General features: G+C 36.8%; 3 protein-coding genes across 5 annotated transcripts in view; 2 read left to right on the top strand and 1 right to left on the bottom strand.

Annotated features, from left to right (window-relative positions):
* Window positions 1–10,009, top strand: part of Gmfb (glia maturation factor beta) — a 14,203-nt gene extending 4,194 nt beyond the window's left edge. The window contains exons 2-7 of one of the 2 annotated variants that reach the window (XM_047542119.1): window positions 1,065–1,161; window positions 2,546–2,595; window positions 3,182–3,231; window positions 3,684–3,766; window positions 5,168–5,241; window positions 6,978–10,009. In XM_047542119.1, coding sequence (XP_047398075.1) covers window positions 1,065–1,161; window positions 2,546–2,595; window positions 3,182–3,231; window positions 3,684–3,766; window positions 5,168–5,241; window positions 6,978–7,049 — 426 coding nt within the window. In that variant the 3' untranslated portion in view covers window positions 7,050–10,009. Of the gene's footprint in view, window positions 1–1,064; window positions 1,162–2,545; window positions 2,596–3,181; window positions 3,232–3,680; window positions 3,767–5,167; window positions 5,242–6,977 lie in introns of both variants that reach the window. The other variant, XM_047542118.1, reaches the window with a different exon arrangement.
* A 26,088-nt stretch (window positions 10,010–36,097) lies between these two features.
* On the top strand, window positions 36,098–52,807 carry Cnih1 (cornichon family AMPA receptor auxiliary protein 1). Its single transcript, XM_047539662.1, has 5 exons — window positions 36,098–36,291; window positions 40,619–40,687; window positions 44,709–44,821; window positions 46,211–46,354; window positions 48,383–52,807. The coding sequence occupies exons 1-5, from the start codon at window positions 36,211–36,213 to the stop codon at window positions 48,408–48,410; spliced, it is 435 nt and encodes a 144-aa protein (XP_047395618.1). The 5' UTR covers window positions 36,098–36,210; the 3' UTR covers window positions 48,411–52,807.
* Window positions 50,629–66,804, bottom strand: Cdkn3 (cyclin dependent kinase inhibitor 3). 2 transcript variants are annotated; one of them, XM_047539659.1, is made up of 8 exons: window positions 66,730–66,804; window positions 64,433–64,515; window positions 62,604–62,659; window positions 62,053–62,097; window positions 59,641–59,863; window positions 56,669–56,700; window positions 56,155–56,258; window positions 50,629–54,385 (listed from the first exon to the last, which is right to left on the bottom strand). In XM_047539659.1, exons 1-8 carry the CDS (start codon window positions 66,736–66,738, stop codon window positions 54,299–54,301), a joined length of 639 nt encoding a protein of 212 aa, XP_047395615.1. In that variant the 5' UTR covers window positions 66,739–66,804; the 3' UTR covers window positions 50,629–54,298. The 2 variants fall into 2 exon arrangements, with proteins under 2 accessions (XP_047395615.1, XP_047395617.1); XM_047539661.1 differs by lacking the exon at window positions 62,053–62,097.
* Between the last annotated feature and the right edge of the window lie 5,285 nt (window positions 66,805–72,089).

Genomic DNA, 72,089 nt, shown 5'->3' with positions numbered 1-72,089 from the left:
AGAAAAATATATTTTTTTTCCTCATTTGCAGTAATGCATTGTACCTCTAATAGAAGAATGCTTTTGGGCTGGGGTTATGGCTCAGTGGTTGAGCACTTGCCTAGCATGTGTGAGGCAATGGATTTGATTCTCAGCACCACATATAAATAAATAAGATAAAGGTCCATTGACAATTAAAAAAAATTTTAAAAAAAGAGTACTTTTGATCATTTCCTTGACAGATTTCTAGGCAAGTTTTTCTAATATTTCTTCAAAATTTCTAAACAATTCTTTTAAATTTTATTTTTGTTTCATCTGGTTTTGCTTTTGCATGTTCTTACTAGCACATTTTATATATCCAGTCACCTAATTAAGATATAAAATGTTATTCATCTTTGCTCTTAGGACTTATGTTTTATACTTTTGTTATTTTTATAACAAAAGATGATTTATAAGATGATTTTCCTGTTCTTCCTACACAATGTAAAAACATGATGTTTGCCTTATCTAACAGCACATGGTGACCCTTGACTTTTCCTGTTTTTTTCCCTTCCTCTACAATTCTGATGAGATGCACATTGTGATGTTTCTGATTTCCCCTCTAGTACTGGGGATTGAACCCAGAGTGACACTACCACTGAGCTACATCCCAGTTCTTTTTGTTTTTATTTATTTATTTATTTATTTATTTATTTATTTATTTATTTTGGTGGTGCTGGGGATTGAACCCAGGGCCTTGTCCTTGCAAGGCGAGCACTCTTCCAACTGAGCTATCTCCCCAGCCCGCTCTTTTTATTTTTTATCTTGAGACAGGGTCTTGCCAATTTGTGTAGGCTGGCCTCAAACTTGTGATCTTCCTGTTTTAACCTCTTAAGTCACCGGATTTCAGGCATACACCAGTGCACCTGGCTGTTTCTGATTTTTTAAACATTTATCAACCAACAAGACTATTAAAATATATCCTACACAGAAGGTGAACAAAAATGTATGATTAAACAGTATAGATCCAAAGGTTGGTGAATTTGAAAGTCTTTAACATATACATTTATTGAGGTCATGGCATTGTATTTTTTTCTCTTTTATAGAGTGAGTCTTTGGTGGTTTGTGATGTTGCCGAAGATTTAGTGGAAAAGCTGAGAAAGTTTCGTTTTCGCAAAGAAACAAACAATGCTGCCATTATAAGTAAGCTAAACGTGATTGCTTTCAAGTTACATGATCTTAGTTTGTTTTTATCTTATAGCTACATTGAATAAACTGAACCTTTAGACAGTAGTGTTTGCTCCATTTGTTACATCCCTCACCCCTACCTTTAAAAATTAAGAAGCAGCTAATTCTAGTATTCCAGAACAGAGTGGAATGCCCCATCTCCCTCATAGACCCCTCAGCTGCCTACACAGCTCTGGAGAAGATAATCTTGTTCTGGAGAAGGAGGATTCTCATGTGTAATGACTGGTCTCACTCCATCCTTCTTGGGAAATTAAAAGTAGCCTGGACTTTCATGCTCAAACAGAAATCTTTGCCTATACCTAGAATGGTAAAGTTCAGCATTGTGTCCAAAGCGACTCTGAGCATTGTTCCAATTCTAGAACTGAATTCTAGTTTCATGGAGAATGCTTTTAAGTGTCAGTATCTTCTGAAAAAGGAAAGGATAATTTACTGACTGCTTCTACCACTGTGAGCTATATCTGATGCTTGTGCAGGGTTCTTGTATTCATCAGTAATATTTAATATGTAGTTAATGATTTAGAAAGGTGAAAGGGGTGAAAATGTAAAACTGTATAAGAGAGATGCACCTGGTAGGTGTGAATTAATCAGAAGTGATTGCCCGGTCATTAATTCTGGTTCTGTTACAAATAATTTCTGTAATGTGGACATATGATTTTACAAGTGAACGTGTATACTAGGGCCATTTTACCACAAAAGGTGAAGCGATTTGAGACCATGTTGTTTTTTTATAGGATTTACTATGAAATTAGTGCAAAACCAAACATGGCCAGCTTTTCAGACTAGTTGAGAAGAATAGAGGCATAGGTTATCTAAATGTATTTGATTTGACATTGTATTAAGTCAAATGTATTTTAATAAAGATATCAGTGCTATTTGGTAGTTCACTTTCTCAGACTAATGATAGTGCAGCATGCAATCCTGACTCAGAGAACTGGCAATCACGAGGTTTCTCTTTCCTGACCTGACCCTGAGTCCACTCTTCCTTGTGGTTCTAACCACACTGCACATAGACCAATCATAATCACAGTTAACCTTTTGGACCTTATCTTGGAAGTTACACTTGAGTTACAAAGTTCTTCACATACACAGTAAATGTAAGGAGTTGACATAAAGTTCTAAATAAGCAAACTAGGTGCTGAAAATTGTGGTTAAAAATATAAAAGCTATCTGCTTGAAAAGCAAAGCTATTTAATAGATTGTAAACTAAAACTGAATGATTTTTATGCTTGTGTTTCTCATTTAAATTTTAAATGCCCCAAGGAAGATTGAGAATGCATGCATTGGTTAAATCAAGGTTACATTAGAATCACAGTTTACTCATATTGTATTTTTATTTTAGTGAAGATTGACAAGGATAAACGCCTGGTGGTACTGGATGAGGAACTTGAGGTTTGTTCAATAAGCTAAATACAATTTTTGTAGTAAAGCAATTACTGTCATTCAAAAGATACTTTATATTAGTTCCATGTACCTCTAAAACAAGTTCTAAAACCTAAGTAGTTACTCATTATGCATGAAAAGCATGAACTAATTATCGTTTACTGCATTCTCTTGCTAATTTAACTCTCTTTAACGCATTAATGGAATCCATTGTAATGAGGGGTATAAGTTATGCCCAGTAAAAAGTGAGTCAGCTTCTAACTTCTAAATTACTTGGGTAATAATTAAAAACAAAAATCTTACAATAAGTATTTAGTTACTAAGTAATTTAGAGTGAAAATGAATTAACTTGTTTTTCTAAAATGAGATATTTCCTCTGAGGGGTTAGCTTGTGTCACTTAGTATATCCTGACACACCTGTCATATAAACAGAACAGTGTCTCACAGCCCCATGTTTAGCTATTAAATGGAAGTAAATTTATTTTGTGGCATGTGATAATGAATTTATAATTATTAATAGAATGGACTTGGCATATCTCCTAAGGACTTATGGGAAAGGAAATGTTTAAAAGTTCTTTTTTCTCTATGGTGCTAGGGCATTTCACCAGATGAACTTAAAGATGAACTACCAGAACGACAACCTCGATATCCTTTTCTTAGTGCTTTGGAAAGATTTGTTTTTTTATTGTAATGTATGTAACCATAAAAATTAAGAAAGAAAAATCTTTGGACTGGAGTCGTGACTCAGTGGTAGAGTGCTTGCCTGGCATTTGTGAGACCCTGGGTTCAATACTCAGCGCCACATATAAATAAATAAAAGATCTATTGACGACTAAAAACATATTTTAAAAAGAAAAAGAAAAATCCATATTAAATCCATACTTCAATAAAATTCTTTTTGAGAAATTACATGATTTTTCTAACTTATGTTTGAGGCCTATTTATTATTTTGTAGAAAGACAATAATGAAAGTGTGACCTAAATTAATGTCAATTAAAAAAAAAAAAAGGTATTAATTTGCCACTCAGTAGCTCCCCTGGTGTTGGTAAGTACCTGTCTCAGAGCAGTGACTTTAGTTTCTTTAACTTGAGAAAAACCTTCATTGTGTATAGTTATAAATATCAACATGATGATGGAAGAGTTTCATATCCTCTGTGCTTTATTTTCTCCAGTCCTGTTGGTAAGTAAATTTCTTTAAATAATGTGTATTTGCCTCTGATCTAATTAATTCACGTTTTACTAGACAGATTTTATGCTTTTTTTAAAAGATGAAATTTAATTACCTAAATTGAGAGGTGTGTGTGTGTGTGTGTGTGTGTTTGCATGTATCTCGCTGCATTCCTAGAAAGAAGGTATTACAAAGTGTCATCCCTTAGAATGTGTTTACTTTCTAAGGATGAATTCTTAGAATTGTTGGGTAAAACCTTACATATATTTTAATAATTATGGCATATGATGACACTTTCTAGATATCAGAAGTTTATTTTCATATATATTTTAATCTTGTTTATAAGTATATGAACTTTGTATAGTAATGATAATATATTTGTGTTTATCATTTAAATAGTAGTTACCATCTTCAGAATGGTCCCAGAGTAGCTTACTTTGGATATTAAAATAGATTGGACTAGGGATACGGATTAATAATAGAGTGCTTGCCTAGAGTGTACCAGGCCCTAGATTCCATTCTCAGTATTTTGGAACAATAAATAAATAAACAGATAAATAAACAAAATTTAAGGAATCCATTATCACCTGCATTCTTCTCTAAACTTGATTATTTGTATATTTTAGCCTTTAAAATATACTATATTTTTAACCTGATATCTAACCAGACTATAATTTTTTTAAGAACAAAACTCCCTACCCTATCACCTTCTCGAAATCTTATGTATTTAAGCATCCATAAAATTGATCTTGATACTTAGTGTCAAACTTAAGATAGTGCCAAACACTATTTTTAAGTGTTTGCAAGGTTCTAAAAGTCAAGATCTACAAAGGTCTAGAATCTTTTTTGTTGTTGTTGACATTGTAAGCTCGGGCGGGCTCGCCCTGGCTCAGCGGTGGGACCAAATAAAATGGGACAGAAAAGTGGCAGAAGCAAGCTTTATTGGAATTTGGCTCTTCGGCGAAATTCCCAGACCCCTGGGGTATAGGGACCCGGAGAAAATCGCACATGGCCCTGGCTGCCCAGGGTTTTTATAGACTAGGATGGGAGGGGGTCTTGTTGAGTGACAGGTGGGTGTGAAGGGTCAGTGGAACTTTCCGTACACCTTGCTGGGAACTTTCTGGTCACCTTTGGCGGGTTGGTCTTTGTTCTAGCTGCTCAGCTTTGCCCCCTACAGACGCCTAATTTCCGACCTAACAGACATGTAGAATTATATACAGCTGAGTCTCTTTGTGCAGGCAGTATGAAAAATACGATTTAAAATATAGCCCATATACATTTAGAGCACACTTTTTGTAAATTCAAAAGCAAAGAAAATCTTAAATATGTAATCTTTTAAAAATAAAAATAATGAAAACTCACCATTTCTTCAAAATCTATACTTCATTTCTACACTGATCTCTTTTTTTCCAGGATGTAAGCCTGAACAACAGATGATGTATGCTGGGAGTAAGAATAAGTTAGTCCAAACAGCTGAACTAACCAAGGTAGTATTTATATTTGATTTGCTCATTGATGGAATATTTTCCCTTAGAGTATAAAGCAATAACTAAAGTCGTGTAGATGGTTAAGTATTTTCTATACTGTTGAGGGTTATTTAGATCACAGCTGTAAATTAGCAAAGCTTTTTATTATTTGTAAATAGAATGATAATGGTCTTTTTAAAATTAGAGCTTTGTGGTTATACATAATAGATAATAGTTGGGTTCATGCCTACAAATTCATACATGCATGGAAATCAGTTTTAATTCATGATCCCCCTTTTCCCTTCCACCCTCACCCCGCTTCCCCTCTCCTTCCTCTACTATACTAGACTTTCTTTCACTCATCCATTAATTTGTATTGGATTGGTTCTTTTTGTAATAGAATGATAGTAGTCTTTAAACCAAAATGTGTTTTTTGAATAAATTGAATAGAAGAGATTATGTTAAAAATGTAAACAACTTTAGAAAATTCACTGTTAACTACCTAAAGTTCTTTATCTTTCATAAAGTAATTTCTATTAGGTAAAGATCAGCATTCAGGCTTCTGTGCTGGAATTCTGCATTATGCAGCTAACTGTATATGAGACACTTGCTTTAAGATATACTGTGCCCCCATTGTTTTATGGTCTCAAACTTGATTTAATTTCCACATACTATTTTGAGTTGTAAAAGTATTACATTTAATGCTATGAAATAGAATATTGTACCTTTAAGACCATATTAAACAATATTTTCTTTCTGGTTTTATTTTAATGACAGCATCAGTGTTTCCCCGTGGGTGCTTAAACATTAACTTGGGGATTTTCTTTAAGTGCCGTCTGCTTTTTCTCTCCAGCCCATATGATTTATTATTGATACTACCAGTTTATAGACACAATTTTTTCCCCTAATTTATATGCTAGAAACATTCTGGAGTTGCTATAAGGAATTGGGTGGTTAAGGAGGAACTCTGTAGAGTGCTTGTCTAGAATGTGCAAAGCCCTGGGTTTGATCCCCAGCACTGTAAAATATGAATCAAAACAAAACATAAAACTCAGGGGAAAAAAAACAAAACTTGTTAATAGCCTTAAGTCTTTTATAATCCTTTGTGTGTTTTAAAATGCTACAGTTGAGACATTACAATTTACAAGTTACTTTTGTAAATACTTTATGCAAATCCTTACAACCCTGTGTGACTAATTAGTATTTCTATATTATAAGTAGGAAAACAGGTTCAGAGGCTGAATGCCTTGCCCAGGGTTGCAGGATTCAAACTCACATCTGATTCGTAATTCCATCTACTCTGCTGTAATACATTGTCTCTCTATAGCCATTATACTTTCTGGGCCTGTGTTAATGCAAATTCTTGCTATGGACCTCCCTTCTATACTTAACAAAGCAGTCTACTACTGGTATTTCTATTTGCCAGTCAGACTGTGGAGGACTTACAGTATGTTCCTCCAGTTCCATTAGACTGATTTTAGTTGTATACTTGGGTGTCTCTTCTAATGCTAAAGTTTCGTAGAACTGCTATTGTAGAGTGTTTTGTCTTATGCCATCTTGATTGCTATACTAAGTACTTAGCTTTTAAAAGAAATTAAGTACTGCTAAAAAGTATATCTAATTTATATAGGTTAAGTCATGACCAATATGAAGGAGGCAGAATTTGGTATTTAATACTCAGATATATAATGTGTATGTAGTGTGTTCAGTTCTTTTTGAAAGTGTCAGAATATGACTGAAGTTTTTTTTTTCTTAAGGTATTTGAAATAAGAAATACTGAAGACCTAACCGAAGAATGGTTACGTGAGAAACTGGGGTTTTTCCACTAATGTGAACTTCTGTGTTTTTAAAGTATTTATGTATTAACCTGATTATACTGGAACCAGACATAAATACTTATTTATGCCTAAAAATGCACTGTTATTTACAGTTTGTTTCCTGCAGTAAAGAAAAATTCTTCATTTGTGCAAAGTTTGAACAAAGAGGAAATCATCTTCATAGTGATGAAACTTTGTAAAGTGTTTCCTTATATTTGTAATTGTTAGGTGGGCTACTTTTCTCCAAGGACTTTTTGCACTCTTGTGACTAATTTCTATAACTTATGGTTCAGAATTTGTTACTATTTACAGACACCATTGGAAAGTGGGTATGAGATTGTGATAGACAACAGTTGCCTCCTTTTGACAAATACTGGATATTAGCAGTTTATATATGAAAATAGCATATTATCACTTGTCAAATCATTGAAATTAATTTGGGGTTAAAAACTTAAGTGACCTAATTTTGAGCCATGAATAGTAATTTACTGTATTGTAACCTACGTTTCAAGAACATTTTTTCATCAATTCCATACCTCTTGATTTCCTATACGTTTTTAATCAAGTCTAGAAACTATGCTCATCGATCATTCATTTTTAAGGTCTAGGAGTTAGATTTGTTTTTGATAGAGTTATGAGTATTAGGTTTCTTCATATGGAAAATAGCATCTTGGTCTTCACGGTTGTTAGGTTGTAATAATTAAGGGCTTGATTCCCAATTGTCATTTCTAAATAGTTTTGAATCTAGGTTAATAATACTTTACTTATAAGGCACCTCCTAATGTCTTGTGAACACTAATTATTTTAAGTGTGTTAATACTGTGCCTTTGATTTGTTAGCTTTAAAATTAGTTTAAGACTTTTACACTGCCAGTATTCTAGATTTGGTGAAATTAATACTTTTTTAAAGGGTCCAAATAAAATAATTTTCTAATGTGTTTATCTAAAGTTTGTAATAAAATCAACTTCTTATTTTTAAAATTCCAACTATCTGCTTGCATTGGTGAATATATGGCAGTTGAGAGTTGTAATTTTGGGTATATTTGTGACTAGTTTTGTGCCATATGTAAAAGCTGCTTATCTTAAAACTCTGGCCATAGTTATTAACAACACATTGATAGAAATCACATTTTTTATCCTAAATGTCAGAAGATATTTTAAACTTGTCACCTGTTTGGTTAACTAAACCAGTCATGTTAGAAAAGGGCACCCTTGGCATAAAGCAAGAATCGTATACGAACCTGCTGAATGGTAATTTGATAAAAGGTCTAGAGACTTAAGAAGCTTAACCAAATTTGGTGAGTAAAATCTTACGTTAAGAATAGCATAGTCATTTCAAAATTAGCAAAGGCATTCTTTTTACGTTGGCATATTTTCTATTCTTTTTTTTTTTTTTTTTTTTTTTTTTGCATTTGTTTTTGAGAGTTCTGTGCCAACTTTAATGAAGAGAGAAAGATAGTTGGAATTTTCACAATATTGAGTAGTGCATCTTCTTTCCCAGCTATTTGGCTTCACTAATCTAGAAGTCAGAAAGCATTGACAAGTTGGAAATGGGGAAGTGTTAGAGAAGGTATTTGTTTTGGTTAATAAATGGAACAGTTCCTTTATTTCAGTTTTTAGAGAGAGAAAACTTCATGCAGGTACTTAAAAATTCTTTAAGCAGCTATTTTGGTATTGAGGAATAACTTAACTAATAATTCTGCAGAAATGCAAATGAAATCCAAATGAATGGAGAATGGTTTTAATGTTTTTAAAAGAGGGAAATGAGATTTTGTTTTCCCTGGATTGCATCAGTAAGAGACACTAGGGCTGCAAGAATGTATTTTTTAAATAAGGTTTCTTGTTTCATTTTTCATATTTTAGTCTATTTTTTTTAGTTTGGAAGTCCTCTATAATCTCAGATAATATTGACCTTCCATACACAGAACTCTTAATTCTTTTAGTCTTTAACAGGAGCGAAGAGCTGTGATAAACTGTGCTGCTTTGAGCTTGTCTGTCTCCTTGTTAATAACATGTATTTCTCAAGACAACAGATTGACATTAGGAGATCAACAGAACATTTTTTTATTCTGTTTGTACTATAGGGAGAATTACAAATTCCATGCTCTAAAGTTTTCCTCAGATATTTCTGTTTCCCTTGAACTAAATTTTGCAGTTTTTTTAAAGTACATTTCCTGTCCTTTTTTTCTGCCTTCCTACAAACAATTACTACAGATTTCATAATTCCAGATCTTACATTCCGTATCTTTCTGGTATAGCCATTCCCATTCAGCCTTAAATCTTAATCTTTCCTTTTTGGCAGCAACTTTTTCCTGGGAACCTTCTTCATGGTGTTCTAAGTTAGCATTAGTTTTGAAATTATTGACCTTGCCTAAGTTCTGCATAGCATCTTATGTCAAAATAGAACCAACTAGTAATCACAGTATGTTTTTTGTGGCAACATAAATGACATAAAGAAAATTGTTCTCAGGTTACTATGCTGAAATTCCAAAATGTCTGAGTTTTGAATAGTATTCACTTTGTTCTGGTGTTAAAGAATTATGTTAGGAAAAATAGTTGGTTAACTGTTTTTGTTTAATTCACTTCTAAAATAAATGTTTGAATTGTCTATTTCAAAAAAGTTTACTAAATGCCTGGTGCAGTTAAACATACTCTTGTTTAAGAGGGTGTTGCTAAATTTTTATTGTCATTGAAGAATCTGTGTAGCAAAATGTCTCAGCACTTTCCCTCCCTTTTTTATCTCCTATTTTCAGGAGTTAAACGTAGCCATAAACTGTATCCTGGTCTGACATTTTAACTAAACATTTCCAGTTAGGGGAATTTATGGTCAAATTAAATTTGGCCATTTCCCCCCACCATACAAATATTAAGGAAGGTGTACTTAAAAAAAAAAAAAAAAATGAACGGACTGCTTATAAAACTCAAGCAATGTCATTAATCCATATATGGACTAGTGATGAATAGATATTTTCATAAGAGTTTAAATGCTGATATTTGGTGGAAGTAGAGAATAACTCATTCTATCAATTCAAGTATTCTTGGTATGGTTGCACTCCCTATTTGTTTAATAGACTGGTAATACTGGAATCTATAAAGTTTGAACCTTTACAATTTATGTGAAGAAATGCTTCAAACATTTCTGGACAAATCTTATTTTGTATTTCTGGAAGAATGTAAATAATCATCTAGGCCACTTAAAACCAATGGTCCCAAGTTGAATATCCTTGAGAAACTTGTTTCCTGTTAGGCCATTTGACATTTCAAATCAGTGATCATATTCCTGTAATGTTTAAAACAATTATATTAAGCTTGTGACAGAAACTGTATTTTCTTGCTTTATGGAGTATAATTCATACACATATAATTACTTGAATATTATTTGAGATCACTAACATGCCAGGGCAATTCCCACTTATTTAGATGGTCCAATATAATCTCATTCAGGAGGCTTGAAACATTAATGGTTTAGTCTTGTGAATTTTAACAGTTCTCCGTCATCATTTAACAAAACCAACAATTGGCACAACTTCTTAAGCTGTGCTTTCAGTCTCTGCTAGTTCATACTGCATGTTTATTTTGGACAGTCTTTTGTTAAGCATGGTGCTTGTTGTACTGGTTTAAATAAAACATTAACATGAAAGTACTTCTAGTTTTTCATTTTGTACTTGCTCCTTACCCTCCTTTGGAGTTACTGATACCTACCCGCTCAACTTGTGTAAACCACACACTGTTCCAGCACTTTACCTTATCTGAGGAAAACTGAGAAACAAAATAAACAGAAATCACTTGTCAGTTTATGAAAATTTGCCAAACTCAAGACCGATTCTAAAATGAATGGTTTGAAAAAAATGAATGCTAGTAGGGACAGAGGGAGTTATTTCAAATGATGAATCTTTACTTTGAAAGGGAGAATTAGAAGTTAGGTCTGTGTACTTCCTAAGCAATCAGATTGAAAGTTCTGTTATTGAATATAGTTTATAACTATTAAACATCTATTCAAAACTTATCTCTTTTACAGAATGTACTACATGGTATATGTTTATTAGGTGTCGATTAGAATGAATGCCAATCACTAATACATGTTTTTAGAGTTTACCAAATACTTTTTGTGATTAAATCTATAGTAATAATCCCAATTCTTTTTGGTTGTGAAAGGAGTAGTTTATGTAGTCCTGTGCACAGATCTCACAAGGAGAATTATCAGAACCTGGAAACCTTTATATCTTCCTTATTTCTCAAGTTTGGCTACTTAACTACTGAAACAGCAGCTCCTACATTTTTTCAGCTTCACTAAAAACTATATACATAGTTTTATCCTTTTCACTCTTTAGCATTTGTAAGCACTTAACCTCACGGTATGGGCCAACTCATTTGTATGAGGAATAAATGAATGTTATTTTCTTATACAGTATATTTTTAACCATGTCAGATTAAAGACCTTATTGCTGAGCATCAGGGAGTTTTCAAACAGAAAGTTCTCTCATTCTTCATGTCTTGAGATCTGCCCCTAGGTTTCATGACAGTTCCCTCCTGAGGTTCTGAGATTACCCTCTTTTAAGGATAGGAAAGAAAAAGTAGAGTCTAGGTCGCATCCCTCCCCATCCTCACAGGGACTGCTACAGTCACAATTATCCAACACAGCTAAGTACAGATTTTCTTATTCTGGAATTTAAAGCATTTCATATTTCTTACCTGTATTATATTTCTGTTTTAGGCCGTTTTGTGCTATTATAATATTTCCTGACACAGTCATTTTTAAAGGATAGAAATTTCTTTTTCACAGATTGGGAGGCTGAGAAATCCAAGATCAAGGTGCTTGCTTCTGGTGAGGGTCTTCTTGGTGCAGCCTCACAGTGGCACAAAGGCAGAAAGGGGCAAGTCCAGTCTTGAAAGCCCTTTTAATAGCTACCATGAGTTCATTTACAGGAGCTTTGCAACACTGTTGCATCGGGGGTTGATTTTCCGACACAAGAATTTTAGAGAGCACATTTAGACCTTAGCAACAGCCAAGTGTAAGTATGCCCTTTTTTACCTTTTTAATGTGGAAATGCCTTAGCCTCTGACCCTGGTTGTACATTCCTCTTCTCAGTCCCCTCCTACCTTCAATCACACAGGATTCTGTTGCTTCCCACTTGGCTGAATGAACCCAAGGACAGCCAGCCTCCATAATGTTGCCTAACTGGTATCAAACCGTGACCTGGGCCAATTTTCTTGAATGAGGCAGTTAGCTGTGAAAACTGAACTTTAAAAATGGCCATTCGCTGGAGAAGAGGCCATAAGCAACCTACAGAGCAGAGGGAAGAAATATGCCAGCCAAGGCAGTGAGAAAGAAGCAGGTATGCAGAGCACAGCTGAATGTTAAATGTGGAGCCCCAAACTGAGGAGCCATAATCCTACCCTTAAGTTTCCCCCGAGCCTCCTTTGACACGGGACGCTCTTCAGTGTTCTCTTTCTGAGGCCTGGTTGGTCAGCTTTTTCTGGATTCCTCTGCATGCCTATCCTTACCAGAAACCCTCCGTTACTTAGGTTAACAAGGGTGTATCTATTTACTTGCATACAATGCTAGCTCTGGTTTCATCTGTCACTATTCCCTAAATTTACACTAGCTCCAGCCTAACTTACAAACATTTCCCTGGTCCTCCTCTTCTTTCATCAACAGAAATACTTCCTCCCTGTGCTTCTGCTGCCTGTCAACATCAACAACCTTCAAAAATCATCTCAAATGCTCTTAAACCATGAAGTCTGTTGTTTGTTGAAATAAATACAGTAAACTTTTTTTAAACAATAAACTTTAAACTATATCATTAGAGAAAACTTATAAAATACAAATAAGAGGGAGAAAATCTCTACAACTTAGAGAAATTCATTTTAACATTTTGATTTTATCTTTCCTTGTCTCTGGAATAATCCTCTGACCCCATAGCTTTTCTGGTTACTCGTAAGTATTATGGAATTTTGCTTGTTTTTTTCCAGGTAATAACATTTCCAGTCTATTCTCAAGTCAATTCTTCAATATTTTACTTTATTTATTTAAAGCTCTCATTCCTCCACTTTGCTGCCTATAAGTTTGCATCATGTTGGGAAATCCATGGTGGGGAATGGGATGTGGCCTGTCCCTCTATATTGTCCTGTCTTAACTTCCTTATTACTAGTTCAGAAGTCTGATCTTTCTGTGTTTGGAGGAGGGAGCAAAAAAGATTTATTAGCCTGATAAAGATGTCATCTAGAGTTGGTACCCTCAGAGTGTGGCCAACATCAAATACCAACTCTTTTCCCCCAGGAGGTACTTCCTGTGGGTTCCTTGCTGATTCCCCCACTAGGAATTTTGGCTGCAGGTTACTTGACTTGGTTCATGACTCCTCTGGCTCATGACTTTGCAACTGTACCTCCCAGCTCTTCTAGCAGTTGCCTCTTCATTAGTCACTTGCTTCTTTAGACTGACATCTTGGCTAAGTACAGCTTGCTGTCTCTGCAATCAGGGTCAGCTCTCACATCTGGTTCCTTCCTGTGTACCTCTCATTTTCTCCTATTCTCATCCTAGCCCGTAACATCTAAGGCATGCTGGGTTTATTTTGTTCTCACTTCTTCCTGGGAAGATTGCCCACCCTCCCTGTTTTTCCACCCAAATATTCCTGTGACTGGCTCTTTATTCTGAATTGAGCTTAAAGGCTGCTGCCTCCCACAGGGGGCTTCCCTGTTCATCCATCCCAAGGTAGCAACACATTCACCATTACATCTCGCCTGTTTCAATTGTGTAACATTGTGTAACACTGTTCTCCATCTGGTATTTTTCTAATTCCTATAGCTGTTCTGATTGATGACTCTCAAATGGAATAACAATATTTTTTTAAAAACTTCTATTTCTGTTCCCTGTCAAACCCTCTTTTTTTCCTCTGGTTAGAAAGCTTCCTTGGTGATGTAATGTTTCCATAATACTTCAGCTGCATTGTGTTTAAAGTACCTTTCCTGTTATTAAGATTTAGTTCTATTTCAAGTAATGAAATAGAAGAAGTCATCAAAAGCCTACCAACAAAGAAAAGTCCAGGACCAGATGGGTTCTCAGCCGAGTTCTACAAAACTTTTAAAGAAGAGCTCATTCCAATACTTCTCAAAGTATTCCATAAAATAGAAGAGGAGGGAACCCTCCCAAACTCATTCTATGAAGCCAATATTACCCTGATACCTAAACCAGACAGAGACACATCGAGGAAAGAAAATTTCAGACCAATATCCTTAATGAACATCGACGCAAAAATTCTCAACAAAATTTCAGCAAATCGCATACAAAAACATATTAAAAAGATAGTGCACCATGATCAAGTGGGTTTCATCCCAGGGATGCAAGGTTGGTTCAACATCAGGAAATCAATAAATGTAATTCACCATATCAATAGACTTAAAGTCAAGAATAACATGATTATTTCGATAGATGCAGAAAAAGCATTTGATAAAATACAGTACCCCTTCATGCTCAAAACACTAGGAAAAATAGGGAGTGTGGGAACATTCCTTAACATTGTAAAGGCCATCTACGCTAAGCCCATGGCTAATATTATTCTAAATGGTGAAAAACTGAAAGCATTCCCTCTAAAAACTGGAACAAGGCAGGGATGCCCTCTTTCACCACTTCTATTCAATATCGGCCTTGAAACTCTAGCCAGAGCAATTAGACAGACCAAAGAAATTAAAGGGATACGAATAGGAAAAGAAGAACTCAAACTATCCCTATTTGCTGATGATATGATTGTATACTTAGAGGAACCAGGAAATTCCACCAGAAAACTGTTAGATCTCATAAGTGAATTCAGTAAAGTAGCGGGATATAAGATCAATGCACGTAAATCTAAGGCATTTCTATACATAAGTGATGAATCTTCAGAAAGAGAAATTAGGAAAACTACCCCATTCACAATAGCATCGAAAAAAATAAAATACTTGGGAATCAATCTCACAAAAGAGGTGAAAGACCTCTACAATGAGAACTACAGAACACTAAAGAAAGAAATTAAAGAAAACCTCAGAAGATGGAAAGATCTCCCATGTTCTTGGATAGGAAGAATTAATATTGTCAAAATGGCCATACTACCAAAAGTGCTATACAGATTCAATGCAATTCCAATTAAAATCCCAATGATGTACCTTACAGAAATAGAGCAAGAAATTATGAAATTCATCTGGAAGAATAAAAAACCCAGAATAGCTAAAGTCATCCTTGGCAGAAAGAGTGAAGCAGGGGGTATCGCAATACCAGATCTTCAACTCTACTACAAAGCAATAGTAACAAATATGGCATGGTATTGATACCAAAATAGAAAGGTGGATCAATGGTACAGAATAGAGGACATGGACACAAACCCAAATAAATACAATTTTCTCATACTAGACAAAGGGGCCAAAAATATGCAATGGAGAAAAGATAGCCTCTTCAACAAATGGTGCTGGGAGAATTGGAAATCCATATGCAACAGAATGAAACTAAACCCATATCTCTCACCATGCACGAAACTAAACTCAAAATGGATTAAGGATCTCAGAATCAGACCAGAGACCTTGCATCTTATAGAAGAAAAAGTAGGTCCAGATCTTCAACATGTCGGCTTAGGACCAGACTTCCTCAACAGGACTCCAATAGCACAAGAAATAAAAGCAAGAATTAATAACTGGGATAGATTCAAACTAAAAAGCTTTCTCTCAGCAAAGGAAACTATCAGCAATGCGAAGAAAGAGCCTACAGAGTGGGAGAAAATCTTTGCCAATCATACTTCAGATAGAGCACTAATCTCCAGAATCTATAAAGAACTCAAAAAACTCTACACCAAGAATGCAAGTAATCCAATCGACAAATGGGCTAAGGAAATGAATAGACACTTCACAGAAGAAGATCTACAAGCAATCAACAAACATATGGAAAAATGTTCAACATCTCTAGTAATAAGAGAAATGCAAATCAAAACCACCCTAAGATTCCATCTCACCCCAATTAGAATGGCGATTATCAAGAATACAAGCAACAACAGGTGCTGGCGAGGATGTGGGGAGAAAGGTACACTCATACGTTGCTGGTGGGGCTGCAAATTAGTGCAGCCACTCTGGAAAGCAGTATGGAGACTCCTTAGAAAACTTGGAATGGAAACACCATTTGACCCAGCTATCCCACTCCTTGGCCTATACCCAAAGGACTTAAAATCAGCATATTACAGAGATACAGCCACATCAATGTTCATAGCTGCTCAGTTCACAATAGCCAGATTGTGGAACCAACCTAGATGCCCTTCAATTGATGAATGGATAAAGAAACTGTGGTATATATATACAATGGAATATTACTCTGCCATAAAGAATGATAAAATTATGGCATTTGCAGGCAAATGGATGAAACTGGAGAATATCATGCTAAGTGAGATAAGCCAATCTCAAAAAACCAAAGGAAGAATGATATTGCTAATAAGTGGATGAGGACACATAATGGGGGGTGGGAAGAGTTAGTGTTAGGGTTAGAGTTAGGTTTAGGTAGGGGGGCAAGAATGGAGGAAGGAAGGACTGTATAGAGGGAAAAGAGGGGTGGGAGGGGTGGGGGGAAGGGAAAAAATAACAGAATGAATCAAACATTACCCTATGTAAATTTATGATTACACAAATGGTATGCCTTTACGCCATGTACAAATAGAGAAACAACATGTATCCCATTTGTGTACAATAATAAAAAAAATAAATAAATAATTAAAAAAAAAGATTTAGTTCTGTTCATTTTTAAAATTTGATCACATATTTGATTCAAAATTATTTTCCCTGTCAGCATGGGCTACACTTTGGCTTAGGGTAGGAAAGTGAGGGAGCACATGTCTTCATGCCTGGCTGTTTTGCCATGTCATGCTCTCTTTGGGGGAGGAGTAAAGGGAAGAGACAGGTTAAAGATTGTGTAGGCATCCTTGTGTGGCTGGTATGTAGATTATTATTCTTTTGGATGCCCTTGCATCTCTGCTTAACACTGAGTAGCATAAATTCCAAAAGTGAGGCAAGTATCCAAATGGTGGTTCTTTCCTGGGGTGATTTTTTTTATTCAGATGGCTTTCCAAAGTTTCTTCATGGTTAATCTCTCTACAACTTTTGCTATACTTGGATTATTGATTATCTTTTCCTATTTCCTTAATTTTCTATGTACTTATTGCTATTTTTCCCCAAAATACTTAAACAGATTGGTCAAATACCTAGCAATCTTTCCGAGTGCTTCAACACATGAGATAATCTGCCAGTTCATTTTCTTCCCCTTGGAGCTGCCCTCTTTCTAAAATCTGGATGGTCTACCCTCTATGCATGAAGTACAGCTGTCACCCTGAAGGATCCTTCACTTGCTTTCTTAGTTTGAGCACCTTGGTTAGCTCCAGTGTACTCATTATCATGTTATCTCATTTTGCTGAAGCTCATGCATGGGAGGTGAGTGTTTGTATTTCTGAAATGCTTTTCCTCCATACTTGGGGTTGACTGATTTTACTGGTATGGTAGATATTCTTATTTTGCCTGTCCAGAGCATCTCTCCCCTTCTCCACCCTGGTTTCTGTCCCCAGGAGGCTGGACTTTTAAGAGCTCTGTCATCTAGTTTCCTTGTCCTCTGGTTTCTTCTTGAATTCAGCTGATCCCTAGAGAGGGTGGTGAAAGAATGGGATATTTTCCCTTAGTCACTCCATTAGGGCCTCCTTGATGGGTTGTGACTCTACAATGAACTTATTCCTCTGCTTTTCACTTTCTTCTCTGAAAGAGCATATATCTGGCTGCTAACATGGGGGAACAGGAAAAGGGAAAGGGACTAGAAGCTTCCCAACTAGGTATAAGGACTTTCACTTGATCACTCTGACTTCAGTCTTGAATTTATTTCTATCCCTAGTGCTTTCATTCCAGACCTCTGAAGCTTAATTTATCCTGAGAATAAATCTGGGAGGGAATAGGAAGGAGATGATATAAGGCTTTTATAACAGTTTGCTTCAACCAATGGGAGATGGGAGTGGGGAGGAGAGGTTGGGGTGTTCCCCACACTCTCTCCCAGAGATCTTGTTTCTTCTGGGCTTCAGCTTCACCCACTCAGTCTAGGGGCACTGTGGTTCCAGCTTCCTCTGAATGACCTTAGCCTCTGGCATCTGGTTATTCTGTCTCTTCTTAGGAAAGGTTATTACTTATTGCTGTTCTTGTCTCTCTTTGAGGTCTCAGCTATTCCATTACCTGCCAATTTCCTGTGTTAAATCCTTATGTTAGGGCTGGGGAGATAGCTCAGTTGGTAGAGTGCTAACCTTGCAAGCACAAGGCCCTGGGTTCAATCCCCAGCACCGCAAAAAAAAAAAAAAAAAAAAAAAAAAAAAAAAAAAAAAAAAAATCCTTATGTTAAATTATTAGAGAGGTTTCTCTTTTTCCTGGTGGGATTCTGATTGCTACAGGACAAATCCTGTAACTATGGGCAGTCGTCCATATTTAACCAAAAAGTTTCACAGTTTTCAATGATAGGTCAATTTCCAAACTAAAATCTATATTGACTCTAAAGACCTAAATAACTTTCCATGCTGTGAATATGTGAGAAGTTAGCCTGAGCCTCTGTGCGTAGGCTAGTGGACCCTTGTGCTGGAAACTTTATTGCTTTATTAAAATTCAGTATTGCTGCCTAGTGATTTTTCAGATCCTTGAACATTAAGGGAACTTTGCCTACCAAATGTATTTTCAGATCTCAAATTGTTTCTTTAGATTATTGAAATATATTAAAGTCATTCTAATTTACTTTGGAAAATTGTCATTGCCTAATGTCTGAGATGAACAATCCTTACTTGCAATGTTTCCACTGACATAGGAAAGAAACAAGGATTTCCTTCTGTTTTAAAAATAGCTACCATTTACTAAGTGTTTATTCAATGCCAGCCATCCTGTTAAATGCTTTGCATACACTATTTCATTTAATCTCCACAGGGAGTCCCATGCCCTGTCACATAATAGGGACAGTCACCTAATAGGTGCACCATAAATACATGTTGTAACGATTTAAAAAAACTTGTATTTCTAAGAATAGTATGAAGATGGTGGTGATTCTGGAGGCTAAGGCAAGAGGAACACAAGTTCGAGGTCAGACAGTGGCAACTTAGCAAGACTGTCTCAAAAATTAAAAAAGGATTGGATATATAGCTCAGTGATAGAGTGTCTCTGCATTCAATCCCGAGTACCACACATGCACACAAAGAACAATGTGATGAACTCCCATGTAACCCACCTGGATTCACTGCTGGGAGACAATTTTTCATGGGCTTCTTGATTTCTGTACATCTTTGGAGTAGAGGCACTGATAGCCTTTTCCAGCCTTTTCTGGACTATCTTTTCAAAAGGCTATTTGTATAGGGAAGAGCCTTGGAAGATAACATCTCCTTTTGAAGTGAGGGGTGGGTTTGTTTATTGTTCAGTGTGATAAATATAATGTCTGTCTCTGGTGCAAAAGTTGTGCAGGTTTGCCTGCAGCCTGTTATAAAAGATCAAGGTTTCCTAAGCTCATAGTTCCTCAGCTGTGACCTAACTATAATGGATGGGCGGTATTCACTTGTTCATTTGTACCCTTATCCTTCACCCTGATGGAACTTGAGGGGCTGAAGCAACTGAAAGAAACAGGTGCTCTTGCTGTGTGGCGGGCGAGACCGGGGCCCAGGGTTACGCCACATGCATCCAAGATGGCGACTGGCAGAGCGCCAAAGGGTGTGCTGAATGTGCCTTGAGAAAAATAGGAAGCGTTTGCCATTGGCTGGATGATAATTAGTTCAGCCGCCTAGGGCGTGGACAGATATATCTTACATGTGTGCTTGAGCTCGTGATCGCTTGACCTTTAATAGGATTGGATGGACATATCTGGTTACAATTACTTATGCATGACACTGCTTATATATTGAGGGTGTTATGCGAATAAAGGGAAGTTGCTTCATGAACTTCTGAAGAGTGCATGTCTTGTCCCGCTGGTCAGCGGCAAGCGGCATTGCTGCCTGCGATGCTATGAGTTATAAAGTCCCTAGTCTCTGACCCTAGAATTTCTTGTCTTCTGCCAGCATCCAGAAAACTCTGGCAGGCTAAACTTCTGACAATCTCAGATCCTTTACATTTCTTGATAGAAATTTTACCAAGTGTTAAGATCTGGCCACATTTATGCGCTTCCCCCACCCCCAAACATACTTCATCTTCTTTAAGCCTGAAACAGTTCCATTTTCTTTGCTTTTTTCACAGTGTCATTTTGAAATAGTACAACCCAGTTCATTTCTTTTCTAGCATGTCCCTCAATTTAGGATGGATTTCCCCCACTCCCCCAGATTGTTCTTTATGATTAGATTTAGGATAGGCTTTTTAAATACTATATTCATATGTTACATTCTCAACAGATAATATTTGAGGCATGTGTTCATTTGCCACATATTTTATTGGTGATAAGTAAGCATTTGATAAATGATTGAATGAAACTCTATGAGGTAAGCATTATCTTCCCTATTTACAAACTAAGCTTTTAAGGAACAAAGAACGGAACTTGCTCAGAATTACAGAGAGAATGGATAAGCCCAAATTCCAGTCTAAGTAGAGCTGGGTCTAAGACTACACTCTTAAACACATGGTGTTCTACTTTATTTATTTTTATTTTTTGTATTTTTTAAGGTTTGTTCTTGTTTGGAGTTTTTTTTTTTTTAAATTAGGATAAAATATACATATTATAAAGTTTACCATTTTAACTATTTGACGTGTAGAATTCAGTGGCATTAAGTATAGTCATAATGTTATGCAACCATCACCCACAAACATCTCCAGAATTTATATTTCCCAAACTGAAACTTGGTACCCATTAAATAACAACACCCCACTTCCTCCTCTCTCCAGCACCTGACAATCACTATTCTATTTCCTATCTTTGTGAATATATGACCTATACACATCCTCCTGTATGTTTTAAATCATCTCTATATTACTTACAATACCTAATATAATTACATGTTATATAAATAGTTGTATTGTTCAGGAAGTAATGACAAGGAAAAAGTCTGTACATATTTAGTACAGATGCAATTTTTTCCAAATATTTTTAATCTGTAGTTAGTTTAATTCATGATTCCAGAACTCATGGATACATGGATATGGAGGAATATATATATATATATATATATATATACACACACACATATATATATAAATACATATACACATAATATGTATAATGATTTATAATGAAGAATGGTCTTATGTAATTTTGTAGCTGGGAAGTCACACAGTCTTCCCACTGCAAGCTGAAGACCCAGGAAACATGAAAGTGTAATTCCAAAGACCTGAGAACCAGGAGCCTAATGGTGTAAATCACAGTTCAAGGCAGGGGAAAACGGATAACCCTGCTCAAGAAGACAGGCAGGAAGCAATACGAGGTGAATTCTTCTTTCTTCTCCCTTGTGTTCTATTCAGGCCCTCGACAACTGTATGATGCCCACCCACACCAGGAAGGGCACTCTACTGAGTGTACTCTCACCCTCAAACACCCTCACAGACACCCCCAGAAATGTTTAATCTGGGCACCCTTCCCCTAGCCACACTGGCACACAGAATTAACCATCATAAGGGTCATAAGATTACTAAGGCACGGGTGTTAACTTCTACCTGGAGATTTCCTAAAACATGCAAGATTCCCTCCTTTTTTTCTTTTTTAAATTTTATTTTTCTCTACCTGCCACAATCATCTTCTATAAGCCCCAGAACCAGGATTGGTGGCTCTTTCCCAGTTTCATTTTCCTGTCTCTTAATGTGGGTGCGTATCTCTCTATCTCTGAAATCCCAATGTTCCTGGCCTGCCTGGAAGGATTATCTTGACCACCTGGAAACTCCATAAGTTTAGGACAGACTCCAGAGCTGCTCCCAATGAGGGATCTAAAGTGGATTCCTTGTTCTTTGATAGTTGCCTTGTGCTAAATTTAATGAGGTTTTTGTGGACAGATTTCTGTTGCCTGATTGAGAGTGACATAGATGTGTTCAGTGGTCAGATTTAAAAAATAGTTCTATTCAGACAGAATTCACATGCCATACAATTTATCTCTTTAAAGTATGTATACTAAAAACAATTCAAGGATTTTTAGCATATTCACAGAATTCTGCAACCATCACCACAATCAATTTTAGAACATTTTAGTCACCCCCAAAAGAAACCCCATGTCACTAGATGTCACTTCATATTTTCCCTTTGCATCTGGCTCTGCACAATAACTGATCTACTTTGTCTTTATAAACTTGTCTATTCTTAATGCTTCATATAAACAGAATTATTTACATCATACCATTGGTCTTTGTGACTAGCTTTCTTTCCAGTTTTCAAGATTCACCCATGCTGTAACATGTATCAGTACTTCATTCCTTTCCATTGTCAAATAACATTCCATCTTATCGATATACCACTTTTTACTTATTCATCATTGTTGGGTAGTTTTCATTACTTGGCAATTATGAATAAAGCTGCTATGAACGTTCATGTTCAAATTTTTGTATAGACGCACTTTTTTCTTCATTGTAAAGTTACTGGGTTATATGGCAACTTTTTAGCATTTTGAGAAACTGCAAGACTATTTTTTAAAGCAGTCACACCATTTTATATTCACACCAGCAGTGTATGAGGATTCCAGTTTCTCTCACATCCTTGCCAACACCTGCCATTGTCTGTCTTTTTGAATATAGCAGTATTAGTGGGTTGTGAAGAAGTTCCAATTATGGTTTTGATTTGCATTTTCCTGATGGCTAATGATGTTAAATATCTCAAATGCTTATTGAACATTCCTATACTTTCTTTGAAGATATTTGTATTCAGATCTTTTTCCTTTTTTAATTGGGTTATGTGTCTTTTCAAAATTATTATTATTAGGGGGTAGGGATATAGCTCAGTTGGTCGAGTGCTTGCCTTGCAAGCCCAAGGCCCTGGGTTCAAACCCCAGCACTGAAAAAAAAAAAAAAAAAAAAAAATAGTAAGATTTTGCTGGGGATATAGCTCAGGCCTTAAATTTGGTAAAGTCAAATTTGTCCATTTTTTAAAATTAGGTGTGCTTTTGGTATCATATTTAAGAAAACTTTGCCTACTCTCAAGATCTCAAAAATTTACTTACGCTTTCTTCTGAAAGTGTTGTAGTTTTAGCTGTTACATTTAGGTACACAATCCATTTGGGATCCATTTCTGTGTGTGGAATAAAGAATGAATCCAGCTCTACTCATTTGCATGTGGATATCTAGGGGAAAAATTATTCTTCCTCTCATTGAGTTGTCTTTGCACTTTTGTTGAAATTAAATTGACCAAAAATGTGAGGGTTTATTTTTGGACTCACTTATATTCTACTGATTTATATATCTTTATGTAAATAATACACTGTTTTGAGTACTATAACTTTGTATTAAGATTCAAAACTGGGAATGTGAGTTCTTTAATGACTGGATTTTGAAGCAATTACCTTTAGACTTTATCCATTGACTACTTCAGTTAACTTGGGTAGTTGCTAGATTTTTCAGTTCATCAGCGTTTTTATTTGTAAATAGATGTTAAAAAACGACTTGCATTTAACTAAGCTATTGTGAATATCGTTTATGTTATATCATGTTTGGAGCAGAGATTGAACAATAAAATCACTTTTTAAAATTGAAAATGATAGGCCAGATGAATTTAAGTAAACTGAGTTTGAATTATATGACTACAGAATAGGGTTTGTTTTAGTCAGTTATTTCGCTGCTCTGACTACAGGACCCGACCAGCACAAGTGTAGAGGAGAAAAGGTTTATTTAGGGCTCACAGTTTCAGAAGTCTTAAGTCCATAGAAGACCGGCTTCATTCCTCAGGGCTCTAAGGTGAGGCAGATATCATAGCGAAACAGCGTGGCAGAGGGAAGCAGCACACATGATCATCAGGAAGCAGAGAGAGACTCCATTCTCCATATACAAAATATATGCCCCATAGCCCCGTCCGGAATGAACCACTTCCTCCAGCCACACACCACCTGCCTCCAATTACTACTTAGTTAATCCCATCAGGGATTAATTCACTGATTAGGTTAAGACTCTAGCCCAATCATTTCTCCTCCAAACCTTCTTCATGTGAGCTTTTGGAGGACACCTCACATCCAAACTATAACAGGGTTGAAGTCTATAAATGATACATTCTTTTGAATAAAGTTAAGATTCATTTATGTAAGAACATTGACTTTCCACTGAGTAATTGCTCCAGAGTAACAGAAATTTTTATCACTAGTTTAAACATTATTTGTGTACTTTTAAAAAAATAAATATTTGACAGTAACCCCAGTGTACCCTCCAGATAAACTCAAGATTGAGGTCAAATAATCTACATTCTCTTTGTCCTAAAAAAAAAAAAAGTAAGAAACTTATTTAAAAGCACTTCTCACTATAGAAAATATGGTAAATATATAAATGTAAAAATAGGAGAAAATTATACTTCAGTTTCCTTTGTTTCTCATGTATTTGAAAAAGACATTATATATGGTAGGTATATAATATTATATAATGAATAATATTATATTAACATTCTCCATTGAAAACTTAGCAGCATAATTAGTTTTATAATTTTTTAACACAAAAATCATGATTTACTTAAAAATTTCCTTATTATTGGATATTTTTGTGGTTTTCAAAACCGTGTATGAGATCTTGAGTTTGATCCTTGATATTATGAAAGCACATACACACACACACACACACACACACACAAGTACTAGAAATGTTTTTGTGCAAAATGATTTTTTCACACTTAGGTTTATTTTCAAGAGGCATATTATACTGAACTGAATTCCCAGTAGTTACAGACCAGGATTCTTGCCAATATTGAATACTTTCATTTATTTTAAGTATTGCCTAATTTGATTGATCAAAATGCTTGTCTTTATTTTTTATTTTTATGTTGTGGGTTGTTGGAGAGTATTTCCATGTATTTTGTTAACAAATTACAACCATAAATTGTTGGATCATCAATTGGTGTTTTAGTAGTTTTAGAATTTATTTTAGTGCATTTTCAATATACTTACTAACTCTTTGTTTTCTTGTTTTTGTCTTTGTTTTGCTGGTAATATTTTTGTTCCCATTTTTATTTTGGTAATATTTTATGTTTATAATTTTTTGCAAAATTAAATCTATTTTGTTTGTTTGTTTTTTTTTGGTGATATAGTTCACTGCTTTTAGAATTTCTGTTCTCATTTTATGATAGCTGTGGATTTACCTATTTGCTATATGGAGAGAATTTTAATTACTAATGTAGGACTGGGTGTGTAGTTCAATGGTAGAGTGCATACTTAGTATCCAAGAGGCTCTGGATTCACTCCCCAGCACCACACACCAACAAAATTATTTGTTTACCTTGACAAAGGTCTAACACCCATAAAAATATGTTTCCCTGGTAATTTGGTTTGCCACTGTTTAAAATTATACAATTCTTGCCAGGTGAGGTGGTGCACACCTATTATCCCAGCAACTCGAGTGGCTGAGGCAACAGGATCGCAAGTTCAAAGCCAGCCTCAGCAACTTAGCAAGGCCCTAAACAACCTATCAAGATCCTGTCTTAAAAAAAAATAAAATAAAAATGGCTGGGGATTGTGGCTCAGTGATTGAGCTCCCCTGGGTTTAATCCCCGGTCCCAAAAAACAAAACAAAACAATTTTTACATGGAAAGTGGGCTTTTTCTGGAATAATTATTTTAATACATTGGTCAATTTGTTCAGTAATTTGACTGATACTTGTGCCTCAACCATACTTCTTGTAGCTTTATGAAGTATTTTCAAATCTGATAGGGCTAATTTCTTTTCACCTGTTTGCTTTCAAATATTTATTTGAAATTTTCATGAATGTATTTTCAAGGATTTGTTCTTTTAGGAGAACTTTAGAACTATTTTATTCTGGATCTCTTTGGAATTCTGATTATAATCATGGTACTATAGACTGATTTGGGAGAAAATGACATCTTCACAAACATCAATCAAGGAAAATCTTTTATTTAGGTGTGAGGTAGTATAATCTTTTCATAGTGGTTGCACATGCTCGTTGTTGAAATTTCTGCCTATTTATTTTAATCAAGCTTTTTAGATTGCCAGATGCACTCCTGTCATTCCAGTTAAGTAGGAGGCTAAAACAGGAAGATCCCAATTTCAAGGTCAGCTGTGGCAATTTAGCAAGACCCTATCTCAAAATAAAAAATGTAAAGGTCTGGGAGTGAAGCTCAGTGGTAGAGTACCCCGGTTCAATTCTGAGTACCGGGAAAAAAATAGGTCTGGGGTTATGACTTAGTGGTAGAGCTCTTGCTTTGTAAGTGCGAGTCCCTGGATTCTATCCTACTACTGGGGGAAAAAAAAAGATTCACTTGGGCAACCTCTAGTCCTGGGATTAATTGTGAGATTACTCCTGCTGGTAAAGAGATAGAGACCAGAAATGGCTACATACCTGAGCCTCATTACAAAAAGAAAAAGAAAATGGAGGCAGACCTCAACGGACCAGGGATGCTTTATTAAGCAGCAGAGGGGCACATTTTCAAGAAGGAAAAATGGCAACTGGCTACAATAAGGGTCTGGATTTTATAGGATGTAGAAGGGCTGAGTCCTAGCAGGAAATGTGTTGGTTACAGCTGGAGAGAGACCTTGGGCAGCCAAGGGGAAGTGTTGTAGATAAGGAAAATTGCAACAAGTTCAGAGCCCATTACTCTCCCTTTTTCCTTGGAGATTGTTATTTTTCATGTCCTTCAAAGGGTGTGGATAGGAGATCATGGGGGCTCAGTACTGGGGACAGCCAGTTTAGTGATAGGTGGGGGCCAGGTGTGAGTCCCTACTGTGCTCTCCCCATTTTTCCCTTCCTGCCTTCCCTCCGACTGAGGCCTGGGCTTCTATTTTATCCCGTTGCAATGACAAAAGCTCCAATTTACCACAGACATCTCTCCACTCATGTGGCAGGAGGGTAGGTAGGGGAACCCTTGTAGATCAGGGAAGTTCCCTGGGGCCTGTTTTCCATATCCTTCAGCTGCTCTTGGTTTATGAATTCAAATTTTGTTTCTTTTTACAATTCCTTAGATCTGGGAGTGGTTAAGGCTCCCAGTTATTGCTGGCCCAGTGTGCTACACCATCCTTCGTTAATTTCCTTTCACTTTGCCAATACCTTTGCAAATAGTTCAGTGCATTGAAGGTGGTGCATGCCTGAGTTAGCATCTGCCCCAGGCCTGGCCTACCTAGGTTGCAGCTTGGCTTCAGACTCCATATAACTTTGGGGGTCAGAGGTGCAATCTCATTACTGTTCTAGCTTGTGGCCCTCTCTGAGTAAAAGAAATGGAGTTAGTTCAATGGCATCAGAGGAAAATATATTCATTTAAAATGATAAACTTTTTATTTTTTAAAAAAATTACAAAATGTTTCTAATAATAAAAGTACATAAAAATTTTAAGTTTCCAATTTAAAGAACAAACACAACAAAGTGTGAAATTTAAAGATCAACAAGTGATTAAAAACAGCCAACCATGCGCTCATTTAGTTTCATTATCACATGTAGAAGTACAGAGAATGGTGTTCAGCATCAACTGAATGGCACATGCAAGCACCAGATAGCTATGTTACATCTGCAAAAGCTTACTCATTTTTATGTTTTCCAAGCAAGTTGAGGAACTGGACTCCCCACGTCAGATTCTGTGATGCTTTGGGGTCTAATGAGTTTGGCCTAGAATGACTTAGACAATGGATGTAAGGAGCAACCGAAGAGCAAATATATTTGTTATGATCTGAATGTTTGTGCCCTACCCCCATTCGTATGTGGAAATCTTAAACCTCAAGGTGATGGAATTAGGAAATAGGGCCATTGGAAGAAGATTGAGAGTGGAGCTCTCATGAATGGAATTAGTGCCCTTATGAAACAGGCCCAAGGGAGATCATTCATCCCTTCCACATATTAGGACACAGCTAGAAGACTATATCTGTGAACTAGCATGTGGCCTCACCAGACACAGAATCTGCTGACTTCTTGATGTTGGACTCCCCAGCTTTCCAAAATTGTGAAAATAAAATTGTTCATAAGTTACTTAGACTATGGTATTTTGTTATAGTATTATGAATGGACTAGAACAATGTTGAACTTTTGTACGATCCAAATAGCTTCCCACTCTTGTTTAGGAAGGGAACAAAATACCTATGGGGGAAGTGGCTACTTTTAGTTCTGCTTAAATATGGTTTGACCTACTCATTACTTCTTTTATACATGATTTCAGCTTACTCTGGGCTTCTGAATACTTCTGGGTTCTGTTGAGAGCTTTTTCTTTGAACATCTCTCCACTTGTACCTTGCTCTCAGTTCCTGAGTATCTTCCTATGTCTCACATTCAAGCTCTTGAGAAACAAATAATTCATGTGGCCCATTGGGGATGTTGTCCCCGTGAGGCAAAGGTATTGGCTAGGTGACCTCCACCAATGCCACCTCCTTAGTTTCTGAACAACTGGGGGCTTGATTGGTGGACTCAGCCAAAGTCTGAGCTTGGGTCCAGTCAGTTATGACAGGATATTGTGGTTTCATGGTCCATTTCCCAGAAGAGGCTACGAATTTGGCAAGCCTTCAGAACACGATCAATGAACAAGTTACTGATCATGTCCCTGTTTTTCTTTCTGTGTGTGAATAAATGCCTTTCTCCTAACTATGAGTTTTTTCTCTCTTGGGCTCTGAATCTCCCTCTTCTACTTCCCTTTCTTTTGCATTTCAGTTTTCTTTTGACAAACATATTTAATCTGTCCTCTTCTTGGCAGGGATTATTGTCACTTCTATTTATCCAAGTTCAGTGCTTTTACACCTCGTTGAATCTTTATGAAGTAGGTGTTATTATCATTACTTTTTTTTTTTTTTTTAGATGAGGCAGTGGAGACTTTGAGAAGGAGAGTTGCTTCCCCAAGGTCATCCCATAGCTAGAGCAAAGATTTCTGACTCCAGTAGTGGCCTTTGAACCCTTGGTCAGGGTACTTTCCCACAATAAATTCCAATGTCTACTTCTTCTGTCTAGAAAGGAACTAGTGGTAACTCAGTTCATGTGGATTGGAGGACAGTTTAGGTTGTAGCTCGATTCTTCTATTTCTAGTCTTCTCCCTTGCTCAATAGGTTGGAATTTTCATAAGCCTTTAGCTACCTTCATTATTTATTAGTTGGAGTTATTAGGTTTTGGTTTGCATGTGCTCCAAGTTAAAGTTTAGTGTATAAATCAATGTTTATGGAGGACTCTGCATCCTTTTTAGGTGTTCTACAAGCTGCTAGCTGCTGGTCATTGTCATAAGTCCAGCAACTGGCACACAATTCTCATGGTCATGAGTTGCCTAATGTCCAGATTCCCATATGTGATCTGGAGTCTCTGATTCTGTGGCCCTTGAGAGGTGACGCTGGACCTGAGATGATGCTGTTACTATAAAGCTGTGACACTAGAATGAGGACATCACATGCTTGTTGCTCTGAAGTTCCTAGGTTTTGGGTCATCAGCCTACCATGGAGTCTCTTAAAGACCTGCAAAGGCTGTGGTTGCTTCCTAGCATCTCTGCCTCTCAGCATACCCTTCATGGTAAACTTCCACAGAACTATGACACTTGGGCACCACTCTGTCCCTTGCAGCCCCAACCAGCTTGACTAGCCCACTCACAGATCACAATGGTAAAAGAAATTAGAGAGCAGAATGTCCCACAAAGCCATTTGGTCTCCTGCAAAGATTTAGTTCAGGTTCTTCTCTCTGGTAGGACCTACTCTTGCCCTTGAAAGTGTCTCCCTTTCCCCTTTCCTATCCCTTCTAATAAACTCATCTCTGTCATTCTGAAACAAATAAAAACAAAACAAAACAAAACAAAACTTCCAGAGATTTAGTTCAACAAAGAGAACGCTCAGATTGCAACTTCAGGAAATCAAACGTGTAAAATTATCACAAAGAAGATTCAGCAGTCCTCAGTGATTACAGGTAGCAAAATATTCTCGATATAATTATTGGTACTTCCTCTCTTGTATCTTCCTCCCCACAATAGGAAGGTGACTGAGCTCTTTAGACTACCTTGCCTTGAGAATTTTTGCAGGCAGATCAGAAAGAAGCCATCTGATGTCAACAGCTTTTCTTGCCTTTTGTAAAATCTCTTATTGCACCACAAACAGTGCGAAGGTGGCGAGTGAAGACTTTTGGGGTCTAAGAGAATGAGGAGAGAAGAGTTACCCTCCTAAACTAGGAAGGGCTCAGAAAGGTCTGTGGGTCTTGCTCGCAGTGGAGACGTGTGCTCTGTTTGGTCTGTAGAACCTTGGGCTTGGTGACATAACAAAGAGATCAATCCTGGGGAGCCTGGAGGAACCAGAGTTCCCAACCTTGGTCAAGACTCTACCATCTGCCAGTTCTACTGTTGTGACTACATACATTTCTATGACCATATGACTCTCAGAAGGGGGTTGCCCATAATGACTAAGATGGAAGTTTTCACTAGTCCAGGGAAAGGGGAATTGGACTTGGGAAAAAAAAAATACTATTTAAACACAATAAAGAACATAAAACCTTTTCCAGCAATTTTTCTTTTACGTATTTACACAAGAGAAATGAAAATATATATTCAGATAAAAAAATGTGTCCGAGAATGTTTGTAGTTAATTTCTCCATAATGTATCCAGACTGGAAATAATCCAGATGTTCATCAATAGGAAACTAAACAAATTGTGATGTATTCATATGATTGAATATTACAGAGCAATAGGCATGAACTACTAACAACAAAAATATGGATAAATCTCAGATTTATATACCAACTATAAAAGGACATACTGCATAATTGTAATGTTGCTGCTCTAGGAGAGAAAAATGTAGTCTATAAAGACGGAAAGCACATAGTGATTGTCTTGTATTGTAGGTTGGGAAAGACCATGGTGGAACTTTTCTGGGGTGCTATAAATGTTGAACATTTTGATTGTGGGTGGTTGTCTGAGTATATTATTTTATATAAATTGATTAACGGTACCTTCAAACTGAGTACATTTTATGCAAATCATAATAAAGTTGATTTAGAAATGAGTGAACTATAGATACATGTGGCAAGATGGATGAATCTTAAAAAGAAACCTCAGAACATTAGGGCAAATTTTTTTTAAAAAGCAGCCAGAACCTGAGGATACAAATCAAATGATTCCATTTAGTGAAGTTTAAAAATGGGGAGAATCTGTTCTCTGCTGAAGAGAAGAATTAGCCTGGGGAAGGGACTTTGTGGGCTGATGGCAATGCTCTCTACCTTGCATGGAGAGGAGTCTTCACATGGCTATGTGCATATATTGAAACTCCTTGAATTGTATATTGCTAAGATCTGTGCATTTCACCATCCTTAAGCTGTCACTTTATGTGACTTTATGAAAAAGAACACACATTAAAGAATAAGAACATTAAAGAGGCATATTCCTGTACACAGGAGATTGTTGACTGGGTAATTTCTGTGCACCAATTCCTTCATAATGGGTGTGTAACAGCCCTTCCTAGGGCAAAGGCCAAGGTGGCTCACATTGATACTGAGAAACCACATCCTGCTGGACAGTTCTATGCTTGCTACTTCTTATTTTTGGTACTGAGAATTGAACCCAGGGACACTTAACCACTGAGCCATTCCCAGCCCTATTTTTAAATATGTTTTTTTAAAGACAGGGTCTTGCTAAGTTGCTTAAGACCTCACTAAGTTGCTGAGGCTGACTTTGAACTCGCAATCCTCCTGACTCAGCCTCCCGAGCCTCTGGAATTACAGGCGTGCACCACTGAGCCCAGCTACACTTGCCACTTGGATGCAATCTCAGCCCGATGTTTTAGATATAGTGAACAGAAAATAGCTGGGTGCAATGGCTCATACCTGTAATCCCAGCAAGGGAGGCTGAGGCATGGGGATCACAAGTTCAAGGTCAGCCTTGGCAACTTAGCGAACCCCTGTCTCAAAATAAAAAATAAAAAGGGCTGGGGATGTGGCTCAGTGATAAAGCTTGTCTAGTTTCAATCCTTAGTACCCACCCCCCCAAAAAAAAGAAAGAAAAAGAAAACATGAACGACAGGTTGTCAGTTCAGCACATACAAAAAGCAAATGAGAGTCATACATTGTACTCTATTATACTCTGAAGGGATGGGGGTTACCTTTTCCCAAGACCTCTCTGAGCACATGGCATGAGGGTCATGAACTCTCAAACAAACTCTGATCTCTATGAACAAGGAAGAATTGGGATGGATTTGGGGACAACTCATACTTCCTGTTATCCATCCCATTCTGGCTAACTTCTTAGCTATTCTTTTCAAGCCTTAGTCACAGGCACATATCTACATTCACATGCCACCCACAAACATTCCTAATCCAGGCAAGATAGCTTCTTCCCCAAGTATGCAAACCTCTTCTGGAAGATTGAGAATTGCTGGTGTACAATTTTTTGTGCTCCAGGTTCTTTACTCTTGGAAGTGCCTTATTCAAGGCAAGGGTCCAGATCCTCCCAAAGCACTGCGGGCTGTACATGGTATTTATAACTAGGATGACACGTAACCTTCCACTTCTGTGGGAGTCCTGAGTTGACTGAAGGTCATTCACACCACCGTGGGACTTCCCTTTTTATGTAACTACCTATAGGTAAGTATCCTACTCCTTCCTTCCCATGGAGTGGGTGTTGAATTATAAGTCTCTTGGGCCAAAGAACAAGGATTGTCTCTGTGGTGTGAACTGGATGAGGTGGTGAGTAGAGTGCTAAGAGTCACTCCCAGCTGGAAGATCGAAGGTGAAATATGCCCTGCTGTCAATTGTCAGTCCATAACTGACACCCGCCGTGTCAAGAGAAACCAAAAAGAAAACTAATCTGAGCTGCCAAGTGACTCCCTGGCAAAGCAATGCTTTCTCCTGTAGAGGTTAGAGACATTTTAAACTCTCATTCTCCTAACTACTTAGCACTTCCCTTCCTCTTTTTTCAATGCTGGCTTTCTTTATCTAGTCTGGGGATTGGAACATATCTCAGGTGTGTATATGAACTTTCTTTGGTCTTCTTCAACTAGATACTTTGCCATGGGCTTTGTTTCTCAGGTTTCCATGGCCTGACTTGTGTCTAGGTGTCCGAATTGGGGTCAGTAAGGCCTGTGGAGATAAACTGCTGGAAGGACAATTTGAGCAAAGGAATTTGGGGGAAGGAAGGGAAAAGAGGAGAAAGAAGACAAAGGAAAAGGGATGTGTAAGATTAGTCCTTTTTTGCAGTATCATTTAACACTATCTATATATACAAGTAGAAGCAGGAACTTAATTCAGTGTATATTGTAAAAGTACTCCCATAGACTGAAAGAGTTAAAGCAAATTCCAAAGCATACTGGGACTTGGCCAAAGTGTGGTAGTGCATGCCTGTAAATCCCAGTGGTTTGGGAGGCTGAGACAGGAAGATTACAAGTTCAATGCCAGCCTCAGCAACTTAGCGAGACCCTCACCAACTTAGTGAGACAATGTCTCCAAATAAAAAATAAAAAAGGGCTGGGGATGTAGTTCAATGGTGAAGTGCCCCTGGGTTAGATGCCCAGTACTAACACACACACACACACACACTGAATACTGGGACTCGTTTCAACCCAGAGGGTATTGCTCATTATGATGGTCCTTCAAAATGGCAAGTAAACTGATTATTTTCCTCGTCTGTGGTTATTAATTCAAATGACCCTTCACCCTCATTGAAATAGGTATATTCCCTAACAGATTACAACTGTGTAATATTGTCTAATGCAGTGCTATCCAAGAGAACTTTCTGTGATGATGGAAATATTCTATATCCAGGCTAACGTAGCAGCAATCAGCCACATGAGGCCGTTGAGCACTCACAATGTGACTTGTATTGCTGAGGAACAGAATTTTTAATTTGACTTAAATTTAAACAACCACACATCACATGACTGGTGGTTCCTGTACTAGACAGCACAGGTCTAAAGTTTACCTGTGTGCTCTGGTACTATGGGAAGGAGACTTCATAATGCCATACCTTGTATGATTTTGTGAATTGGTTGGCATTCTACCTGGGTACTTAATAAATCATTGTTGAAATACTTACAGTTCTATCCTTGAGTGAAGTGGAGGGACTGAGTTTTTATGAAACAGCAGTAAATTGGGGGATAGAAAAAAATTCTTCTTTGGAACTCCCTCTACCTCCCAAGATGAAATATGGGTAGACCCTAATAATTAAGGAGGGGGTCCTCAAGAGATAGGTTCATTCTGTGAGATTAGGTGTTAAATCTTAATTGCCAGGCAAGGGAAAGATAAGTTTCAAGTGAAGGTGAAGAAAAGTTTGTTCCCAAAATGTAGGATCTTTTGGTATCTGGTGATGAGACACTACTTCCCAAGGTACAGATGGGATTCATTTAGAAAGGGACCAGTCTCATGTTTTGGTTTGAACATTTCCTCCGAACCCAGGAAACTGCATCTGCCTCTCATTAGATTGTGAATTTTCCTGCACAAATATTGCCCAATATTGTCTTTTGTTTTTTTTCCGTGGCCCGAAGTACTGAGTAAATAATCTTTGTCTCCTTCCTTTCTCTCACCATGAATATAATCAATCAAGTCCTGCTGAGCTTGTTTCTCAAATGCTATCAGACCTGTTCACTCATTTTTGGCTTAGTTTGGTTTAGCTTCCACTGTTCTTAGTTCAAATTCACAGCAACTTTTGCTTGGACTGTTTCTGTAAGCCCACTTCTCATGGAACATTACTCAGGGTCACCATGTACAATTGAACAGTTTGTATCATGCACACAGACTGGTCAAGGAAGTTAGTGGGCTGAAGCATAGCCTCCATTCCTCTTCTCTGGTGTGGGCCTCTATCTGGAGAAAGTACCTTTATAATTTGCACAAAGATTCCATTTAATCCTGGTGGTACAGACCTACCCTGTCCAGTACAATAGTCACTAGCTGAATGTGGCTTTAAATTTTTTAATTAATTTCAATGATGTAAAATTTAAGGTTCAATTTTAGTGGCTACTGATTGAACAGCACTGGTATAACAAATTCCCAACATTGCAGAAAATTCTATTGGAAGGCCCTGGATAGAACCATCTTCTAAACCATTCTACACAATTTGCTAGTCTGAGCAATCTTTCATGCAAATCTAAACATGTCAGTCTTTTGCTTAAAAGTCTTCAATGAGTTCCACTTCCATCAGGAGCAATCAGTAGGTGGTGAATCAATTTCATGGGTTGTAACCAAAATTAAAAACAAAACAAAATTTTAAAAGAGGAAGTACTTACAGGCTGTTTAGTACTGTTTGTGAAATTTTTGTTTTGGTTCTATTTATATTTATTTGTCTCTATACCAAGATGTCCACCTCTCTGTAATTTGATGTCTTTGTGAAGTAACTAGGTGCATTGAAAGAAATCTTTCTAATTGTGTGTGGTGAGCAAAAAAGTTTCAAAAACTTTGGCCATGGAATATGAATCTGAGCTTCTTAACCAGGCATTTATGGCTCTCTAGAAACTGACCTTTCATTAACTCCTTTCTAACTTTTAATTTCTTGCACTTATGTTGACTAATACAGAAGTGCTCTGGTTTCACCTAAGACATCAAACTTTTGTTCTTTCCTTTCTTTTTCCATCTCTGTATTTTTGCTCACTGGGAACTGTTTCCTTGCCCTGCCAGTTCCACCTTCTTTTTGCCTGAATGAAGACTACTCATCATGTAAGCCTAAGATTAGGAAACATTTTTGACCTGAATACTCCAGGGTGGGCTGGGTGCTGTTCTTTGACCTTTGATAGCATTCCACAGAGATCTCTTTGTAGTTTTTAATATAATTATTACTTATTTAGTTGCTCTTTTCCGGTACTAAACTGAGTTCTTTCAATACAAGTAATATCTTATTTTTGTATCTCAAGGAGAAACAGTACAAACTAGCAAACCAGACACTCATTCAATAAATATTTGTTCGAAGAATAAATTGGAGAAGGACAAATCAATCAACTGTGTGGACACTCAGGTGCGACGCAGACTTCAGCCATCGGAGGGCGCCGGCACGACTGTAGGAGTGCGCAGGCGCGCTGGGAAGGCGGGCGCCGCGGTAGTGGCGGCGGTCGTGGCTGCGGCCGCGGGAAGTGAATGGTTTTACCCAGAGGGCCCTGCGCCACCTTTCTCCGCTGGCACCGGCGCGGCTGCCAGCTCCTCCTTGCCGGCCATGGCGTTCACGTTCGCGGCCTTCTGCTACATGCTGGCGCTGCTGCTTACCGCCGCGCTCATCTTCTTCGCCATCTGGCACGTGAGTAGCTGGGGTCGGGGGAAAGAAGACGAGGCGGTGGCGCAGCTTCCTGTCGCCCCGGGCCCGCGGTCCGGGCAGTGCCGGCTTCTGGAGGTCGGCGCACCGGGGATGGGGCTGGGCGGCGAGGCCCGCGGGTGCGGGGTTTGCGCGCGCTCTCTCCCGGGCTAGGGATGCGGGTTCAGGAGAGCCCCGGCGTGCTGTCGCGGGTGGATGTGCCTGCCGTGTAGGGGCGCAGGCCGCGCCCCGCTACTCCTCGCAGGCTGGATGGGGCGACCGCGGTGCCAACGGGCCCTGCGGGACAGCACTGGACTCGCACCACCCCTTGGCCGGCCCGCTCCCCGCATCCCGGGAGGATGTCGGGTGCGCACAGAGTGGTGATATGTACTTACCGTGAAGTTTTCTGAATTATTATTCGTGTGTAGATCGCCTTTCTAGGATTTCCGCAGGAGCATGGCCAAAATGAGAGTTATAACCTATTTTTAGATGAATTTCCAACTCTACTTTTCAGCACTTGGTGGGTGCCTTTCAAGCAGAATCATCATTTTTCGGAATCCAATTTCCTGGTGAACTTTGATGCAGGTTGGATCGATTGCTTTGTTAACTGCATCTCCGAGCTTTCCTACTAAATCATACTTTGTCCGCGAGAGTTTCTGGAGAAACAGTCTTCCAAACCACCCCTGTTTCAGGGTAGCTTGATTTAGTAGAGGGAATTTTAATTAGATTTTGAAAACGCTCAGAAACCTTAAGCTTCTTAAGAACAGTTTTATTTATATTACTTGCATCATGGTGTGGTGTAGTAGCACATCCTTACTGGGCCCTATAAGGACCACGTCTTAAGTTCACTGTGGCATAGTTCTACAAAAGACTTTTAAAAAGGATTTCTGTTTTTCTAGCACACAATTAGAAACATTGAGAACTTTCTGGAAATCAGCATTCATAAAAATTTGTCTCATCTTTGCTTTTGTCTTCCCCCATGTTCTAGTACCTTCTGGAATATTCGTATTAATTTGAATGATTGAGCATGTTCACTCTGATGTCAGGTTTCATGATGACCATTGCTACATCTTGTGAAACAATGATTTAATGGCTGCAGTATCATGCAAGAAAAGCCTCAAAAGCGGAGGGCTATTACATCCATCACTTTTGCTAAACAATATGTTTATGTTCATTTAGAATCGCCTGCATGTGTACCACATGCATAGACTGTTCACAGAGTGTCAGAAGTAACTGCTACCTCAAATCTTATCATTCAGAACCAAAAGCTTAAAGAGCATCTTAAGTTCTTCTGGGAGGCTAAGGCAGAAGGGTCTCAGGGTAGAAACCAGCCTCAGCAACTTAATAAGACCCTGTCTCAAAAAATAGAAAAGGGGGCTGGGGTTGTGGCTCAGTGGTAGAGCGCTGGCCTAGCACTGGTCAGGCCCTGGGTTTGATCCTCAGCACCACATGAAAATTAAAAAATAAAGGTATTGTGTCCACCTAAAAAAGAAAAAAAAAACATACATATGTCCAGAAAGGACTGAGGATGTAGCTTCAGTGGTAAAGCACCTGTGGGTTCAGTCTTAAGGATCAAAAACCAAAACAAAGAAAAATATAATGTGAGGAGATGCCAACTAGCCCTGCCTTAGCCTCTGATGAAACTAAGATGTGTGGTTCCCTTCCATCTATACATGTGGCTTTAAGTCACTTTCTGCTTGATGGGTGTTCTTTTTACCTAAGATGACAGAGAGTCATAGAAGAGAGCTGTGGGTAGCTTTTTCCATGTTTTTACATTTTTAAACCAGGTTGTATTTGACTTATGGAAAACTTGACCTGCTCATTGGAAGGAATGTGTATCTGGATGAAGTAGGATTTTAAGTTCTATTATAAAATTTTGTATCACAGATTAGTACTGGAGAACTCTTTTATGTTTAGGAATTTCTTAGTTCAGAGAATTACTTCATCCTTTTGAAAACAGTTTAAAATAAGTATTTAAAATTTTTCTATTTCCCATATAACCTTATTTTCTATGATAGTTTAAATATCAGCTCTGTGAGTGATGGTTCAAAAGCCAAAAATGTAGAAGTCACTTCTCGGGGCATTTATCAAATTTGAAGATACCTTGAATTGTGTGCTTTGGCATCTTTAAAGATTTTTATGTTTTATTGCTTTTTCATGTCTGAGGAAAATTTTGTGAATGATTTTGTTCATTTGCACAGCTGCAAAAGGTTTAAAATATTTTTAGAATATTTTCAGGAGTTTTGAAAATTGTTAGCATATAGCACTCAAATAGAAATCCATTCAGAACTTACTCAAAAGATCCCTGAAGTCACCTGAAGAAAATATCCAATCAAAAATGTTAGTTTTAAAGATAAGTTTTGTATTCATTTGCCATTAAGTTGGATCTTGTTATAAGCAAGTAATTATATTTATTGCAATGATAGCCCTCATTTTGAACTTTTATTAGTAAAACTTTTATTAGTGCACTGGGGATATATCACAGCTAATAACATGTAGCTGACTATAACTAATCAGAAATGGTTTTCTTCTAATTACACATTTGTACTTTCAACTTTCATCTATTAGACATCATTAGCAAAGGAAAATTCCACAGAGCTCAGTGGCATGTACCTGTAATCCCAGGCACTCAAGAGATTGAGGCAGGAAGATTCCAAGTTCAAGGCCAGCCTCAGCAGCTTATCAAGGCCCTTAATAGCTTAGTGAAACCCTGTCTCAAAATATAAAGGGCAGGGTGTATACCTCAGTGGCAGTCCCCAGTACTGGAAAAAAAAAAAAAAAAGAAAATCCCTTTTGGTGAGTTCTGTACCTTTTCCTATAATTAGCCTATTTTTTTTCTTCACTTTTTTACCCACCTTCCATTCAACAAATGAACAAATTTATTGAACACTTAAATATGTATACAATTAATGAGTGAATTTATTGAACACTTAAATACGTGTACTATAAAACATAGGCTTCTAAAATATAGGCATTATTTTATATTTTAGGCCACGGGATATAGTAGTAGAGAGCCTTTGTTCTCTTAGAGATTATATTTTAATGTTTAAGTTTTTTCTTTCTTATTTGGTTGGAGTTTTTATTACAGCAGGTTGATGAATTTTATAAAATTCTAGAGATTAAAAAATCTTTTTTACAAAACTAAGAAATAAGCATATTAAAAGCTAGAAATATGTATCTCTATTCATCACTGATAATGTTGAGTAACACTATCTTACATCTACAGATATTATTCCTAAACCACCAGGGGGAAGATAGGTTAGGTTCTGTGTCCTGTGGGTGACTAGTGGCAGCAACTAAAATAGCTCCCTCATACACCTGCTACTTTGGCTTCTTTGACACCTGAATTAAGGCCACAGAGTGGTATAAAACCTTTATTGGTACATTTTGACTTTGAAGTTGTGTTTTAGTAACCCTTAAGGTTAAAGCCATTTTATTCCAGAGTATAGACAAAAATATTTTTAGAAATTTGTGTTTGGGCACAAATGGGAATACACTGGAGTGTTTGAGTCCATCTCAAAGGTCCCTCTAAGCACTGTGATGGTGGGGGTTGGGAGGTTGTGCACAGATAATTAAAAATGGTCCTTCTTTCTGTCCAGTGGAATGAACAAACTTATATATAGACCCCGTTCTTCAGTGTGAGAAATGCCATATTGATAACCTTATAAACATGGAGTTGTAGACAATAATGCAATTATTTCTACCCAAGCAAGTGAGGAAAACCTGCAGAGGGGTACATACAGAAAGAGGGGTTTTTGGGATAAAGAGGAGTTTGGATTAATAGTTGTGTAGGTGAGGGAAAGCCCATTTCAAATTAAAAAAAAAAAACTTGAACAGAGACCTTGAAGAAATTCAAAATTAAAGACTTATCACAGTGCCAATCAAGTCATTATATTAATATTATTATCTTTGTGTGTGTGTGTGCATGCATGCATGTGTTAGTGGATATTGAATCCAGGGTGCTCTACCACTGAGCTACATCCCAGTTCTTTAAAAAAAATTGTTTTTGAAAAGAATTTTTAGATAGGGTCTTGCAAAGTTGCAGAGGTTGGCCTTGAACTTGAGATCCTCCTGCTCTGCTTCCTGAGTAGCAGGCATATGTCACGATGCCCAGCTACTTATCAGATCATTTTAATAGTCATGACATAAAAGTGTTACCAGTTCTTTAAATCCGATTCTGATACTTCTATTTTTTAGCATATGTTGAAGTTACTGTAAATTTGGTACCTATAAGTGCACTTTTGCTTTATTCAATAATTATTTGATGATGGGGCAGGTTTGTTGCTGCCTTTTATTGAAGTGAGTGGTTCTAACTTTTTAAATTTTATTTTAGATTATAGCATTTGATGAGCTGAAGACTGATTACAAGAATCCTATAGACCAGTGTAATACCCTGAATCCTGTAAGTTACAATATAGGATTTATCTTTAGATTTAAAAATGCATTTGTTTTTAACTTGGTATATTTTGAAAATGGCCAATATTCTCAGTAGCATGATATATTTGTATGTTTTGAAGTAGGCAGAATTTGAAAAATATTCTTTTCCTGTCATGCTTGACTATTCTGACGATTATTAATCTACTGGTGATCTTGTCAGCTGTCATACTAACATTCTTCCAATCTGCTTTTTACATTGTCGGCCAAAGACAGTTGAAAAGGTCAAAAAGATTAAAAGAGTCAAAATTGCACTAAAGGTGTGTACTGCTTTTTAGTTTAATGTTTTAATGCTGCATTCATTTCATGGGGAGGGTTAGGGCATTTGTATTTGTACTGTTCTGTTCAGTGTGCTTGTTCATATGCCTGTTGAGGTTTATGATTTCATGAAATTTTATGTTTTATGCAAATGTTTGCTTGCTGGCCCAGTCAAGTAGGGAAAGCTGTTAAATGCTTATGCATTTTTTTATGTTACGGCCATAGGCACGACTATATTAAATTATTTGGACTGTAGTTGGAAGTTGGTTAACATAAAATGACTTAATAGATTGTGAGTTTATTCATGGTTTGTGATTATGAGGTAGTATCCAAATGGAAACTGTAGTATAGATTTCACTGGCCATATCTAGTTTTATCTGTGGTTGTGTATGTTTTTGAATGACTTAGTTCAGTCTTTCAACTGGTGTTTATTTAGAGACTTTTAGGTGGTGGATAGCTCTGTTCTGGAATCTTGTAGTAATGCTGTCCTTTGGATTTTAGATGTCTGAATTTTGTAGATAACAATTCATATCCTAAATGTTTATGTAGTTATTTCTAGTGTATTTATCCACTCTAAATTTCTTACCCTAAGTTCTGAGCTGTGATGGATTTAGTAATAATGTGGCCGTTATGGTTAGGGGCTTTTGTATATATATATTTTGCTTCATTTAGGAGGAGTCTTCTTTAATCTCTGCGTTTGATTTTGCCTGATTGGTCAGAAACTGAAAAGTTGTTTTTAAGAAAGCAGTTGGTTTATCAAGTAAGTATTTCATCTTTAAAAATAACTTATTGAAGAAGAGAGTTTATGTACACTGTAGTTGTGTCAAACTCTTAATACTCTAGTGTAGTAGAAGGTCTTATCTGGAAAAGCACCTATAAACTCAGTTTACTACTTTATCATTGTTTTGCAGGCAAATGTGAATGATGGAATAGATTTCTAGTTTGTTCTTAGGGCACTGTTGTAGTAAGATTTTGATGTAAGTACAGTTAAAAGTTTTAACTTACTAGCTGTTTCTCTGCTCTTAGGAAACAAAACATGAGATGATGACTCGCCTGATTGGAAAGTACTCTGTATTCTAAAACATTTTACCTTAGTAGTTGAAACTAATTGCTACCAAGAAATTAAGAAACTGAAATTTCTCCTTTTGCTTAATAGCATTGTATGACTTTTTACTTTGCATTACTTGAAATAACCAAATGATGATTAAATAGCTGAAATTATTAAATAGCTGAAATCAGCTGGGCACTTTGCTGGGTGCCAGGGTCTGTGCTCGTAAGCACATTCTCTGGATTTCTTTTCTCACAGTTTTCATGACAATCTTAATAGGTAGGTATATTGTTATTTTCATGATTAGGACCCTTAACTGAGCTGCTTTGTGAAAGGTTGAAGCTTGTTGCTGAAGGTTACATAGCTAAGGTAGAGACCAGAATTTGAACCCAGACAGCCTGATTTTTTGAAGCTGAAGTTCTTGTGTTTTCCTAAGTGTAACTTTTAAGAGTGATTCATTTCATTTTAACATACATTGTGTGATTCCTGGCTTTTCTTAATGGAAAGAAATTCTCACTGAGAAAAGATGTACTTGGGGACATCATGGTTCTGCAGGAGGTCTGAAGGACGGTATTAAAGCAGCACAAGTTGCATTTTGGATAGGGTGCCGATAATTGGCTGAACAGCAGTGCATCTGACAGTTTTCCCTATTTAAGTTTGTTGTGACAGTTCTGCCAAAGTATGGGGGAAGACAAATATTATTTTTTAAAATGTGAACTTTATAACAGGAGTATTATGTTTTTGCATGTTTTAAGTTCTGTCATTTCAGCCATATTTGCATGAGGTATTTTTATCTGGATACTAGTTTTTTGTGAACACTTTGGTTCCTAAGTAAAAAAATGTTTGTGGTACTTGTGAAATTTTATCATTGAAGAAGTAGTTTTTATGAGAAATGTGAAAAATATGTTTCTGAACTTTTTTTGAGGAGAAGGGAGGGAGTGAAATTTCTTTTGTATTTCATGTTTGGCTGATAGAGTCACAGTTCCTTTTTGTAACACTCTTAATAAAATTGTTTTAAGTGCAGCAGGGGTCATGCTGATTTCAAAATCATTCTCTCTTCATACCTCGGTCTCCAAGTGTAGGGTGAGACCTTGCAAGATAATTCGTATTGTTAGGTATCAGTTGATTTTAGAGGACTGAAATAGACCTGTAATTTAAGTTAGTGTTATAGAAGCAACTTTAATGGTGTTCCTAATGTGTATTTTTCTTGGTCTGTTCTGATTATAGTTCAATTTCAAAGATGTCCAGTGGACACTTGTTTAGAGAACTTTGGTCTTAAACAGATGTTGGTTTAAAGGTTCATTTATTTATGAGTTTATATGCAGAATTTACCTTTTTTCTTTATTATATTGCTTAAATTTGAAGAAAATATCTGGTTAGTGGCATAGATTAGTTGATTTTTACCAGGATTTTATTTACGATCGCATTCACTAAAAAGTGCACTCCAGGACTGGGGATAGCATGGTGGCAGAGCACTTGCCCAGCGTGCATGAGGCACTGTGTTCCATCTCCAGCAGCACCAAAAAAAAAAGTTCACTCTAACTTTCAATTGGAAAAAGCAATTTGGGAGTGTTAGAAAATGAACTTCAATATGTAGTGTAATTGTATTATTTTTCTTAGCCACGGTTTCCCTTCAGGAAAGATCTGATTATGTGGAGAATTTATATGATTTTAACTTGGTATGAAATAAACATTTGTGAACCTGGCTTCATAGCTGTGACTTGTGGGAAGTGTTGTTTTGGCTGAAACTTGCAGTGAAAGGTTTCATTCTTTTTATTTAACAAAATCATTAGTCTGAAATCTTTAGGATGCGAAAGATAATTTAAAATAAAGCAGTAAGTCTTGGTCATTTTATAAAAAGCATTTTGCTTGAATTAATTTTTCTCACTTAATACTACTTACTTTCAAAAGATTTTTACTCTTTTTGAGTTCTGAACTTTTCCTTGTCTTCTGCCCTGTAGCATTTTGCTGGCAAGCAGGAGTAAAGGAACTGAAAGGCAATGTAAGGATGAGAATTCAGGAACCTGGAAAATTCTAATTTCATGGTTAAAAATTCAGTCTTTTCCCTCCTACATTGCAGAAAGCACATTGTTTGCATTTGTGCATATTAGTGTTCCTTCCCCCCTGACTGTGCTGAGATTATTGGCTGGTTGGCTTTCCATTGAAAAATTATTTTTGTGATAATGTGATGTGATTTGCTAGATATTGTATATGTAACATTCCTGGTTTTTGTTAAAGCCTTAAAAATACTAATGTATAAACTTCTAAAGGGGAGTTTTGTTTTTCGAATTTTTAAAAAATCATGTTGCATGTGATCAGATACCTCATTTTTGTATTTTTATCGTTTTTTGAGTGGTAGAAATAAAAAGTATTCCAGCTGACTAGCAAGTAACTGAACAATCATAATGTTAACTTTGTATGATTTAATAAGAATTTGAGTTTTAAATTTTAAGTCATATCTTTTTCTTTTAGTGTAAGCTATATATCCTCTGGTTAATTTTCTTGTAATTCTGCTTTTGATAAAAAGCTAAATGTGGAAATAAAGCTCAATAGCATCTTTCATTTTTGATTCTAAGGAAACAGTGCTTTTTTGTTATGGAAATTTGGTTTCCACCTGGTTTTCAGATTAGCAGTTGACTGACTGCCAAGGCATTTTCATAACGGACTTGTGTTTTTCTTCCAGCTTGTACTTCCAGAGTACCTCATCCATGCTTTCTTCTGTGTCATGTTTCTTTGTGCAGCAGAGTGGCTTACACTGGGTCTCAATATGCCCCTCTTGGCATATCATATTTGGAGGTAATATTTAGATATATTTAAAAAAATATTTTTTTTAGATGTTGGTAGACCTTTATTTTATTCATTTATTTATATGTGGTGCTGAGAATTGAACCCAGTGCCTTACACATGCTAGGCAAGCGCTCTACCACGAAGCCAAAACCCCAGCCCCTAGATATACTTTTAATATTTTTCCTAATTGCAGTTTAATTATGCTGTGATATCCTGTTCACCTAAGTGACAGTTGAAAATTAGTATTTATTTATTTATTTATTTTTTAATTTTAATTTTTATTTTTAGTATTTATTTTTAAAACTATCAAATGGATTACCAAATAACTGTCAATACATCTTACAGAGCTTATGTCATCACCTTTTTTTTTTTTTTTTTTTTTAGCAGTACTGGGGATCGAACCCAGGGCCTTGTGCACGCAAGGCAAGCACTCTACCAACTGAGCTATCTCCCCAGCCCTGCCATTACCTTTTAAAGGGATTTTTTTAATAGATGAAGTGTGATTTATGTATAGTAATGTGCACAAGTCCGTGTTATACAACTTAATGAATTTTTTGTGTTCATCACCTGTGAAACACCACACAGGTCAAGACACACAGCAGTTTCAGCCTCCAGAAGACTCCCTTGTGCCAAATAGTAACCCCCACACCTACCAAGACCATTGACTTCTATCTACTTAGATTAGTTGTGTCTGCTTTAAATTTTATATAACTAAAAATGTACAGCATGTTTCTTTTTTCTCCACATTTACTTTGACTTTATAAACATTTATATATTTTTAGAAGATAACCATATTTTATAACTTCAAATACTCATATCTACCCTGTATGGAATTATTGTTTTTTGCTTTAAATAGGCAAGCCAGAAATCTCATTGCCTTCGATTTTAGGAAGTATATACCAAGTATATTAGGAGTAAGGTGATATCATGTGTGCACCTGATTCTGAAATGGTTCAAAGAAAAAGGCACTCATGGTTAGAAGTAAAATGAGAAATACAAGGATAAAGCAGATGAGGTAAATGGAAATGTTTAGACTGTTTGGGCGAAGGATTCTTGTACCCTTTTCATAAGTCTAAAACGATAGCAAGATAAAAAGTTAAAAGAGAAAAACCTGACTTCCTTTTCCTTTATAGTTACTTCTATTTTTCTTGGCTTTCTGAAAATGCAGATACCAGATGATTTGTTTAACTATTCCGTTCTGCTCATTTAGGGGCTCTAGTTTTAAAATTAAAATGATAAAAGGAAAGAATTGCTTCTATAAGTAAAAGCTCCTATGAGTAAAAGCTTCCCTCTCAGACCTCCTCTCATTGTATCAAAATGTTTGAGTAGAAAAACCCTCCTTCCTGTCCTGAAGGTTTGCTGCCCTTCTGAGTGGCTAATAGACTGTGTTTATTGCAGGTACATGAGCAGACCAGTGATGAGTGGACCGGGACTCTATGACCCTACAACCATCATGAATGCAGATATTCTAGCATACTGTCAGAAAGAAGGATGGTGCAAGTTAGCTTTTTACCTTCTAGCATTTTTTTACTACCTGTATGGGTAAGTTTAAATATGAAAATGAAAATAATTTTACTTTGCTGCCTAAGAAGTGTGTAGGTATTATGGTTTTAACACCTTAAAATCCACTTGAAGAATAACTTAGTGTCTAACTGGTAATAGCACAGGGCACACCAGCAAATTTCCACACGTTCAAAGAGAGATACACGGGTATGTGTCAAAAAGCAAATCAGCATGCAGAGGTACTTCTTCCTAAATTTGCAGATATGTTCAGCTGGTAAAGAATAGTTCTCGTTCTCCATGATGGTGATGGTATTGAGAAGATAGGACTGTGCAACTTTGCAAAATTAAGTGTTTAACTGGTTTCAGGATCTTCCCAGACATACTGTTTAATTTTTTGCCTTACCACTCTTAAACAGTGTGCTCTGCCCTTTATTTTCTGGTTTGTTTGATCTGAATGGGACCAGCAAAATAGACAGTTCTACACCACAGTTGTAGGAACAGATTTTCTACTTTTATACTGAGATGGACTCATCTCCTTGTTCTTCTAGGTTGGGAGTCTTATCTTTGGTACTCTTGATATTCTGGGCTGGATCATTGTTTACGTGGGAAGCTGCCGTGTAGGTGTAGAATGTTTAGAACACTCTGATCTTTACCTGCTAGAGACCACTGATAGTCATTTCCAGTTGTGAAAATCAAAAATGTCTCTGGACATTGCTACATGCCTCCATGGGGCAAAAGTGCATTGGTTGAGAACCACTATTTCAGGGGTACTGTAAGAACAGTCAGATGACTGCATATTAAATTAGAAAAGGACATTGTTAAGTGTGGAATTAGAATTTTTCTTTAAACTGTATAACTATACTGGTGAGGGCTTTTCCACTGATTTTCAAAGTATTTTAAAAAAATACAAAAGATGAAATTGTTGAAATAATTAGTTTCCATTCCCTCTTCTTTTTGTTACTTGAAAGTTTGTGAAGTATTATCCTACAGGTTTTTTTTTTCACGTTTTTCTTTATATCACTTAGGTTTTCATTATAAGGAAGAATGAATAAAGCGTTAGATTGAAATTTAGGAAAAAGTTGTTTCAGAGGTTATAATTGAGAAAGTGAATATCCTTTAGTACATCTATAGATGTTACTTATATATGAAACAAAGATAGTGATTGGTTCTGAACAGTGAATTTCCATGTGTTCTAATTTCCTGTTAATTTTCACTTTTTAAGTTTCTATAACAATGTCTGGAACACTGTTGGCATATAGTAGGTATTTAAAATGTATTTGTTGAAAGAAGAAATGAATGATTGAATAATAAAGCTGGGGATGTGCAATTGTGGGAAAATGTTCACCAGGATATGGCAGCACTGTTTTAAAACTCATTTATCAAATTTTCTCGACTCCTTGCTTTATATTTCCATTTAGAGATATAAATGTGTTTTCTAAACCATGCCTCTGTGCCTTTCCCACCTCACTCTTTATGTAGAATTGCTCTTGGACTTTGTAGGCCTAAATCAAATGCTTATTACTGCCTTTTATTTTGCTGGTTTGTTCCTTTTTAAACCCTGTTTCTACTTTGGAGCCTTTCCTACTAAAGAAAGGCTGTAAGCAATAGGCTCTAATGTAAATGTTCCTCAATTGACAATTCCCTTTTATAAAATAGGAATAGTAACAGTACCTGCCTTCTAGGACTGCTTGGAGGATTAAGTGAGATAATGCACAAAGTGAACTCTCTAGAGATGCTCACTCCTATTATTAGATTCAACTCCAAAGTGTGTTTTAGATTGCTTCTCTAAGCTTGGATCCCTATTAAGCTTTCAGCTGTGCTGTTCTGCGTGCTAAAATTGGAAAGGAAATGGGGGACAACTATAGCACATGCACTGAGCCAAGTCGTGTTAGGCAGAAGTCCATAAATGTAAATTAAAATCACACTGAACTTGTCATTAGTCTTTTCACTTTCTGTAGTGGTATGGTACCACATACTAGTTTGCTATATAAAGCATGCTCAATTTTTTGTGCTCTTAGTTTTTATAATTAGGAATGTTTGAATTAATAGTTTCTCTCTTCTTTTCAGCATGATCTATGTTTTGGTGAGCTCTTAGAACAACACACAGAAGAACTGGTGCAGTTAAGTGCATGCAACAGCCACCAAATGAGGGGATTCTATCCAGCAAGATCCTGTTTCCAAGAGTAGCCTATGGAATCTGATCAGTTACTTTAAAAAATGACTCCTTATTTTTTAAATGTTTCCACATTTTTTGCTTGTGGAAAGACTGTTTTCATATGTTATACTTGGATAAAGAATTTAAATGGAATTATGTATAAATTAATATAAAATGATTACCTTTGGTGTTGACAGGTTTGAACTTGCACTCCTTAAGGAACAGCCATAATCCTCCAAATGATTGCATTAATTACTGACTGTCCTTAGTCCATTGGAAGCTTTTGTTTATAGGAGCTTGTAGGGCCCATTTTGGTTTTATTGAAATGCCATCTAATTATAAATTAGCTATAGATATCAGGTGCTTCTGATGAATTGAAAATATGTATCTGACTTGTGGGAAACTTTATAGGTTTCCTCATTTATCATGTAGATGATTATATATGGATACATTTACAAAAATAAGAAGAGTGGGATTTTTTTTCCCTTCAACTTGAATATTATCCCTGTATATTGCATGAATGAAAGATTTCCCATATCTCCATCAGAGTAATAGACTTGCTTTAATTCTTAAGCATAAGTGAATGTGATATAAAAATATATACTGAATTACTTGTGAAGAATGCATTTAAAGCTATTTTAAATGTGTTTTTATTTGTAAGACATTACTTATTAAGAAATTGGTTATATTATGCTCTGTTTTAATCTGGTGGTAAAGGTATTCTTAAGAATTTGCAAGTACTTATAGATTTTCAAAACTGAATGAGAGAGAAAATTGTATAACCATCCTGCTGTTCCTTTAGTGCAATATAATAAAACTCTGAAATTAAGACTCATTTTCAGTGCATTGTTTTAAAGATTACAAATAGCTATTCCTCATACTTGCTAGATCCATAATAGAGACATATGATTATCATTTAGAAACAAAAGAATATTACATTGTAGTTTTTCTAAAAATACCATTCCCAGATGTAACAAGGAAGATTTTTAAATGGCCAAGCCAAAGCCATGTTATCTTCTGTTGTCATTTGAAAAGATTCCTAACTATTGATGGTGTAGCATCATCCTTTCTCTTGCCAATTAAAAAAAATTATTGTAGCACTTAAAATGTTTTAAGTTTTGTTTTCCTTTTCGAAATGGTTCATTTTAAGGTAAAATGACATGTAAATTTGAGTTTTTGCTTCTTTGTTCATGAAGAAGGTAAATTATGGCTACTGTGCTTTTATAAGCATTCTTGTGATTTATTTGGGATGAGAAAGTTGAAGCAGTGGAAAATAATGTAAGTGGTTCAGAAGTTTCTTGAGCAAAGGATCAAAGGAAGATAACCAATATATAGAAATTCCCAGAATGACCAAGGGAGTTTATGGAATTGTGTGGAAGTTTGATTCTAAGAACTTCTTGTATTAGTTGCTATTTATTCTCTACAAGTGGAAAAATGCTTGGAAATAATGCTTCTTCACTTTTGTGAAAGTAACAACATTTTGGGATTAGGTAATTGGGGTGAGTACAGTGAAGAAGAGAATGTAGAACCAGAAGGGTGAGGAGAGTCAAACCATTTCATAACAAGGAAAGCATTAATGATCTTTTAATTTATAATCTGGAGAACACCTAAAGGGACTTTTTCAATTTGTGCAGTAAATTATTATTGAGCATGTGCTAGACACAGAAGATTTCATGCAGTCGTTAGTTTCTAATCCATTTGATTGTATCAGCCTCCACACTTCATTTTCCTTTTTTTTTTTTCCCTCCCATAGTACTTTTGATTATGGGAGACCTGACCAAGTCTACAATACAGATAGATTTCCTGGAACTGTAATTTTAATATTCCTGTCAAAGTGTTTTCATGAACCCGTGCTTTCTTAGCAAATACTACTTTGTTTTGTAAGTTTTAGCACACATCCTTATAATAATCTATAAATCTTCTCCAGGATTAATGCAAAACTTCTTGTTTGGAAGCCATATTTTCATGCTGTGAAAATTCAATATAGTCCTCATCTGATTACTCAAAGATCTCCACAGTGAGGTTCATCCATTTTACTGGTAGATTGTTAGTGCCTAGGTAAGTCAGTGATTAGAAGATTGAGTACCTGGATGCTCTAATAATATCTTTCCACTTTTGCCTTTTCAGTGTTTTGTAAAAGCAGAAAAAATACTTATGTCTGACAGTATTTTATTGGCTCATTTCCTTGCTCTGAATTGGATTTGCTCTCTTCTCTGTTTGGGAGGGCCCTAGCCTTATTTCTGTTGTTTCTGTAGTTTCAGCTGAGGCATAGTTAGCCTGGATTTGTAATCTTTCCAGTTTACATAAAATGCTTACTCTTTTAATTTTTTCCTTGTTACAATTACTTTTGATATTATATGCTTCATTTTATCTTTTTGAGCTTTGTAGCTCTCACAAAGCATTTTCCCCATTTGCACTATTTTATTGCATCTAGTATAACTACATTTATAGCTATTACCAACACCTCTTTGTTGCTATGGATACTACAGATTCTCCTGAAAGGGTTATAAATGTAGTCTGTTTAGCAGTTATTCTGTTGAGTAATACTATATTATGGTAATAGGTCACTTTAGTACCGAGTAGATGTAGGGGTAGAACTATTGAATACCTGTATCTAAATGCTATTAATGACATTTGATGGTTTTCACAATGCTTAACTGATCCCCCTCACTCCTCATTGCAGGGTAAAGGAGAGTTTTGCCCCAGGCCATAGACAGACTGCTAATGAGAAGTTTGAGTTATTTTTAATGGGAAGGGAAAGTAATCGGAAATGACCAGACAAATCTCTCTTAAATTATATTTGAGTACTAGTAAAACATTTGTGATAATGATCTCTTCTCAGGCAACAAAGTACAGGGTGGTTTGCTGCATGATCCTGTTTGAAAGTTTGTTTTGTGTTTTTCAACTTGAGGACCATTTATGCTAATAGCTTACAGAGCTCTTCTCTGTTCCCTAAATCCACATACTTTGAAGGTATGTCTAATACTTGCATAGAAAGGAAATAAAACTATGTGGCAAATACTTCTCTTTGTATAACATTTCTCTAATTATATATTTATGAGTAGTGAGTGTTCATGGAATATCATTGCCATGGAGTAACTAATGACATCTGCGTATCTTTTTCTACCCTGCATGGGTGAGCTTTTGTTAAAGGTGTGAATATATCACAACACTATGATATATGAAGCCCATTCAAATAATGATTTATATTAAAAGGTATACATCCAATTATATCATTTAACCTCCACAAGTATCTTTTATTAATCGGTTGTATAATTGTAAGTCAGAAATTTTGATGACAAATATTTGAAAACAATTTCCCTCATTTTGGAGAGGAAAGAAAAATATTGGTACCTTGTCTAGCATTGTTCATAGAAGTACTCATGTTCATCCTTTCTGAAAACTATTTATTGATAGTCTCATAATTTTAAGTTCTTCTGCTCAAACCCATCAAAGTCTGTGGTACTAGTAATATAACTTAGGAGATGGCTCTGAACTAATACCTCAGAGTGATGACAAAAGAAAAAAACGTGGTTCTATTTCTAGATATATTGACTATATTTCTTACAGCAATTTTACTTTGACTAACATTCAGAGTTCTAAAGATAAGTGTCTAAAAGAAGTAAAAAACTTCTTGTTTTGGAAAACAGTATTAACCACGTAAGGATATCAATTAGTAGGGTTGGAGTGAGGGTTTTGTTCTGCATTAATTTTCTTAGTGCACATTGTAAAAAAGATGGAAGACATCTTGACTTGTAAAGGAATGAATTGCATCTCTCATGTTGATTATATTGTACAATGCTTTTTCTAAATATTAAAATTTCTTTGGTTATCATGTTTATGTATTCTGGAGAAGTTTCTTAAATGGATTATTATATAAACCCTAAAACTACTAAGAGAAACATTAAATGTGATTAGCTATCTCTACTCATGATTTGTTAAAATCTTAAGCTTGGTGGTGCTGTATCACTGTCCAAAGAAAATACTCTTAAGTAGCCCTACTTTACTCCTTAGAGCTGGTTATTTTGCTTTTGTACATTTAATAAAAACAGTCTCAAATATTTCTTTGTGTAATTTATGGATAATGATTGAATCTGTTGTGTCCACCTCTCCCACCCATTGTTTGGGGGGACACAGTTCAGGCAGAGAAAATACTTCTCCTAGAATACTGGAATTACATGTTATTAAATTTATCTGGACAATTTTATTTCAGAATAGTGTCATGCCATGTTTCTTTGTTGTGGAATAATTAGATGTTTTCTTGTATACTTGGCTTTGAAATAGTTTAATCAAGCATTTTGAATATAGAAGGCTTAATATGCAGTTATGGAAATTGAGATGCATGCACTTTGAAAATTCAATTGATTATTAAAGGATTTGATTAATCCATGTCAATATTTTCCCTGGTATTCATGAGTAAGTTCTGTATTTATATGGGGAGATTGGTAATATTAGATTTGTAAATGTCAGTTACATATAGTGACTAAAGTTTCACAGGTATTGTGATTTTAAATTGTACTTGGTTATATGGAAAAATCATGAAGGCCAATCTATGGTTGCAGCCTGTACTCTTAAGCAAACAAATAAATAAAAACTGCTTTAGCCATAATTTTTGGCATTTATGATCTGAGATAAGAAATCCCTAGGTTAAACATTAAATACTGGCAGGATAGCTGATACTCCCATCTTCCTTAGTATTCTGATAAAATCTTAAGTTCTAGAAGCAGTGTGCACATATCAAAGTATTAAAATATTGATTTTGTATTATAGAACATTCTGTGCTCTTATCTGAAGTCCCCAAACAGTACTAGTAATTGTTTTGGAGTTTTTCTTAATGAAATTCAAGTAGTTCATCAGCAAGAACAGTGTGAGACAAAGGAAGAATTTTCCGCATCTTATGATTAATTTAAATTTTGCTGTGATGAGACTCTCTTTTGTGGAAGTGCCTGTGAGTTGGTAGTAGCCAATGACCATTGATTCACCTTTGTGAATCATGGCCAAGAAAGCCATGGACCTACATATGGATGTGGTACTGCAACCACCAATATCTGGTGGCTTTGACCCAGACAATCCTTGTTTAAAACCCAAATAATTGTTTTGAATAACTCAAAGTTGAACTTCAAGACAAAATGTTTCAGTAGTATAGCGTGAGGTGAAGGAATAGGAAAATTAGAGATTATTAATCTGTAACCAAATACTTTGTAAGAGTGAAAGGATTAAAGTTCATTCTGTGTAGTGTTTAGGGTAGAAAAATGAATGCTGTAAAAATGGAGCAGTTGTCTGAACCAATGAATTCCTCCTCTCTGAAAAAGTTCCAGCAGATGTGGGATAAACACCTGTTGGAATTGATCCAGTGCAGGGTGGGAGGTGACTAGAAGACTCACAGGATCTTTTATTCTATAAGTCTATGTAGTAGAAAAAACAATGAAAGAATTTCAGGAGGAATAGAGGATGAAAGTTACTTAAAAGTTCAGCGTGAATATTCATACAAAAACTTCATACTTAAAATGTCATATGCCAACTCATAGTTACCAGTAGTAAAATGAGGCAAACATGTAAATAATAAGATTTGTATGTTTACCCACCTAGAATAGGTAAAGTATACAAGAGCAGCCAGTGCATTTCTAAAAGGAAAACCGTATACCAAATTTTCTGTCATATGTTATGAGTGAAAGAGACACAATGAATTTTGTCAATAAAAGCTTTAGGGATATCTGCATATATACATTTACATTGAAGTTGATAACGCAAGTAGTTTGGTTTCAACACAAATTATGCTAGAGTATTCAAATTTCAGACATGGTCGCATATATGCTATTTGAAACTCTTTATCTTGACACAGATCTTGATAGTGAATCTCTTGATGATAGATATGCAGCTAGTTTATCCCGGAAGTCATGAAGATAATTATATTGCTGCAAAAAGCAAAGATACACTGAAATACATTGTAGAAAACTAGTTACCAAAGTATACACAATACTAGCAGGAATGAGGAATCACAAAAACAACTGCTAAGAACAATTCTACATCTTTTTGGGTAAGGAAACATCTGTAACTTGGGGAAGTTTATCTTCAGATAAAACTGCATACAGTATGAAAAGCTATTGCTTTAAAAATTTCAAAATTCAAAAGCATGAAATTTGTATGAATGTTTTATGAGTTTGTAGAATCCTTTCTCCCTATATTGGCAGGGCTAAATGAGATTAAAAGCAATAAATAAGGGCATTATATTTGCTAATGCTTTTTCTCTATGAAATAAGGATCGAACCCAGGGCTTCACACATGACAGGCAAGTGCTTTATCACTGAGACACAACTCCAGCCCCTTGGAGAATATTTTTAAAACCAAAATCACTAATCTTAACAGGTAAGCAAAATAAAAGCCTTTTAAAATTTATTTTAAGTTTAAGTAGCTTCCCAAAGAATATGTTCACTCTGCCAATCATTTCATATTGTTCCTTTTGTGTGTGCACTACGGGGGACTGAGGGGTGCACTACCACTGAGCTACATCCCCAGACCTTTCTATTTTTCATTTTGAGACAGGGTCTCACTAAGTTGCCTTGTCTGGGTTGAACTTCCTATCCTCTTGCTTCAGTCTTCCAAGTCACTGTCATCATTCTGAGACACTGAAACCATGCACTGCCACCTTACATTGGCACAGAGATGGTTAAAGAATGCCCAGGTGATGAATCGACAGCCCATACTAATGTGGGCTTCATTTTTTTCCAATATTAAATATGGAAAACGGGCATATTCATTCATAGATCAGACCATGTATTTTGTTTCAAAGAGACTTGAACTTCCTGAATTTGAAACATCATTTGATTTTAACATAAGGGGAATTCTCTTCAGAATATACTGTGAAGCAAACCTTGTATGAATTGTTTTGTGAATGACCTTATTTAATCCTTGAGAATCAGGTTGCTTGGTGAATTTCTCAGTAATTAGTGATTCACCATGTATGATACTGGATTAGACCAAGCCCATCCCTGGCAAGATAGACTTTCAAGCCCAGGGAGCTGCATTAATGGCCGGGATTCTTTAGCATTCACTCCTCTGATGATCTAGTCCTACAGCTGAGACAGGATGCTTGGAAAAAGAAGGCAAATTAGCATTATAGTTCTACAAATAAAGTGAAATCGGCAGAATCTTTTTGGTATCATGATTAATATATAATACACTTATTTAGCATTGCTACTGCAAGTGTTTTGAAGTGTTAAGGGCAAGGTAAGCGTGGAAGAGGTCACTTCAGATATCCACAGTTAAAGATAATTAATATTGCTTTACATTTTTAATACTATAAATCTTTGTTCAACATTTTGATATAGTAGGATCTTTAGCTCTTGAGTAAAAATCTACACAAGAATATACCAAATTTATAGTAACCATCTCATTCCAAGTGAGATGATCCATTCCTAGAACTGAATGGGGAACAAAACTGCAATAGTAGATCCTGAAAGAGTAAAGTTGAAAGTTTAAAATTTTCATTATTTTGTTTAAAATACTGAGCTTTTGTAGATATCTGGGTTACATTTAAATATTGTTATTAAAAAATAACAAACAGGTGTATTTGACCAATAGCACGCTTTGGATTTTCATCCAGTGTCCTTTGGTTATTTGTTACACTGTCTTTGTAACAGGCCGCCCCTAACTGCAGTCAAACAGGAAGAGTCAAGTGCCTCACCTTTATGGTCTGTATTGCCCCGGATCCTCTTACATCTCTCAGGCTGTCTATGGCTTGCTGAGGTGACACTGTGTCAGACAGGTATAGAAGGAGACAAGCGGCTACTAAAAGAACATGCCAGAAAAATGATATATTATTAAAAAACTAGAGATAGGGTAAAACATTTGATATTTAACTAGATTTATATTGGTATAGAAGACTCAAAGTATACAATTCAGTGAATTTTAGTCTATTCACATGTGGCAACCATCATTACAGTCAATTTTGGGACATTTTTGTCACTAGAAAACAGCTGTGTGACTTTTTGCTATCACATTTCCTATTATCCCATTAATCTCTGCTTTAAGCAACCAGTAATCTGTTTCTATAGATATGCTTATTCTGAACATTTCACATAAATGGTATACAATATGTAATCTTTTGTGACTGACTTCTTTTGCTTATAATGTGTTCAAACAGAAGTCTACTTCCTACTTGGAGGTTTAAAAAGTTATTATGAAAATGTGTTTCTTACCAAGACAAGATCTCCCAAGTCCTCCATAACAGCTGAAAAGGAAATAGTTTTGAAGTTTATACATTGTCATTGCATCCAAAGTTACAACTAAAAGCTTGCTTTTCCTGCCTACTATCTAAAACTCCAAAGCCTAGCACAGCACTCTGCACAGAGATTAATACTGTTTAATCAAAAGCTGATTGCTTATTTATTTGTGGAGAGGTATGCAGAACACTTCCAAGGGTCAAGGTAGATGGGGTCCTTAATATGACTTCTTTAAACCCCAAGATCCACATCTGAGCAATGGAGCATGTTATTAGATTGGTAGAAATCGATCTATTTTTACAAACTGCCTCTTCGATTATTCTCTTTTAGACAAAACCTGAGTAGTTACAGGACAAACTCTGTATCTGTACAAAACCATTTATCTAGTGTCCCTGGAAAAGGAAAACACCACATGAAGACACAGACACGCAAGGAGAATCCTGTGGTGACAGAAGCAGAGACCAGAGTGATTCAGTTACTACCCAAGAAACACCCAGGATTGATGGCCACCATCAGAAGCTGGGAAGAGGCAAAGAAGACGTCTCCACCCAGTCTTAAGGAACATGGCTCTGTTGACACCTTGCTTTTGGACTTCTAGTCTCCAGAACTCGGGAGAATGAATTTCTGTACAAGCCATCAGTCTTTGGTACTTTGTTACAATAGCCCAAGGAAACAATGTAAAACAATAGCAACTGTGTTCACTGATTCCATAAAGGACTGAAAATGTCCAGGCAGAACAAGCCAGAGAGCACTAGCAGAGAATAGGCCCAGGGAAAAAAATAAGCATGCCCTCTTTCTGAGGGATAAATTCTACAGCTCTACATCTGTCTAGTAATCTGGGCATTTAAAATAGCAGAATGATAGGACATTATTTTTGTCCAAACAAACTTATTATAAGACCTTTGAAAGTTCTAGAACAAGGCAAAATTCCAGTCATCAGATGTGGTTTTTTATGGGAGCCTGAAACATTCAACAGATGCAAGCTCACCCAGATGCCTGTCCATCTCATTTATATTCTGTTCAAATGTCAGGGCATTTAGTTTGACAAAACCTGCTAGGGTAAAAATTGTTAAGCGTCAATACCAAGTCTCTTTGGTTGGTCTTCAGAAACTTCAGTAGAAGCTACTTTCAAAAAAAAAAAATTTTTTTTTTTTTCTGTGTGTGGTAGTGCACACTTGTAATTCCAGTGGCTTAAGAGGCTGAGGCAGGAGGATTGCAAGATCAAAGCCAGCCTCAGCAACTTAGAGAGACCCTGTTTCAAATAATATAAGGGGTTGGAGATGTGGTTCAGTGATTAAGTGCCCCTTGGGTTATATCCCCAGTACCAAAAAAAAAAAAAAAAAAAAAAAAAAAAAAAAGTCTCAGAATTGGATTTTTTAAAAATGGATCTAAAAATTGGAGAACACTTTTCATTGGCTATATTTAATTACTATTTTGCCTATAGTTACCAGAAAATTAAGCAGAAATAACTGAATCTATTTTGAAAATTTGCTTTTATAATTAGAACTAGATGAGAGACTATGCTTAAGAAAGTTTGGAAACCATAGAATGTAGAATAGCCTCTAGTTCTTATTACCCATTCTGCCAGCTTTAATTCTGTTTATATCAAATTTAGTTTGGCCACAAACAGGTGTTTTGTCACCAAAGACCCTATATTAGTAAGGCTTGCCTTTGGAACTGGTACTGTTGGCATGAGGTTTAAGAGAAGTTGGCTGGATTTGTCCTTTCACAGGGTCCTGAGACTACACAGCTGTTTGGTAGAGTTTGTATACCTTTTTTTTTTTTTTTTTTTTGGTGCTGGGGATCGAACCCAGGGCCTTGTGCTTACAAGGCAAGCACTCTACCACCTGAGCTATCTCCCCAGCCCCGAGTTTGTATACCTTGAACTCAAAGCAATGACTTGAGGCACCTTAGAGTTTTTGGGGTAATCACACTGTTTAATACCCTACTTTGTTCAGTAAGCATGAGGTGGCTTATTAGGTTACAGGAATGTACAACAAACACAGTTAAGGACTAGTTTGAGCTCTCCTTTGCTTTGTTGCACTTCTGGAAGATCATCTATGGTATAAACCATCCACAGTACCATTTCTAATGCTACAACCTGCTGTCCATTGCCACTCTCTTCTACCCTTATCCAAGCAACTTTTTCTTTTGGAACTGGGAATTGAACCCAGGGAGTTCTTATCCACTGAGCCACATCCCCGGTCCTTTTTTTTTTTTGTATTTTATTTAGGGACAGGGTCTTGCTGAGTTGCTTAGGTCTTGCTGAGTTGCTGAAGTGGGTTTTGAATTTGTCAGAGTTGCTGGAATTACAGGTTTGCACCACTATGCCCAGCCTCTCCCCATTTTTAACTCATTTCTCTTCCTTTCCTTAACCCATTTTATTTTGTTTTAAACATTTATAACAGCAGCTTGTGTTTTTTATAGTCACTGACAGAGTCCCATTTCATTCTGGTAACAAATTCATATCATCAAACAATTTTCAAGTCATATTCTTTAAGATTGTTCATTGATTAAAGAGATGATTTATTTGCTGTAAATTTTGGGAAAAATTGACTTTTTTGCTATTGAAAATAACTAAGCAACTGATTGCCTAAATGACAAGTAAATGGTATGTAATAATACCCCACGTTTTTGTGGTGGTGGTGGTGGTGGTGGTACCCAAATTGCAACTTAAGATCTAAGACAAAAATAAAGGGGGTAAAAGGCCTGTAATCTTATTCTAAAAATTTCCAATTCTACTTATTTATTGTTCTTACTCTTGAAAAGTAATAACAATAAATATCTGAGTGCTTACTTTGTACCAGGCATTGTGTTAGCACTTTCCATGCATTATATCCTTTGAGTCCTTACAACAAAAATATACGGTAGGCAATAACTGAACAGTTTGAGAAATCATTTTGACTGGGACATTTCTTATGTAGTGTATGCAGAAATGGAGAACATACTGTATTAAGGTTTTTCGGTTATTTTTGAGACAGATTGCAAGCTCCTCCATTATGTCACAGCAGCTGGCTATGTCAGGAGTCCCTCCATCTGGGATTGGATGGTGATGAGTGATAATTCCATACTGCTGGTAGAGGTCCAAGAGGTTTGGGACTCTATATTTTGACAGTTCCCCTCTGGTGCAGAAAACAAATATGTCTTGTATACCATAGCTCTTTAGTTCTTCTGCCAAGAGACCAAGATACACAGACACATACACATAAAACATTACAAATTTAAATATACTCAGGAGGGAGAATATGGAGTTAAGTTTCTTAAGCCAAACTAGTAACAAGTGATAACTTATAAATTTGAAATGCCTGAATCATTAAACTTGAGTGATTTTTAAGTCAAAATGCTTTGTACTAAATTCCAAGATGAGTCATTTGTATCGTGTATTGCTTTTCTTGTAAAAAAAAAAGTTTATAATACTGCTTTAACATAAATCTGAAAATATATAATACTTATAAACTCCTGAGAAGGAATGGTGGCACATTTTTTTCCTTCCCACATCAACTGTGTTTGCTAATCACTCCACTGTTTATTTTACGGCAAGCATTGTATATAAAATCTCCAACCAGAGTTCTTGTATTTTTCCCTCATATCTGTTCTACACCACACCACTCAATATTTAATTTTATGGACCAGGTCTCTAGAAATAAAGCATTAACTGTACATGATTTAATTATTTTCACTCTAAGAACCAAGAAATATTACTATAGGAATTCTACCCACTGAAACTTCCTTAGGGCAATTCACTCCAGAACATTAGATTCAGAATAAATAATCCTGGCTAATTTAAGCCTGCCCCACCCCCAAATCCAAGAACATTTAGCCACTGAGGTACGAAGTGCCTTTTTCTTATGACCCTCTAGATGTGCAGTTGAAAGGCAGTAGTCCAAACTGAGATGTACTGTAAAAGACACACCTAATTTCAATGACTAAGCACATAAAAATTACTATCTCATTAAATATTTGCTTTATACTTAAAAGTTGATGAAATGATAATATTTAGGATTTATGAGCTTAAATAAAAGATATTGTTAAGATTATTTTTACCTATTTTTACTTTTTTAAATGTAAATTTACAGATATGACTTCCATTATATTTGTATTGGACAGTGCTGTTCCTGATAAAACTATTATATTTTTGTATTGGTAAGCAAGGATTCAACCTGTGATTAACATACCTAAGCATTTAGGTATGTTGTACATGTTGAATAATTACTATATGTATATTTCAGACTTTCCTAGAAAGGACTCTGAGGAGATGCCATGGTAACTTCCGCAAGGAGATTCTATGCCTTTTGTTATGTGTGTGTGGTGCTGAGAGTTGAGAGTTGATCCCAGGGCGTATATCCCAGTTCACTTAAAAAAAAAAAAAAAAAAAAAAATTGAAAAAAAACTGAAAACCCCCTTTACAAAAGCTATTAAATTAATAAGGCATTCCAAAATGTGCAAGTTTGGTCTTGAACCAATGATTTAAATTATATTTTTTTTATAACTTAAATGTTCTCTAAACAGAAATTTCCTATTACAGTGGGTTTATCTAAAGCAGAAAATCATTATAAATAACTGCAAAGGTCATCTCATTTATTAGCCTCATTAAGTCTTTTTGGGAGGTAAGGAATAAATTAAATGAAGTACATTAGCAAACTGATATTCTAGAACAACCAGAAAAAGACTTTAAGGTTTAAAAAAGCTACATTGGTCGGAATCAATCAATACGTATATTCTTATTTTCTGTCGTACAAAGATGTTGGTGGGACTAGTAGGTTTGAGATATTCCAGGTCAATCAGAATAAAATATTTTGAAAAAATTCACATTTGTAAGTATTACACTATAAGAAAATTACAAATGGGGGTAGATTATCAAAATTCTTATTAGACTTGAAATTGCAATGTTATGAATGTCCTTGGGCACAGAAGACCAGTTTCCACTCTGATTCCCAACCTAGATGTTGGCTCTAAATTTCCTATCCAGGATGGATGATTTCACTGCTGCCTCTGGGTTCCCAGCTTGGGCTTGCTTCCTACTACCACAGTTAAGTCTGCAAGGAAGAGAATGGTCAAAGATCTAGACAGTACAAAATGTCAGTTTCCTATTTATATAATTTCTACCTTTAACTTATACATATTAACCTCAAATACAGTTTATATATATAATATACAGCAGTTGACGAAAAGCAAAGTTGAGATAAATGATGAGTTCTCTGGGTCTCTCACAAATACATCTTCAAATATTAGAGTAAGCTTATTTTTGAAACTTAAAGTATCAAATATTTATTGAGAAGAGACTACAGTTTGTTCCTTTTGACAAAGAGACTTTCAGTTTTTTTAAAACTATTAGTATGGTGGTCTCATATTACACCTACCTGTATCTTTTTGAATATTTCTTCTAACATCTTTAAATTTACAACCTATAAGTAGTAATAATGCAAGTAAAATAAAGTCAGTTTTTGGCAATACATAACAAACACATTTAAACACATATATAGCTACTTCAGAAAATCATTCCATGAGATCATTTATTTTCAATTCCATTTTGAATGTGAATTTTAATTTCTTAGATTCTTAGGAACATAATTACAAGAATTTATAGAATCTAGCTAAAGAAACTCCTAAGCCAGCACTCTTTATTCTGTGTGTTTCTGTAATGAGTAGCTAGCTGTAGTCCTCAGCCTCATTTGTACCCCAGGGATTAAGTTCTATTACAATAGGTAAATCAGAAATGCAGAGCTCTGAAGGGTTGAAGAGTAGATCTATGTACCTTTATCTGTAACCAACCATGAAGGCTTCCAAAGTGAGTTACCCAGTGCGGATCTCTGAGGTTCTTTCCTTGCTCAGTAGTACACAGAATAATGTGTTAGCTGTCAAAAAGTTCTCCTAAATATATTAATAGGAAAACAACTGTAGTATTACCTACCTGGCAGAGCACATAAACCAAGAAACTGAGAACAATTCACTTGTGACAGAGGTAGCCTGAAAAGAAAAATTTAACAAGTTTAATTCAGTTTTTAAAAAAGTTATAAATGGGTAAGGTGCTGTGGTTCATGCTTGTAATCTCTGCTACTTGGGAGGCTGAGGCGAGGATTGCAAGATTGAGGATAGCCTGGGGAACTTACAAAAACCCTCTCTCAAAATAAAATGTAAAAAGGGCTGGGGATGTAGCTCTGTGGTATAGCACTTGACTGGCATGCACAAAGTCCTCGGTTCAATCCCCAGGACCCACACTCCACTTCCCATAAGTTATAAATGGAAACTTAATCAACATGAATGCTTGCCACCACATAAGCGTGTTTTAAAGTTTTACAGAAGTCACAAAGTAAAAATTCATAGTTAATATCCATAGGTGAGTCACAAAAAGGCTTAGAAAGACTTAAAGGTTTAAAATGATAAGTTTTAAAACTTATCATTTGCTTTCTTACAATTTAAGTCTTAAAATGGTATGTTAGTTTAAATTTACCATAAAGATAATAATACCCAAGTAGCCAATAGGTAGTACACAGTGTACTCAAGTTATCCTGTGGGATGTTACATGAGATATTTTGTATTGCAGGTTAAGTATCCCTTATCTAAAATGTCTGGTACCAGATGTATTTCAGATTTTGGAGTTTTTGATTGTGTTAGTTAGATTTATTGGTTGAGCATCCCTAATCTGAATATCTGACATCTGAAATATTCCAAAATCCAAAACCTTTTGAGTGTCATGTTGGCATTTTAGAGTATTTGGATTTTAGAGCATTTCAGATTTCAGATTAGGGATGCTTGATCTGTTGTAACTTTTAGGTAAATGAACTGAAATATGAGCATCTGACAATGCCATCTTTAGCATTCATTTTACATTACTATTTTAAGATTTTTTGGGGGAACTACTACTTTAACATATAATTTCATATAATGACAACCACAGGCTACCCATTCCTGCTGTAATGGATTTTGATTAAAATGAAATAATATCTATTCCCAGTCTGCAGTACTTAGGGACAGAGGCTCATCTTGTCTGCAAGTCAGGAGATGAATTTAGAGGAAAACAGGGGCATCATATAAATGCCATATGACATTAAAAATTAAATGAGTTTTTGAGTTTAAAAAGGGCTGAAAGGGGGAAATGAAAGGTACTACTTGATGGCAGGACAAAAGATCTTTAGAGAAAACACCATTGGGTATTCCTTTCCTACTGTAGAGATGGTTCTTTCCTGAGGAGAGATTATTACATTCACAGGGATAAGAGAAAGCATTTTTTGGTTGTAGAGAATCTGGAAAATCATAAATCACTTGGAAATTGATTTTTTTAATAGAAATTCTTTTTGGTTATTATATCTATCTGGATTTTGTCTTAAAAAGTTTACTGAAAGATGCATTACTATGACAAATGGTTTAAATATTATCTAGGATTTGACTTAATAATAAATGATTATCTCATCCTATATTTGGTATACTATTCTTTTGTCTTAAAAGAATAAGTAGATTTTGGTGGGAGATCATTTAAAAATCCTACCTCTACTCCTTATCCATCCTTACTTATTTGTGTCTATTAAGGTTTTCTCAATGTATAAATAAGGAGAACAAAACGGCCTTGTTCTATATTATAGATAGTAAATAAATCACAGTGTCCAAAGATGCCTCAAAGATTAGAATTACGTAATTAGAAGATAATCACTTAATGTTTTCAATATGTGAACTATATTCTATAAAGAGCATAATGCAATATAAAATATTTTAGTTCATCATTGATTAGGAATGCTAACATACCATGATATCTGAATTGGAGTCTGTTCATCTTCAATAGGCTCTTCATCTGAGGAGTCAAACTCACTTGCTTGTATTGAAATAGGCTTCAAAAGGAATATTATGTTAGATAATTATAAAAATATATTTATGTATAGCTTTATCATAGCTGACCCTGGCCTAAACACCTACTGAATTCATATTTTCAACTTATTCTGCCACCAATCTGGACTATCAGATCAGCAATATCCATGATAAATGATTACTATTTACCATCCTATTAATAATCACAGTACTGCATATTGGAAAGATAGTTGTACACAAGCTACTTCAGTTTATCCTTTATCTGTCTTTCTCAAATATGAAGTGATTTGTTTACTCATTCACAAACATTTCTTGGACAACTGCACTGGCCAAAGCTTTGGAGATGGGAAGATCCATAGGTAAATAGTTTGCCTTCAGTGTAGTTGTAGGGACAGATGTGTATATATAGATTACAGGAGGAGAAGGATTTTATTTTGAGACAGGATCTCACTAAGTTGTTTAGGGCCTTGTTAAATTGCTGAGGCTGGTTTTCAATTTGCATTCCTGCTTCGCCCTCCTGAGTGGCTGGGATTACAGGTATGCAACACCATGCCCCAGCGGGAGAAGAAAGATTTTAGGGCTAAAATGGAAGAAGAAACATCATGCCATAAAACAGAGAATAGAGTGACTGACAACTTAGGAAGCTAGAGAAGTCTTCACAGAGATGGTTTTACTCTGAGGCTTGAAGGAAAAGCAGGAGGTTTCTAGGCAGACATGGAAGTTTAGGTTTAAGGCAAAAAGAGAAAGGTTGTGTATTCAGGAACTGTGATGTTGAAGTAGAAATGAAACAGAAGAGATGAAACTAGTGATGTAGTTTCTCAAAAAATGATTCCTATAGAGGGGTGGTGGATCAGAGAGTACAGATGAACTAACCTGCCCCCAACTTTATGAATCACCAGACTAGAATTGTTGAGATGGCCCCAGTGTGCTGATCTAAGCAGTTGGAACTCAATCCTGAAGGTAGCATTTTTACATGGAAGACTTTGATACTTTGTAGGAATTTTAAAGGACCAATTTTAAAAATGCCCTTTTCCTACTTCCTAGTTGGAACCAGCTGAGAAATAAGACATTGAATTGGTACATGGAGATCAAAATGTTAGTTTTTTATTGTCAAATGGAAGATGAAACTTAAAGCTATGAGTGACTGAACTTGCCACTTTTCCACCCCAGAATTAGACTAATCCTCCCAGTTACAGGCACAGATGGACACCCAGGGCTCCTGTGTGACAAGAGAATAGGCCAGAAAGAGGCAGGAACTTAGATCTGGAGAGAGAAGTGAAGAAAAGTTTAAGCTACTTGTGTTCAGTTCCTCCCAAACTCGAGGGTCAGATAACTTACTCTTCCCTTCTGGGGACAAATGGAAAGAGAGGTCAGGAGTTAAGGACAGCTGATGTCTCTCCACATGGAAACTGGGATTAGCAAGTGTAAACACCCAATGCCCTGTCTAGTTCTAAAGTTATATTCTATAATCTTGTTTGTTACTGTAAGATCACATGACAGAGTGAATGAAGATCTGAGTTGCTTTGGATCTAACTGTAGTATAATCAGCTGAACCTCAAAGAAGGCCCTCAAAGGGTGCCAACCTGGAGGGTAGGTAAGTTTTGTGGGGCTCCAGCTCCTTGCCAAAGTCTGTTTTTCCTTTACTTTAAAGCAATTTTGGTTAATCAAAGCTCCTCTTTTTCTAACGCGGCTGGTCATTTCTGCTTCCCCGGTCCCAGTGATTCTGAATCTCGGGGAAAGGAACACAATGCCAAGGTGTTCCTGGGGGATGGCGGCAGTTGTGATGTCGCCCACAAGCCGGGGCATGACATTCGCATTCATAGTTTTCCTAGGGAGTTTATGGCAGCCCCTAGACACCCTTCGGGGTGGGAGATCACGCTTATTGATACGATGAAACACGACTCATTTTCCTCCGTAAAACCGGACTTGGCCTTCTTTTGCAAGGCTTTGGAGAGATTTATGAGAAACCCGCAGGTGACAGCCCACAACTGGCACACAGTGAGTGTCGGACCGACTTCCCTCGTCCGCCTCCGACCCTGCTCGGCGAGGACTAGGTCCTTCGCAGCGGTCACTCTGGCCGGTGCGGGGAAGCGACACCTCCCCGACCCACAAGACGGTTACTGCGCGAGTCGTGCCGCGACCAAGCCCGGGCTGTACTCCCGGTCTCAGAACTGGCCTAAGGGACTGCTCCGGTCCCTGCAGCTTCACTCCTCCAAGTCCCATCCTACCCGACTCACCGGCTTCATCTCTGGCCGCCTCACGCCTTGACCAGTGTCGCCTCCCCCCGGCAGCACCCGCGTCTCAGTCGCTGCCCCGCGCGGACCCCGCCTCTCCCTTCAACTCATTGGTATGTCCTCTGGGAGGTGGGGCGCGGCGTCTTCTAGGAACCAATCAAATCCTGGCCCTGTTTTTAACTCCGCCTTCGGGTGCCCGGGCTCAGCCTTTAACCGCTCATTGGTTCTCAGAAGGGCTTTGAAAGACGCGCGGGAGGAGGGCCCTGCGGAACGTTGATTGGCTAGGGGGCGCCCTCCTCCCGCCAGTTGGGAGCGTGGAGAGGGCAGGGGGCGGGAGAGGGGCGGGGCGAGTCTCCCGGTAGCTCCCGCTAGTTTTGAGTCAATGGAAAACTGTTTTCTAATGGCAAGAGGTACGAGTAGTTCAGGATAGGGAGATTTTGCCTTTTTAAAGTATGAATGTATGTAAGTATTTATAAGTTAGGATGAGGATCAACCTTCCTCTTCACAAATATAAAGTAATATTATATGAAATATAAAGTAATATTATATGAAAGAGAAAATGATGCCAGGTGGGTTTACAGTGCCAGTGTTTTTACACAATTAGCTATAATTAATTAAATGTGTAAATGTACACATTTACAGAACGTGTTCGATTGTTCTTTTCCCCATTTCCCAGTTCCTATTTGACTGGCCATAGCAAAGTAAGTCACCCAGAGCCATATTACCTATGCATCTGAGAAAAACACGTAAAAGTTTCAGCTCCCTGGCTCATGCCTGAAAGCCAATGGGCATAGAGCTGTTAGTATTCCTTAGTAAATAAAAGGGCACAATTTGACTTAGGAGCTGCACTAATCAGGGTTCTTCAGATAAACAGAATGAATAGTATGTGTTCATGAATATATAGAAAGAAATTTTGAAGAATTGGCTCTCCTGTGGTGTCCTGGTGAGTCCAAAATCTAAGGATAGAAGCCAGTGGGTTGGAGACTTGGGAGAGAGTTGTTCAAGTTCAAAGGTAGTCAGTTTGTAGGACCAGGAAGAGCCCATGTTGGAGATAATTCTGAAGGCTATCTGCCAAAGAATTCCCCTTGCTCAGGAGAGGCCAGTTTTTGTTCTATTTGAACTTTCAACGGATTGGATGAGGCCCACCCTTGTTATGATGGCAACCTGATTTACCCAAAATCCACTGGTTTATATGTAAATTTCATTCAAAGTCACCCTAAATGTCCAGAATTATATTCCTCCAAATATCTTTGCACTCAGCTAAAAATTAACACAAAATTAACCATCATAGATACCCACTGGAATTTTCTGTAGTCAGGAAATCTTTTTAGATCTTTGCTATTCCATATGATACCTTAGTGATCCATTATCTCCAAATTAAAGGCTAAAATAGAAACAGACGTGCACACACACACATGAAACACTTCCTTATACCTATCCTTTTTATATAAATTTGCTTCCTTGGATGATATTGCAGTGGAGCTAAGGAACTGGTCACAATCCACCACAGATTTATGACTATTGGTTTGGTCTGTTAGTTTGTATTTCAAATTGATGGACCTGGTACTGTGCACAAGGGCATATCCAGACTTAAGAGTCCTGATCAACAAGTCAAATGATCAACAAGTATTTGAGGTGCATCAACTTTCTGTTTTGTGACTACAGTCATGGGCTCTTTAAGAACAATGGCTATGCCCAGTTTGAAATATATTTGCATATATTTAGAAGTAAATCAGGTTGGCCTGGGTGACATTGTGAAATAGGTAAATGTAGGTTATTGGCATTTGGGGCACTCATAGCTCATCTTTGACCCCACTCTCTCACAGGTAAAAGTGAGAAAGACTGGGAAGGTGTGTTGAAGGAAAAGAAAATGTCAGAAGCACCTGCCATGACTGCTTTGCTGCAAGGTCACTGAGAGGTGAACGGGCCAAGGAAAGGGATAGGAAGGAGGAAAACTGGTTGCTATGGTTTGGAAAATGTCCTCTAAAGGTCCATGCGTTAAAAAGACCTGATTGCCAGTCTGTGATGCTCTTGAGAGGTGATGCAACTTTTTGGAGGTGGAGCCTGATGGGAGGAAGTTAGATCACTGGGGATTCTACTCTGAAAGGGGATATTTGAGCCCCAGGCCCTTCCTCTCTCTCTTTTACTTCTCAGTTGCCATGAGGTTAACAGCTTTCTACACAATGTACCATGAAGAAGAAAATACAGATATCTGATGGAATAAGAATCTGCTCTTGAGGCAGGCTGTTCAGTCACTGGGCAGAGGCATTTGGAAGTATGTGATCTTTAACAATAATAAGTAAGAGCTGCCATTTTCCAAGAGCTTTATGTATTGGGCACTGTTTTAAGATCTTTTCCTGCTTCTTTTTCTTTTAATTCATTTCACTTAGTTATGTGAAGAGGTGGCTCAGAAAGATGAGCAACTTACTCAAGGTTAACAGCAAGTGAGAAGCTGGGAGTTGAGCCAGGTGGGTGGACGCTAGAGGCTGATGCTCTTGAGCACTACGTATGCTATACTGCATCTCTAGAAAAATTTGTTGTCTGTATCTTTTAGATGTGTGCTCAACAGAGTGTCCCCAGAACTTGGGCACAGGTGGCACAGTAGGTGTTAAACTAGTAAAAATTCTCAAATATTAGATAACCTAGGTGGTCAGCAGAAGTTAATTAAGATAAAGTGGAACTCAAGACAGAGCTGTGCAAACATAGAATCAGGGGAATCAGACTATAGTATCAGGAAGGGAGAACTGAAAGTGAAAGAGAGCTCTAACCTGGTGAGTGTAGTTATAAATCTGTATTAAGAATATCCCAACAGAAGCTTGGCACAGTGGCACATACATGTAATCCCAGCAGCTGGTGAGGCTGAGACAGTAGGAAAGGGAGTTCAAAGCCAGCCTCAGCAACAGTGAGGCTCTGAGCAACTCAGTGAGACCCTGTCTCTAAATAAAGTACAAAATAGGACTGAGGATGTGGCTTTGTGGTTGAGTGCCCCTGAGTTCAATCCCTTGTACCAAAAAAAAAAAAAAAAAAAAAAAAAAAGAATATCCCAATAGAATGGCAGCTGGCTAGAAGTTCAACTAAGGAAGCACTCTAAAAAGGAAATTTCCATGTTTTTTCTTGCCCTTCCCAGGAGCGGAATAGCAAAATAGCAGAGATTGGTGTTTCATCTAACAATTTCCTCCTCTACTTGGGCCCACAACAATTTTTTTCCTTTGCAGTGTGATGTCTTTGTACCTGAGTTTCAGCTAATGATGTGAGGTGATATGTGTCACTTCTAAGTCTTGCTGATAGAGAAGTTTGCACAAATCCTTTGCACAAATCCATGTCCATGCTTTGAGCATTAGCTGATACAAAGGAGCAAGGCAATCTTGGGAGGCAAGAAAGAAAGTACAGTAATTTCAAGATGCTATTTATGGCAAGATATAGCCTAATTTAAAAAAATATTTAATAATGAAATGACTCTTATGAATGAGAATATTTTAAAATAAAATGAATCTTAATTATATATGTTAATGGGGATATTTTACTTACTGCTAAGGGCCATCTCCATTGTAAATGGTATGTTGGCATTTGGTTTAAAGCTTAAGCTCTTTTGGTTGGGTAGAATGCCTTTGTCCTGAAGTGTTTGATCAATACTGTGTGCAGGATCACTAGAATGTAAACTCAGTTTTGTCCATTTTGTTCTTTGCTGTTTGACCAGCCCCTAGAAAATCTCTTGCACATGAGCAAACATTCATTGCATGAATGAACACTGTTTTAGTCAGCTTTTTTGCTGCTGTGACTAAAAGACCTGATGAGAACAATTGTAGAGAAGGAAAATTTATTCGGGGACTCATGGTTTCAGAGGTCTCAGTCCATTGACAGCTGGCTCCATTCCTTGGGACTTGACATGAGGCAGAACATCAGGGCAGAAGTGTTGTGGAGGGAAGCAGCTCACATGATGATCAGGAAGCATAGAGAGAGAGAGAGAGACTCCATTTTCCAGATACAAATATATACCCCAAAGGCATAACTCCAGGGACACACCTTGAGCCACAACTTACCCACCCTCAGGTATTACTCAGTTAATCCCTATCAGGGGATTAATTCACTGATTGGGTTAAGACTCTTACAACCCAATCATTTCTCCTCTGAACCTTCTTGCACTGTCTCACATATGAACTTTTGGGGGACACCTCACATCCAAGCCATGACAAGCACAAAGCTAGAGACTAGCCATAGCTCCATGAGATATTGCTTACCAACAGCCAATTCCCCTCAGACTTAGTCATAGAAGGCTTTCAAGATGGTGGCCATAAACTCAGGGAATCCCATATTTTACTATAGAGGTTGATAGTATTGTTGGGGGATATAATATTTTTGTAAGGAATTTGAAATAAAACTAGGTAATCAAGGCCTAGTTCTATTATATGGGTAAATGACTATTGTTGAAGAAGGATGATAGAGAGAAATCAAAATACACAGAAAAATCTGGGAAAGCTTTGTGGAATAATAATTTATTAACCATAGCCAATATGTTAAAGACTATTCTAATTTCAGTTACATATTTACACACAGTAGATGGCATTCATGGCCCCAATCGTTATCCCTTTTGGTGTCCATGCCCTTTGCCAAGAGATTTTGCAGATCCTTTCACTAATGAGGTAAAGTATATTTTTAAACTCCTTGACTTTGGATTTGGTTATGTGACTTGCTTTAAGCCAATGGAGTGTTAGTAGTTGTTGGGAGGCTCCCAAGATCCACCCCCAGGTTCAGAGATTTGCCTGGAGGACTCACATGACTCAGCATAGAGTTGTGCTCACAGCTTCATTTATTACAGTGAAAGATACCAGCCAAAGTCAGCAAAGAGAAAGGTGCATGGGGCCAAGTCCAGAGGGATCCAGGTTCAAGATTCTCAGAGTCATCACATGGGACTCATTTAATCTCTCAGCAATGAGTTGTGACAACAGGTGTGAAATGTCACAGGGGTATGTTCAGAAAAATTACCAGTAGTGTCCTAGCAGTAGCTTGGGACCCAATTGTAGTTATTTCCAGAGGTCCTGGGCTTAGCCAGTAGAGACAAATCCCATTAACCATGAAGGTCCTTCTTAAAAAGTCAAGTAGTTTTCTCCTTAAGTTCTTGTATGAACCTTCTTATTCTGACCTGAGACATCAATGCAGACACAGCACAACTTTGATCAGTAAGCTGAAGACTTCCAGGGCTGGGGTAGTGCCATGCTAAAGCACACGCACCCCTGGAATCCCAGAGGGCACAGGTGGCACCCCTGGAAGACAAAAGTTACAATTATGAAGGCAGCCAACGCAAGTTAACAAGGCCCCATTGTGGCCTCCTACTATGGAATTCTCACTCTAGTTCAAATAATTTG

This window comes from Sciurus carolinensis, chromosome 2 (assembly GCF_902686445.1).
Source record: "Sciurus carolinensis chromosome 2, mSciCar1.2, whole genome shotgun sequence".
NCBI lineage: Eukaryota > Metazoa > Chordata > Mammalia > Rodentia > Sciuridae > Sciurus > Sciurus carolinensis.
This window is presented reverse-complemented; position numbering and strand designations above follow the sequence as displayed.

Coding starts and splice junctions, on each gene's coding strand:
- Cnih1 (XM_047539662.1), top strand. CDS start 36,211: ATGGCGTTCACGTTCGCGGCCTTCTGCTACATGCTGGCGCTGCTGCTT. Junction 36,292..40,618: donor TCTTCTTCGCCATCTGGCAC/GTGAGTAGCTGG, acceptor ATTTTATTTTAG/ATTATAGCATTTGATGAGCT. Junction 44,822..46,210: donor TTGGCATATCATATTTGGAG/GTAATATTTAGA, acceptor TGTTTATTGCAG/GTACATGAGCAGACCAGTGA.
- Cdkn3 (XM_047539659.1), bottom strand. Junction 62,098..62,603: donor TGGTTTATGTGCTCTGCCAG/GTAGGTAATACT, acceptor TACTACTTATAG/GTTGTAAATTTAAAGATGTT. Junction 59,864..62,052: donor AAATATTCAAAAAGATACAG/GTAGGTGTAATA, acceptor GTCTCTTGGCAG/AAGAACTAAAGAGCTATGGT.